The sequence below is a fragment of the Clavelina lepadiformis genome, chromosome 1, assembly GCF_947623445.1.
Source record: "Clavelina lepadiformis chromosome 1, kaClaLepa1.1, whole genome shotgun sequence".
Classification (NCBI taxonomy): Eukaryota; Metazoa; Chordata; class Ascidiacea; order Aplousobranchia; family Clavelinidae; genus Clavelina; species Clavelina lepadiformis.
The window spans coordinates 14581180-14652446 of NC_135240.1; the positions used below are offsets into that span (position 1 = coordinate 14581180).

At 35.2% G+C, this 71267-nt stretch overlaps 6 protein-coding genes across 12 annotated transcripts; 2 read left to right on the top strand and 4 right to left on the bottom strand.

Moving 5' to 3' along the window:
- Nucleotides 1-1777: 1777 nt before the first annotated feature.
- LOC143450388 (phosphatidate phosphatase LPIN1-like) lies at nt 1778-13435 on the top strand. Of its 4 annotated transcripts, none has more exons than XM_076950911.1 (21): nt 1778-2391; nt 2681-2787; nt 3579-3760; nt 6201-6443; nt 6952-7044; nt 8014-8079; nt 8212-8321; nt 8488-8569; nt 8721-8791; nt 8895-8986; nt 9246-9373; nt 9451-9524; nt 9676-9842; nt 9939-10032; nt 10519-10717; nt 10984-11116; nt 11196-11431; nt 11505-11657; nt 11736-11844; nt 11934-12037; nt 12147-13435. In XM_076950911.1, exons 1-21 carry the CDS (start codon nt 2319-2321, stop codon nt 12298-12300), a joined length of 2670 nt encoding a protein of 889 aa, XP_076807026.1. In that variant the 5' UTR covers nt 1778-2318; the 3' UTR covers nt 12301-13435. The 4 variants fall into 4 exon arrangements, with proteins under 4 accessions (XP_076807026.1, XP_076807035.1, XP_076807042.1 ...); XM_076950920.1 differs by having other exon boundaries at nt 8895-8980; XM_076950927.1 differs by having other exon boundaries at nt 1781-2391; nt 6213-6443.
- Nucleotides 13436-15536: 2101 nt separating this feature from the next.
- Nucleotides 15537-19899, bottom strand: LOC143460280 (uncharacterized). Its single transcript, XM_076957732.1, has 6 exons — nt 19604-19899; nt 19383-19461; nt 18857-19008; nt 18431-18506; nt 18107-18233; nt 15537-17015 (listed from the first exon to the last, which is right to left on the bottom strand). The coding sequence occupies exons 1-6, from the start codon at nt 19859-19861 to the stop codon at nt 16607-16609; spliced, it is 1101 nt and encodes a 366-aa protein (XP_076813847.1). The 5' UTR covers nt 19862-19899; the 3' UTR covers nt 15537-16606.
- A 2569-nt stretch (nt 19900-22468) lies between these two features.
- On the top strand, nt 22469-31973 carry LOC143451350 (uncharacterized). 2 transcript variants are annotated; one of them, XM_076951834.1, is made up of 12 exons: nt 22469-23000; nt 23370-23590; nt 25567-25630; nt 26403-26466; nt 26565-26698; nt 27946-28156; nt 28595-30202; nt 30341-30419; nt 30507-30555; nt 30870-30918; nt 31065-31128; nt 31231-31973. In XM_076951834.1, exons 1-12 carry the CDS (start codon nt 22545-22547, stop codon nt 31592-31594), a joined length of 3363 nt encoding a protein of 1120 aa, XP_076807949.1. In that variant the 5' UTR covers nt 22469-22544; the 3' UTR covers nt 31595-31973. The 2 variants fall into 2 exon arrangements, with proteins under 2 accessions (XP_076807949.1, XP_076807957.1); XM_076951842.1 differs by having other exon boundaries at nt 26589-26698.
- Nucleotides 31684-41885, bottom strand: LOC143451365 (uncharacterized). Its single transcript, XM_076951853.1, has 11 exons — nt 41751-41885; nt 40786-40842; nt 40394-40533; nt 40071-40224; nt 39650-39796; nt 39119-39262; nt 38933-39040; nt 38676-38785; nt 34083-34236; nt 33782-33888; nt 31684-31793 (listed from the first exon to the last, which is right to left on the bottom strand). The coding sequence occupies exons 1-11, from the start codon at nt 41812-41814 to the stop codon at nt 31692-31694; spliced, it is 1287 nt and encodes a 428-aa protein (XP_076807968.1). The 5' UTR covers nt 41815-41885; the 3' UTR covers nt 31684-31691.
- A 1027-nt stretch (nt 41886-42912) lies between these two features.
- Nucleotides 42913-48169, bottom strand: LOC143446245 (tryptophan 5-hydroxylase 1-like). The gene is made up of 12 exons (XM_076945803.1): nt 47888-48169; nt 46538-46624; nt 46143-46293; nt 45941-46047; nt 45752-45819; nt 45435-45485; nt 45068-45185; nt 44855-44985; nt 44551-44710; nt 44277-44372; nt 44000-44133; nt 42913-43553 (listed from the first exon to the last, which is right to left on the bottom strand). Exons 1-12 carry the CDS (start codon nt 47990-47992, stop codon nt 43343-43345), a joined length of 1419 nt encoding a protein of 472 aa, XP_076801918.1. The 5' UTR covers nt 47993-48169; the 3' UTR covers nt 42913-43342.
- A 131-nt stretch (nt 48170-48300) lies between these two features.
- Nucleotides 48301-60267, bottom strand: LOC143446228 (carnitine O-palmitoyltransferase 1, liver isoform-like). Of its 3 annotated transcripts, none has more exons than XM_076945774.1 (16): nt 60106-60267; nt 59161-59235; nt 58848-58987; nt 56810-56972; nt 54675-54925; nt 54353-54527; nt 54129-54213; nt 53105-53316; nt 52618-52787; nt 52255-52477; nt 51990-52154; nt 51686-51820; nt 51452-51604; nt 50798-50911; nt 49656-49748; nt 48301-49040 (listed from the first exon to the last, which is right to left on the bottom strand). In XM_076945774.1, the coding sequence occupies exons 1-16, from the start codon at nt 60169-60171 to the stop codon at nt 48951-48953; spliced, it is 2310 nt and encodes a 769-aa protein (XP_076801889.1). In that variant the 5' UTR covers nt 60172-60267; the 3' UTR covers nt 48301-48950. The 3 variants fall into 3 exon arrangements, with proteins under 3 accessions (XP_076801889.1, XP_076801897.1, XP_076801907.1); XM_076945782.1 differs by lacking the exon at nt 50798-50911 and adding an exon at nt 51065-51175; XM_076945792.1 differs by lacking the exon at nt 50798-50911.
- Between the last annotated feature and the right edge of the window lie 11000 nt (nt 60268-71267).

Here is a 71267-nt window from a genome sequence, read left to right on the forward strand (position 1 = left end):
GTCGGTAACGGTAACGGTACCGGTACTTGGCAAAAAATATACCGACGGTTCCGGTATTCGGTACTATTTTATAAAAGTAGTTCGGTACTTTATCGGTACAAAAACAAGTACTTGTACGCTACCGGTACCGGTACTTTTCCAATACAGAAACCGGGCTCTTGCCCGAGATGGGATTTCGTTTGCGGTGGATTTCTTTTCCCATCCACTAATGTATAACATTGAAACAATTTTCATTCATCAGTTGCTTGAACACACCACCTGCTCGTCTGCTTAATTTTCGATTTTTCTACTTTCATTTTATGGATTTAACTAATTATAGGTTTAGTGGCCGTGTTAGTAGTTACCAGTAAATATTAACGTTATTTCTCTTGAGCACGTTTTAAGCCTTTTCGGCTTACCTTATTTTCTTAAATAGAAACCGCGGCTACTATTTTTTTTTATTTTTGAACGTTTTGTGCCGCCTCAATTCGAGGGCGGCTTCTATTCGAAGGCGGCTTCTATTTTTATTACATGAAGTACCGGTAGTGTTGATTAGGTGACAATAAAATTTTTCGCTCTCTTTTGATAGAAAGGTGTTATTCTATTACTATCAGATCACTACTGTAATGTGACAACTGCTGTTTTTCGCATGTGCAAGCTTTCAATGACAGCCTTTATATTACACCGAAGCGATTTCAGCATTGTATTCTGCGGCTTCTATGTGAGGGCGGTTTCTAATCGAGGGCGGCTTCTATTCAAGGGCGGTTTCTATTCAAGAAAATACGGTAGTTATTTTTTTCCTGTTCATTGGCGTGTGTTAGTAACAACTGGTTTGATTTTTCTGTCCCCACGGCGCTTTTGACGAAAAATGAACTGATTGATTGATTGATTGATTGATTGATTGATTGATTGATTGATTGCGTAAAAAATGCTGCTGCAAATGCAATGTTTGCCGCAATTATGCCCCCAGTGAAGGTTACTCCAGGTCAAAACATATGTGACGTTAATCGCTTGCAATTTTACTTGGCATTTATAGATTATAAAAGATCAACAGATGCTAAATTAGTATTAAAGATGAATTAACATGCATTTTTGAAAACATACATGTCAAAATGTTAAAATTGTCATTTGGAAAGTACCGAGTACAGGGACCAAAAGAAATGTCTTGAAAAAAGTAATTCGGTACCGAGCTTTGGTACTTTTTTCTAAAAGTACCGGTATCGGTACTGAAACAATACCGCGGTGGAGTAATTCGGTACTACAGTACCGCAGTACTGCCCACCTATGACTATTTGGCACTACACCGTACCGAGCTCCAGCAAGCTACGGCTGGAATTAAACATTGAGGAAAGACCATCCTCGTTAGTTTGTGAGTGTATATAAACTGGTTTATTTATGTTTCTGTATAGTTTATGTGTATATACAGTCCTACATGGTACATGATAAACTAGTTTATTTATCTCTGGATAGACCAATCGTGCGTGGTCGTCAGCTAAGGCTCACGTGGTGTTGACCGGTGTTGATGTATAGTCATATGGAATAATTTTCTTGGTCCTTGGACTATCTTTTGGTCTTGCACACGTGAAGTACCTCACGCCTCAGACCATTGCGCCACAACCAGCTGATCGATTGCTGAGAGTTGTTTTGGGCGCACGTGACCAAGCTGTGGCTGCTATGGCACGAGCTCTTTGAAAGACGCCTGATCTGAAAACAGAAAAAAGCACTCATAGTTTGTTTTGCAGCCTTCTTATGACTTGCTAGTTGCTAGTCTGTATGCAAGTGGGTGTCAGCGTAATGCAGCGCAATGAGGGAATTAGAAAGTTTATTGTGTGTAGCGTGTCATCGGCTCTACAAACCAATTTATTGCTCTAGTTTTTGGTTGGTCGCCATTTATTTTGAATCTACTGCAGAAATGCACAAACGTCTGACCTCGTTAACATGGGTTTGCTGTGCATTTCCGTACTAAGCTAGGCCTATTTAGACTCGTTATTTTAGGATTAGTTTAGATTTCACTAATGTCAGTACGTGTTATTATGCAAGTTCAGGTTACGTTGCAGCATTTTTGGTCTTGGCATGTGTCAATTGGGGTCTAGTATACAAGTGCACAACAGCAGGATACCTTTGTATACTAGACCCCTTGTACTTACTTTATTTAGCAAGCCTATCACATAATAGCTAGTGCTGTGATGGTTGACAGTGAGTCAGTGACCTCAATATTTTTTATGCTGTAAGTTATCAATAGTTTGAAATAATTAAGCTTATTGTCTACCAGTCTATACACAGAAAATGTTTTTATAGCTTTACTTGCATTTAGAGACTAGCCTCCCTAACCTGCAATCATGAATATGGTTTACAAAGGATTTGGTTATTTGAGAAACATGTATAATCAAATAAATCCAGCAACTTTAACAGGTAAGTTTGTGTTTAGCACACATATCATTCATTCAAAATGTGACAGCTGCACACTCAAGGTTCATCAACGTGCACGCCAATTTATAATAAACAAACAACGAATTGCTGGTTGTTTAAATGTCAATTTATAATAAATAAACAAAGAAATAAAAGCTTTGGTGCAGAAATATCACGCCAAGATTTGCATCTTTACACGCATAGTTTCTTGCAGAAAACTGTTGTACTTTCCAGTCTGGTATATCATGCATGCTGTTTTGTGTACTACCAAAAAATGTATTATTTCATAAAGGTGCTATAGATATTTTGGTGGTTGAACAACCAGATGGAACTCTGTTAGCATCACCATTCCATGTTCGTTTCGGAAAACTTGGTGTATTAAGAGCAAAAGAAAAACTGGTTCGTGTGTTTTTTGAAGCTTGATTACTATACTTTATCAAATATGCTTGTTTGTGTATTATTTCCTGAAAATCGATTGTGCACATTTTGTTTTATGAGAAATTTGGGTTGGGGCTTAAGCATAGTCTTTTGTACAATTATAAAGGTAAAAGTTTCTAACAGATTTCTTAACTTATCTAGCCATGAACTTGTATTAAAACAAAGTTCACTGGAAACAGGCTAAACTGCATCAGTTTCAGTTGTTGATTGCAAAGTTTTGAACAAAATCCTGCAATTATATGAATGTCACGTCTAATGATTTCATAGCAGAATGTCCAGGGTGCATTCAATGTGAGTTATACCCAAGATCTCCGACATGACCTACAGTCAAGTGGTGTAAATTTGGTTTGATGTGTTTGGTGTCGCATGGTTAAAATCACGTCTTGACACTACTGTATTGAAACCATGGCAACTGCAAATTCACTTTCTCCTTCCATTTTCCTCTTTTTTTGGTGGAAAAGAGCACAGTGTCTTTCTATTTTTGAAAGATTGCAGTTGGCAACTGGTATAGCTTGTCTTTGGCATACTCTTAATGTACGCCAATCTGACCTTCGGTGTATGCATTACTTGAAATACACCCTGGAAAAATTTGAAAGTTACAAATGAGTGAAGTTTTTTTTTATTTGATGGATGTTAAAGCTTTTTAACTTTTCAAAGAAAAGAAGCATATCTCTAGCTTCTCATATGAAGTATTTTTCCAATGAAAAATAAGTGTATACTAATGGTAATTAATACATTTATGTGTTGTAAAGGTTAACATTACTGTGAATGATGAACGGATACGCGATCTTCACATGAAGCTTGGCGATCAAGGTGAGGCTTTCTTTCTTGAAGAAATTTTGGAAGAAGAAGATGAAGTTCCACCGCGGTTAGTAACATCTCCTCTTCCTTCGCGACCATCAACTCCTGTGGAAAATAATGATGATTCTGATGAGTAAGGCTAAGTTTATTTTGACCAATATTATTATTATCCAGTATTACTGTATATATCTATCGCAGGGAATAAACAACATGTAGACATATGCAACATGTAGAGTTGTAGACATATGCAGCAAGTAACAACACGTTGGAACCCTCAATTTGTGTTTTAGTTTAGTATAAATAAGATCATTTTTCACAGAGTAGGTTGTTGTTGTCGATTGTGCTGATGTTTTATAAATTTTTTCAAGAGATAAACTGGCAGATTGACATGTATATACCACAATCTTTGATGTTCGTAGTTTGTAACCTTCCACTTATAATTCTCAACTTTGCTTTATTAGCTGATGACTTTTATATGTTAGATATTACTTAGTGTGGAGTATAATTATAGGTTATATGCTTTATTTGAAAAAACTTGACATGCGCACTCATTTTTTTATAACACTGTAAACTGCCTTCTTGCAGCAAAGCTAAAAAACTCTACCATCGGTCCAAGTGAATATTGAAAAACAATTTAGTTTAATTGTCTATTTGACAATTTAGTTTAAATGTTTGCAGTTGGCTTATTTCTGACTGCTGACATTTTGTTAAATAGAAATACTTTTTCCTGTCCCAATTTATTGAGTCTTTGCTTTTAAATAAGCAATATCTTGACTTCATTAGCCAAGAAAAAACTTTGCAACACAGTTCGGTATAATCAAGGCCGTCCTTAAGCCAATGGGAGTGATGCAGCAGCATTGGGCCCTACGCTTTTGGGGACCTCATGCTGCTTAGCACTAAAACAGAAATAACAATATAGCTTTCATTTTACGCAAATTAAAATGTTATTTCACAATTTTTATACGAAAGAGCTTTGGTGGGAGCTGATTTACAAAGAGTTGATTAATTATTATTTGCTTTACGTTATTATTATTTTATATTATTACATTAAATTATTCTTATTTAAAATCGGCAATGGGCCTCACCATCATTTCTTACATTGCACTAGCTCATACAGCACTGTCTATAATAAATATTCCTAGTTATTCCTAGTTATACGATAGAAAAGACCAAATCACTAGCAGCTTGAACCCAATTTTTTTTATGAGCAAAATGAGTCTCTATCATGCCATTGTTTCAACAGCGATACCTGCTAAATCCAGAAATTAACATAAAGCTGTTCATGCACTTTTAATTGCGCAGAAGAATTTAACTAATTGCTTGTTGTATGTACTCATGTACTGTATACAACCGTGGTAACCGTTGATTGATGTGGTGCTTAAATGTAGCTGCAATACGATAGTTAGTCTTAATTATTTTGAACAGACATGAAAAATGGCGTAACGAAAATTGGTTAAGAAGTTTTTTAATTAAACTGCAGTACTAGTCAATCATTACGCCCACTCGCAACTTAACGTTTTACTTTATCTTTGTAGTTTAGGTAATTTAATGTTGATCCTTAAACAAGTGTTTACAACGTATACTGAATTGTTACTGGTACTGGCAATATAAAAGTATTTAACCAGGTTTTATTGGTTGCGAAAGCGTGTCTTTTGTTAGCCATTCCAGTGTGTATTTTTTGTAGGAGGTTGTCATGCGATTTTCACGCAACCACTGTCATATTACTCAACCTCCGAGGTTACTATAGGTCATTCCTTCTGATTGGTCAGTTAAAGGGCGTCTCAAACAAACGGATGCTACGTTACAAATTTACCTAAGAGTATTGCCATCAGGGCGATTGTCTTGATTGCTTACTTTTTTACAAGGTCTGCCAAGTTATGTCATCGCTATGCTCTTACATGACACCGATTAACTTCGATGATAGAATGGCAAGATCATCGTCCGTGAATCGCGTCATTTCCTTGTGTAACTGCAATTTCTATAAACGTATTTCTCTATTCGCTATCTTGACTGTTTCTTTGGGAATTCTGTTACATTAACTGAATACTGCATCATACAATGTCAATATTAAATTTTTGATTTGCGTAGTTTTTCTTTGTTAGCAATTCAAGTACGTCCGGCTTAAATGCCAAATAACGCATTGTGCATCTATTTTTAGTGTACCAATGCGTTTTGTCTTTGTAAGGTATTAAGCGGCTTTTGATATTTATGTTTACTGAATTTGCGTCAAATTGGTGATATTGTTAAAACAACCGTATTATAGCCTGCCGAATGGACGTTATTTGACACGCATCTGAAGGCATTTTGCTGTTGGGATTATTTGCAGTCACTGTTTTGCACATGCAATTTAGGACAAGTGCTCAGCGTTCTACCCGCCCTTGTAAAGCCACCGCTTTGGTTTACATTTTTACCAAATTATATATCTTGTCTGATTGAGGCAATTCTTTGTTTTTCTAGGTATTTGTATTTTGTTTTATCGTTTTGCACAACTGCAAACAAATAATTAAGTTTAATATCTATTTTCAAACTGCAACATATAAGAATTGTTTGTTTAGATTTGTGAAATGTAGAAGTTTTACATTCAGGAACTACAGTCCTGGAAATATACCAGAAGAGCATAACAAACGGAGGCGGAGAAAAAAGCGAAAAAGACGAAGCTACATTCAACAAAGTCCAACTGCAGTGTCAGATGAGTATCATGTTTCAAATGAAAGTAGAAAAACCTCTCTCGATGAAGATTTCTATAACAATGACAACGACTCTGATTGTTCTGAAAATGGAAGGTGCAAAAGCCAAAGTTCCATTGATCGCCAAAGGTATAATTACATGAAAAATTCTAAGGCAAATCCACCAGTAAACATAATTGACTACATGATTTTTTATAGTTGATTGTATAAATTTGGCAGTTCGTTATGCTAATCAGACGTGGTTAGCTCTGCTGTAGATTATAAACCATTTAAACTTTTTCAGAGTATTAATATATTCATACCAAAGCTATTCTTTTTTTATAAAGGTATTTAACAAACAGGTTTATTCCTCAGTAATTTATATATACAGTATACAAAAGCCCAGGTACAGTTTCAAATGTTGTAAACCTATGCATTTGAAGGGTAGATTGGATCGTTTCTACCTAACTATTTGGTACTGTAGTGCAGCTGGTCACTTTAGTTTTCTTAATGAATGAGAATGATTTTGGTTCCCAAAGATATTGGGAGTCAATGATCGTGGTTACTTCTTCCTGGTTACTATCTATATGTTGTTTTTAAATGAGAACACAAATGTGAATCAGTGTTGTCAATGAGTACATTACCCAAATTGTAATAGATGCACAAACTGTAGCATCCCTACCGTGTCTATTTCACATTGCAACAGTGACATCATCAAAACTGATACCACTATTTGTCAAGAATGGAACAGGTACATATCACAGAAATGCATTTAAGCATGTCTCGAACTACTTCTTGCAAACCTATCTGAAATACTGGACTTGAGGAATGTTGAACCATTTAAATCATGCATGGTATACTTACAGAAATGTTTCATGTTTCGGTTTTTATTCTTCTTGCTCAGTTTTTTTACCATGTGTAACCAGCAAAAAGTAACAATGTGGATTAATTAGTTATCATAATGTCTTTAAAAGGTTATAAGAGTGGTATGGTGGATGCCTGTTTTTTTAGAACTAGACAAAAGATGTGGAAAGTGATATCAACAGAAATTCTGAATGATTTCGCTGTTGGCTGTGTGTGTTGTTATTCTTGTTTTTTTTTTAATATAAAATATATCATAACTATGGTAATTTCTATGGTTGCTAAACTTACAGTCATTTGAAACGATTTGGGAAGAATTTGATGTCTTTTGCTGTTGAAAGATAGAAATTGTGGTTACTAACTATACCACATTAAGTTCTAGTTGTGTTGTTATATTTATTTAGTGCTTGGTTAGTATTTTAAGCTTGGTAATGAGTTTATTAGCAAAAATTGTCACATCTGGGGAAATCTATATTCTTGTTAACAGTTTGGCTTTATTTTTCTTGTTTGTTTTTTATGACAGTTAGCACAAAATGTTTTGTTGTAACTCACAAATGGACAAATAATTCACAAATTAATTCACAAATAGAATTTAGTTAAACCTGGGATATCTGGGGTAGGAATGTTTAGGTCATTTATTTGTACTATGTTGATATGTCATCTCCACAATATGCACAGTATATTCTCCATCTATCCTCTTTAGCCATTGATTCAAATTTTCCACTTGGTAAATACTTTTTGGAGAAGCATGCTTTTTATATATATGTTCATATTTTTGGCGTTTATTGGACAAACGAAATGATTTTAGGCTAATAAACAAAAACAATTTAATAACAAGTTGTATTATTCACTTTTTCAGTGGAAAAACCCAACAGTTGTCTATGCGCTGTGTTTTATCTGATAGTGAGCTGCCAAATCTTTCCATGTGAGTTTTAAGGAAATCGTGCGTTATTTTGTATTATAATGTCTTTAAATGCAAACAAATATGGTTATACCTTTATGCCTTTGGTGGATTAAGACCGAGTGATGTTTGTTATTGTTTCCACAAATGTGTTAGGATGGAAATGTTACCCATATCCCCATTCAGTGACTCTGAAGTGACAGAATCTTTATCTTCCCCAAAAATGATGTGGGGTTGGGGTCAGCTTCCTGAAGGCAATGAGACAGGTGGCTAGTGTCTTTGTACTTACGCATCTTTCGTTCAATTTAACGTTGTGCTTGACTGTAAATTTGAAGTGCTATGTCATTTGAAGTAATTTACTTGTGCTTACTGCTTATACCAATGTGCCCTGTGTATATTTCTTGAGAGTATATCTAAGTAAACACTTGACAGAGCAAGATTCATCATCAGATGATTCCACTCATATTTTTCCCAAAGATGAAGAAAGCCATGATGTTAATCTCACACAATATAGGTCAACATTGTTGTAATAATATTATCTGTTGCCAAAACATAGAAGTTATGTTAAATATGTCTCTGTATTAATGAATATGAATTCACTAGAAGATTATCTTAGTATTATTGGTATCTGTAAACACTTTGTCAAAGGTATTTTGCGTCAATAGGAGAAATTCGGCACCACAGCATGTTGTAGAAACCAGTGATAACACTGCTTCCAGGGACACAGACAACAGAGGTTTTTGTGTTTTCTTTTTAACATTTATTTGCAAACAATGATTTTTTCAGCATGGATATTTTATTTTGATCTTTAACATCCTACTTGGTATACCGGTATTCAGATTCTAAGACTCAAAAAAAATCTTCTGGCTTATACTTGGATGATGTACTGAACCTTGCGCCATCAGAAGCCGATCTGTATCTACATGTACAGGTAATAAACCTTATGATTGGTTGCTGTCAGATGCTACTTTTTTGCAACACAAAGAAAATCCATTTTTGCTTAGTTATAGTAATATGGGTGTTTTTATTATCTACATATAGCCAAGGATGGTTCTGCTGATCTATATTCACCAAGAAAATTCAACTAAGTTTGTGAACTATACAACAGCTTTCTGATTCACAAACTTGTTGAATTTTCTTTTTTTGCTTAACTGTATCCATTGAATTTTTTTAAGATAAGTTATTTATAGACCTATGCATCTTCAAAAACTGACAAGCAAGTTCAAAGCAACAGTGGAGTTGTGGAACGAGCTATTAGTCCACTAGGAAGTGATATTGACAGCGGGACAGATTGTTTAGCACATGAAGACCATAGCAGGTAACTTGATTGACAAATGTTGCTTATTTAGTTAAATATTTTACTTAGTTTATTAAGTCCTATTTGTTTTTGTTTAGTGACACAATCCGAGAAACTTCAGATATTACAATGTCACTATGTGGGTTTTCGTCTGGCTGCAACGTCAACCAAGGTACTCTTCTGTACTTATTAAGTATTGCAGATTCTTCTTTAATCTGACTGTAAATGAATGAATCATCATTATTTCTTAGCAAGCTTAATTTTTGTTTGAAATTTTCAAAAAATAATAAAACCCCTAAAACCAGTGCAATGATTTTGTGCAGATAAGTTCTCCGAGAAAATTGTAACGTTTGACAAGTTTGTTCAAAATCCAACATCAGTACTGACCGATCCCAATTTGGTGCTGAAAGTTGGTTGTCATTACTTTAACTGGCAAAATGCTGCCCCTATAATTCTCTCACTCACAATTTTTAAACAATCTTTGCCTCAGGTTAGTTTAATAAAACTACTTAATCTATTTGTCAAAGTTATATCAGACTTTGTAAACATTGACAAATATATGTTAACACTAACAAATCACTTGCAGGAGTATATTAGTCAGCTTGTTCAGTCTCAACAACCACAACAAGGAAGTCGTTTAATGGGATGGCTTTGGAGGCGTCCGGCTAAACAGGGTTCTGGTAAAAGTTCGAATCATATAATCTAGGCCTACGGTTATTTCATGTTTTGAGACACACGTATTGATTTCTTGGAAAGGTCTATTAAATATTTTAGCAGAAATCCCTATTGACTGCAACCAAAATACATAAGCATTTCAAAACGCATTTAGCTTTTCACATGAAAGTCATATGACATTCAGAAGGGTTTCATTTCAACAGCTACGAGCTGTGCACGACCCCTGTGCATGTCTAACCCTATTTAAGATTAAGTTGAATTGTCTGGTGCCTGATGTAGTCGTGTCGGTACGTGATATAAACGTTTGGTTTGTTATTTTTCCCCACTGTTAAATGATGAATACTTACTTATATTTAGACAAAATGTTGGATGTTGGTTGCAGATTTGTAGAAATTTCACTTTTTCATTTTCTCTATAAACAATATTGCTGTAACTAATGTAACTGGACATGCTTAGCCACGCCTATTGTTCATAAACTTTGTAATTTTCAGAAACTGTAGATTCCGCATCAGCTCCTTCTGCACCATTCAAACATGGTATTGAAGAAAAATCTGCCACCCTGGTGACCAAATCATATTCAGATGAACCACCACCCATGTCCAAGTTGAATATCTCACGTGATCGAAGACAAACGGAGAATGACCTAGTAGAAGATGAAGTAGCTCAAATTTTGCATCCAGAGTTAAAAAGGTTGGAAAATGATAAGTTCTGCCTTAAAAATTATTTCATTGCGAAACCAGGTAGAACTATTTCCACGTGCCTCATTGTCATTTAGTTTAGTGTCAGTCTAAAAATGTTTTGCAATAGTATATGAATTATTTAGTATTGTTGTCCATGTGTCCTAACAATGCTGAAGTGTGTGTACTGGTGCCACTCGTTTGCCAGCTTTCATGTTTGTTGTTTGCCTAAATGTCACTTTTAATCATATCACACTACTTTGTTCTCCACTATTTCAGATCTCATTCTGAAAATGAAATTTACGCAAATGGTTTGAATTCAAGCCGTCTTGTAACACCAGATGTGTCAAAGGCCAATTGTAGTATAGGGAAAACGATGAGAAAAACAACACGTCTTACCTCGGAACAATTGGTGAGCTGTTTTTTTTTTTGAGATACTGTTCGCTGAAGAGATTTTTGTAACACCATTAACTGCTGTGTTTTGTATACAGAGCTCGTTACACTTGAAACCCGGAGCAAATACAATCTTGTTTAGTGTCACCACTCAATACCAAGGGACAACTCGATGCCAAGCAACAATTTATCTCTGGAAGTGGTCAGACAAGATAGTTGTGTCTGACATTGACGGGACAATCACAAAGTCTGATTTATTTGGGCAAATCTTGCCTGCAATGGGAAAAGACTGGACTCAGGGCGGAGTTGCACAACTTTATCAAAACATAGCCAAGTGTGTTGTTAAATTGAGAATACTGTTATCTGTCAATGACATCTTCATTCACTTGTTGGATTTTTATTTGAAGCAATGGTTACAAGTTCATCTACCTTTCATCACGTGCTATTGGACAAGCATCCATGACAAAAGGATACCTCAATTGGATCAACCAACAGGGAGTTTCTCTTCCTCCTGGACCTCTTCTTTTATCCCCAACTTCTCTCATGATCGCATTTAGACGGTAATTGCTTGGAATGCAATACTGGTTCTATTGTTATGATGACTACTTTGCTTATCGTTGTGCAATCTCTTTTAATAGAGAAGTCATTGAAAAGAAGCCAGAAAAATTCAAGATTGAGTGCTTAAAAGACATTCAGTTCCTCTTTAACACAAATCCATTTGTTGGTGGATTTGGAAACAAATCAAATGTAATTAAAAGCTTTTTATTTGATACCATGGCATATATTACATAGGTTTTTATATAAATGAAGTAAATGTAACGTTTTTTAATTGGCAGGATGTTACCGCATATACAGCTGTTGGAATTCCGATTGATAGATTGTTTGTCATTAATCACAAAGGGGAGCTGAAGCATGAACAGTTGCAAACTTACACTAATTCGTAAGTATTCATAATTTTGTAACTAAGAACTTTGGTAAACAAGACACAAAATGACGATTTTTCATGTTTTAATGAATTCTTACAACAACAATAATTCCTGTAACAATAGGTATACCGGCCTTGGTGATATGGTGGATAATTTTTTTCCTCCACTCGATCGTCATGATGATTTCACTCATGCCCATTCCTACAGTGACTTTACTTACTGGAGACAGGATGTCATTGTTTTGTCTGATGAGCTGATAGACTTTAAGCTGTTTTAAGTTTGAAGAAGTTTTCGGAATGATGAAATCTCACCCAGCCACAATGCATTCGGTGTTCCATTGCATGCTGCTTTAGCTTACACTCTAACCGCTAAGTAGTGCAGTTATACTCACTGATAAGCCTTATTCTATGTTTTTCGGTTCATCTAATACTGTACATCGATTTTTATTTCACAAGAAAATTAAGCTAACAAATGACAATATAGTAACATTTACTCGACCCATAAGATGGCAAACCAAGGTGATAGCCTATAGCACTTTAAATCTCCACGTTGCTTTTCGTCCTTGCCGTGTGTAGTCGACTACTGCATAATTTTCTGTGCAAGTTATATCTCAATCCTAACTCCCAACATTTACATGTCGCTTTTGTTTGTATTTACTTAGTGACGCAGTTTTATGCAATATATAAGTTCCTTCGTTCGGGTGAAGACTAAGTCTCACTAATCCGGCGTATTCTAACTCACTTAATTTTCTTCAGGCTATGTTTCGGTTTGAGTGTATTAAAATCTGTTGTAATCATTTACACAGATAGGTATTAAATTAACACTGAAATAAACAACATTGGTATTTATCGCTGTATTTTTAATAATTTTTTGTTGAACTTTCCGAAAAGGAATACAAGTTACATTCATTAGTATACAAAAAGAATTTTGTTCACAGAGTGTAGATCTTGTTTCGTTGTTCTATTATAGTCCTGTTTTTACGTCAAGATCGCTTTCTGGAATGAATTTCTTTCGCTTCCTTTTCATTTTATTTCTTTGAAAACCTGCTTTCTCTCGTTTAGTTTAAAGCATCGTATTGATGCATATGCAGTGTTTAATGAGTTATTAATTTTTTTTATTCTTTGCAAATGCTGTTTTAGTAGCCTCAGATCATGATTTATTACTGTCTATATGTGAATTCCGTTTCTCGTCGATTGCTTGCTTCCATTTGGTTTTATTACGCCTTGCTTTAGGGACCCGTTTTTCCAGGGTTTGCCAACATTTCGTTCGTCAACGCGATTATTTTGTGTTTTGGGCTGTAAAGTAGATGAGCGAACAAACAATTTGCGTAATCCAATGTGCATGGTTTAATTTTATGCGAAATGTGCCATGTCGTATTTAAGCTGAAAAACGAAGTAAAATAGACAATGGAACAGTTGTGACTGTTGTCTCATACGAATCGTTGAGCTGAAAGATTATACGGTAGCCTACTTCCGAGGAGTTCTGAAAATGCTGAGTTTACGTTAATTTTCTGTCCTACTCCCATGCGAAAGCTTACTTGCAAGATTAAATAAAAACGGATTGGAAATACAGTAAACTAAGTTATGCACATTGTTTGGATTGTGAAATAAACTTTACTTCTAAACGTGGTCACTTCTTGATTGACGTCTTTGGATCCAACGCTTCAATCGCAACCTAATTTAGTTTATTGATATTCACGCGTTTGAAATGGTAGCCTAGTAGTTGTAGGCCGTAAGGTTATACCTTAACTTTTGGTGAAAAATGTGCTTATATATAACCTCTGTCAAACCTTTTTTAACGTACATGATGTCGTCAACAAAGTTGCAGCACATATACAGGCCATCACCATCCAGGTGATACAGTATCTGTCGACGTTTACTTACCTTACTCGAAAATGATGTAGTATTGTTATGGTTTGCAATATATTTTCCAAGGATACCTCGTTTACTCGTGCCGAGCTAATCTTTTTGCAAGTTCCAACCGACACAAACATTTTTTATTTCCTACTTTAATTTTTTTGTATTGCGTTGCGCAGATTCGGAATTGTTTGCCAGGGTCACTGAACAATAGCATGTGTCAAAACCTTGCCATAGGCCCATAGGGCATTACAACGGTGGCGTTGTAGGTATCGAAACCGAGCCACATTATTGCAAATATAACGCTTTAACCACTTTGCTTCCGAGTCACGACCTCAAAATTAGTGTGATTAGTTGAAATTGATCTAGTTCCGTCCGCATGATTTATGAAATGTTAGTAATCAGTATACAACAAATATAGTATCCACGCAACATTAATGCATGCGAAGGTTAAACATCGCTTCTCGTAGCACCGGTACATATAGATCTATATAATAAACGTAAGTGAGCTACTTGCATTGCAGACTATTAGCATGGACCGCCAAAAACAGAAGTTTAAAGTCATACCGACGAAGATCGTTTTAACGTAATTAAGCCAAGTTAGGTGTGGCGATGTGAAAAGGATGATTTTATCCGATTATGAAAATGTATAGTTTTCTATTTATAACCGCTGATGCAACATACCCGCCGTCAGCACTAATCCGTTGGTCCCTTGTCTATCACTTGTAATATTGTGATGGATATGGACATAACTGATCAAATGTGCGGTAAAGTGCAAGCAACGTGTGACGTAAACAAATACTATTTGAATATAACATTTGGTATGCCTGGAATGGTAGATATAATGGAAAACTAAAGTAAGAGGAATCTTTGCCATTAAGTCGACTTGCTTTACATTATTTCCAAAAGTAGTCATCCCGTGCACAGCTGCACACGCACTGTGCGTAATTCACTTGATTTCTTAATAACCAAGTGTTTTTTTTTCATTTTCGCAGTGACCGTAATTAAACGTCACCATTTAAAGCTTTTAAATTAAATTTAACAGTATTGCATAAAGCCAAGTTCTGTATGTCTAGATTCTTAATTCTAGAACTATTCGAACATGGTAATTACCAATAAGTTCCGTTTATACTTTTTCCACAGTCTATGTTATGTTTGCCAGGGTCAAGGTGTAAGCCATACCTTATTAATGAATGATTACTGTCTGTGCGTATAGCGACTGTACCATCAAACAAGAGTTCCTCGGCCAATACAGGAATTCATCAAAAATGGCAAGTTGCGTCATCGACTAATTAATTCGCCAATCCTGAAAACAAAGCGTTGTAATTACAGGTTGCAATAAGCTCAAAATATTTTGTTCATTTGAGGAACTTTGTAATGACGCCATCTCCTAATTTCAACACATTATTTAAGTTTTACCCAAATTATAATTTCTTTGTAATACCTGTGGGAAGATTTTAATTCAAATATTAATCACTTTCATTCTGCTCACAAATTACCTTCAATCACTAAATTGTCATGTTCACTAGACTACTAAGACATCAATTATGCTATTACATTGTTCGACCGGTTGCGACTAACATTTTGATATTGTGCTGTGTAATTTGCGCAATTGTAGCAGGATGACATAAAATATTAAATAAATTTATTCATGGGTCAAGGTAAAACAAACAAATCAAATAACACAATGATAACAATGTAAAAGAAGATCAAGAGAAGCACATTCCGACAAAAAATAAATAAATAAACTTTGCAAACGAAGCAATGCATGCGGTAATTTAATAAATAGCATCAGCACCATGTAGCGATAATCTTGCCAAAGGCGTGTCAAATATTAACATTAGGCGATTTTTAGCCACGTATTTACATTTTTCACAACACGCAAATCTTGCCAACAGCAGCGAACGTGTGCCAGCGCATGTGTAACGTGCCAATGCCAATAGTGTCGTTAGTTTTGTTTATTTTCGGCCCGGAACAAACGCCTTCCACACCTTTACGTTGAACCGGGAAAAGGAGTGTCTTGGCACAACAATGACGCTAAAACAATTGTCATCTTCCTTTGGAGCAATTCGCTCAGCCGTCAAAGTCAAATAAGCAGGATATAAACAATTTAAGTCATCTCATGCAGACATAGATTTCGAAATTTGCGTATAAAACTTTATTAGATTTCCTTTTTTCTATAAAAAAAACTTTATGTTTCGAAAAATTTGAAATTATTTGACAAAAATCTCACGAAAACAAATAAAATGAGATGAATAGAATTGCTTTCTTAAAAACTTGCTTTGTTATAAGTATACATATACAGCTTGCAGCTTTACAAGCAAAATAATTATTTCAAATATATAGTTACGATTGTCATCGCAGCATAATTGTGTGTTAATAGAGTTTAATATTACTTAAAAAGCAAGTGAAAAGATGATGAGCAGTGAGCACAGTAAGTTGATCGAATACCAAACAACAAAAACCATTTCAGTTTCTGTTTGGCACGTACGGCAAGAAATACAGGCAAAAGTGAAGTCAAAAAAGAGACTATTGTTTCTCCTTTCGCACAATGGGGGTGCAAACAAAGAAAAAAGTAATAAAGTAAAAAATAAGAATTTTTGCTGAAGAAATGATACTTTTTTATATTGAGCTGGCCGTATGCCGCTGGTTAGAACGCATCACACTAAATTACGAAAACTAAACGTACGAAGCGTTTTGTAATGACTCGATAATGTCAATGGGATCTCAAGACCGCGCGGTTGTATACAATTTACAATGAGAAGGAAGGTACACCCAATCCCTGCAAACTGACAGAGTTTCATTTACTTGTTGGCATTTGCTGACAAGTGACCCGTCAGCTTGGGCAGTTTCCAAGTAGAAATTAGCGAGATGTTTAGCCATCGATCGCCGACAGCTTGCTTGGTATGCTTCGCTTATATTGAAGTCAAATAATGGACGATTTTCACGACAATTTCCGACTTCAAATTCTTGAGTATACAACTCATTTCCTCGGGAGCCGTTTGGTCCAATATAAAAATACAAGCTGACTAATTGTCCTGATCGTACGTGGACTGCTTCTTGAGGTTTGACCAATTCGAACTTTGTCGGACACACTTCCCGTTCGAATAAAGGAGTTCCACGTTTTTCACGATGCCTAAAATATTAAACAAAAACTTCTTAATTGAACATCCTATACTTACGTTTGGTTAAAGCTAGTTTAACCATAACAAGATGCCTACGCACAAAAGAAAGTTTCCAGATCAAAGTAATGTAGAATGTATACTGTACAATGGTGATCATGAAAACGATAATGAATAATAACCGATTTTATTGAACACCGTATGTAGTATGAAAAAATAACAATCAATTATATTAACGGCCACAGTACATACTATACAGTTTAGTCGCCTAGAACAAACTTTACTTCGGTTTTTAAAACAATGTTTGCCAGAATTTAACAGCGAAACTGGTCTCAGCAATTTTCTTATCGCTCAATTATGACGTAATTTGCCACAATACCGAATAAAGTACATCTTCCTACGTCGTTATACAAATATAAAGGTCTTTGTCACGATTGGATTTGTCTATTATTTTTACCCTTAACCACTCCACACTCTTGCCGCGCCTTTCGAGCGATTACCTCATCCGATTTCCGAGTATTTGTACAAAACGAGTAAAACGTGATAGAAGCCGCTCACTTTAAATTTCTCTAAGTTGAGAAGCTGCTGTTTAGATTGCCACACCTTAAGAAGTTGACTTGTTGCAAAAATATTTTATCGACGGTAAATGATCCAAATATAACGCATTACAAATTCATTACTATTTGTGGATATAGTAGGATTTAGTTGTCGACAGTTTAAAGTTTTTAAACTACAAGAATTTTGAACTTATTTTCTATTAAGAAATATTGATCTAAAGCACTGCTGTCCGCAATCAATTAAAGGTACTCTATCTGTAAAAAGCTATGTCTCGTCTGTGAATATAAACCATTGCAAAATTGAAAATCGCAAATTAATCTACTAACTTACAATAATTGCAACTGGATAAAATACTGAACCTGGTGGCTTCATAAAAATATGTAAATTAGAATTATGCTTGAATTTTACTTTGGCCTTTACATTTAAATTCAAAGAAATGAGTGCGTTTTCATACTTTTATGAGAAATAAATCGCTGATTTATAAACTCATTTTCCAACAAATTTACAACAATAAATTATAAAAAATAAGGTCTTGAACTGTACTTACAAAACAGGTTGTTGTCTTATCGTAGTTTCTTCCAATATTTCACTGCTGGTAGAAGTAAGAGTGGATGGAAAGTTTTCTTGATGCTTGCTGTTTTCATACGTTATTATTGATCGAAGTTCGTTAATGCCTGCGTTAAAAATAAAAAATACTTAGCACCTGAACATTGGATTTTTAGTCTTATGTTTTGCCAGGACAATATGAGTATAATATTTCTAGAATACGTTTTGGAAAAACTGTTAGTTTTTCTTGGTCAATGATCTTGGTCAATGCTTTATGAAAAGTTCTACAAGCTGTTGCTAAACAAATTAGTTAAAGGCTACTTACGATCACTTAAAGATGTTGTAGGCGGTTTCGGAACATTTAAATTTAGCAGTAAACGTTCCCGCACAATATCGAAGATCTATGGAAAAAATTATTTAATATACAGAAATTCAATTTTAACACCTACGAGCAAAACCTTTCTGACGCCGTAAAATGTACAGAAAAAAAGTTTCATGTGGGATCGTCACGTTAATTAATGGTTTTTGTGTCAGACGACGTAAATTGCGTCAGCCAACAAGATTACTGAGCCTAAGCCTTCTCATTATTGGATACTGAGGTGTAATTAAACTTGTTCAATCAGTCAAGTTTCAACAAAAGATCTTCGGTCAACTAGAGGGCACCATGTATTTTTCACGTCACATAACATGTACACTTATCAGCCAAGTTTCTATCGCCTATGTAATTATTAATCCAATGAAAAGCAATTACCTGTTGTGCTTTTTGAGGAGCTTGAAATTCAAATTTACAAACAGCAGAATTTACATAACCGATTTTCCTGCATTTTTGCGCTGGACTCATTTCCGAATTGTCATCTTGAAAGCTTTCCTCCGAGTGGGAAACCTTATGTACGAGGTTGACAGCTAAAAACAAAATTAAGTGCTTAACTCAGTTGACAACGCAGTTGAATGAGGTTCTCTCGTAATCACATTTATGATTCTACAATCTACATGAAACAAGCTTAAATCCGCTTGTGACAATCAATTCAGAACGGTGACAAGGTCAAGGTAATTAAATTCCACTGCGAGTGTGGCAAAGATCAGTCTTGATGCGGTTAATAAAAAATTGTCGCAGTCATATTCAACCAACCTTAATGCGATTTAACATGAATCAGGTTTTTACTACTAGTCTGTTGTGATTTAAGTTTGCTTCAAAAACAACATACAAACTACCGCTAAAATGAGTTTGTTAAAGCCAGGTTCAGAACCGGCTTACCTAACACAAAAGTTGTACTTACCATTTCTGGATAGAATATTTTTCAACAGAGAATTCTGAAACTGGTTTTCCCGAGGCATTCCCAAATCTCCTCTTGCAACCTGCACCATAAATAACTGTGAAATGTGTAAGCTACTGGTTTATAGGCCTGTTTAGGCTTAAAACTGGGTCATTTTGGATATCAGAAATGTATGTTTTACAAACTTCCACAGAAAGCATTGACATTAAACTTACACTACCTACATTTGCGGCTTCTCTTATAAGTCGATGAAGTGGTTGATCGGTTGAGCTAACATAAGTTGGGTTCGCTGGAGGGATAAATATCAAAACGGCGCAAAGTATTCTTGAAAGGTTTTGCTTGCAGTTTGTTTTGCAAAAATAAACTTTTAATTTGCTAAGTCTGTTTCTTCGCAGCTTTACTTGTCTTGCAGAGGTCGAAGTCTTTGATTTAGAGGAATTATTTTCATTTATGGAATTGCAGACGCAGTAATTTAGGTCCATGTTAGCTTTTTCAATATTTTAATAGAAATACCCTAATGAACCTGCTGGTAATAAGTGCTAAAACGTTTACCAAATATAAACTATACAATCTTTTTGCCAATTAAACTCAGCTATATCTACAGAACCGAAATGTAGGAAATAGAATTAAACGATCACTTTCTTTGACTACACAGCCAAGGTGACATTTGCGCACTGGCGTCCTACCGTTGCTCTCCAGCCTTTATATACTGTGCGTTGCTCACTGATAGCGTTTATCTTTTGCACGACCTGATGAAAGTTAAAACAAACAGAGCGCCACGTGCGATCTCGCGTAACATTAGTGCGCACGCACTGCAGCCGAAGCAGTTTTTAAAAGAAGAACACTGGAAACGACACACACGAAACCAACATTTCGAAAACCAATTTACGTTTTTACAATGTGGATGTCGAAGGATCCAAAACCTATAATGGATTTCAGGGATGGACTTTACCGCTATGTCTATTACGTAATTTTTATCATATTTTACGTCTGTTAATATTGCGGATGTCTTGTGTATGCCTTATAAAGACAGCAACGGGTTTCTCATAACTACTGTAATTTCAACTTTGAGAGTTAAGAGAATTGTGATTTTATTCGTAAAACATTTATTTCTGTTATCAGATGTCAGCGACTCAAATCGAAAATCTTCTTCATACAAACGCAGGACAAGTTTAAATTCTAAAGAGTTTTCAAACTTTTTTTGTCAGGACCAATGTATAACGTCGATATAGAATTTCCTTAATTTTGCAGACTATTTTTAACTGTACAAAAGGATTGTTTATTTTGGTATTGTCAACATCGTGTTTGATAAGAAAACCGTGTACGATTATAAAACCAACCCAAAACTGGATAAATATTGCTTTTTCTGTGTTTGTTTGCTTAAAAAAGTGTATTTTCACAAGAAAGTGCTTCTTAATTATAAGTGTCTAAAATTTGTAGAAAAAGCCTTTTTAAAGAGAAGTTACTAAAACATTATTTAAAATTTCTTTTCGGGTTAACGCAGTAAGCTACAAGATTTGTATATGCTTGTGTAATAAACGCGACGAGACTTCACAAAAATTGTGCATGATTCAGCACTTCTGATTTGTTACAGTTTAGTTTATTGTTTTGTGTGTTTCGTTTGTGTATCATAAGTGTGATTTGTTTGCACGTTTCGTGATTTATATTTTTTGCTGTACTGTATACCCTTCTTTGTATGGTTTGTTGCGTTTCTTATATATAGCATTGTATTGTTTTTGTTTTGGTCGCATTTAGTTCCTCTCGCCTCCCAATTATGCTGCCAGCTTCTTTAATCCTTGCTGATTGCAATGAATACTTGTCGTTTTCCTGATCTGGACATTTAGTTATCTCAAGTGAGTTTGGTTAAGAGTGTTGGTAAAAAACAGCTTTTATTGGAACTGCTATTTTTCTTCTGCTAGATTAGCATTAAGTATGAGATGTTGCAGAGATTAGATAGTTTTGCATTTAGTTTTTCTTAACTAAGGATTTGCGTTTTTATTTAATCAAGCATCGTGCCTTATTCAGGTATATACCAGTGCCTTTTCAATATACCAGTATACGCATACGTATACGCAGTATACTTTGGTGTGACGGTTGGCCGCAAGCGAAGGGATCTACGTTTGCGTTTTACGCAACACTTGTAACTTTTTGCGTGCTATTCAAACTACAATTACCTCTACCAAGGTTTAACACTTTGATCACCTTCAGCAACTATCCTATCTTGATTATAAAAATCTTAACTTTTACTTTGCATGCACTCGTACAATTCATAATGGAAGAAACTATTTTAGTCTGACTTATCTTACGCAGATAACACCGAGCCTGCCGTTTGAGAATCACATAGGCGTGTTCGTGTTATATAGTATGACGGCATATTCGGAAGCGCACTCCTTTTAAAACAACCTGAATTAAAGAGAAGAATTTTCCCATGACTTGCACGTTGGTATAGAATATAGCTTTCTTGATCAGATGAAATTTGTCCAGTGAACACCTTATTAACATCACCAAGACTCGGTATAATCTGTAATTATCTCAACCAACAATAAGTTTATTCATTTTAATTTAGTGTTGCTGATGACAACCTACACAATTTTTAGCCGAGAAGCATTATAAAACATTTAGTATAAAATAAAACATACATTATTTGATTTGAAAAATAGGGCCTAACAGGTTTTTGCTACGTGTTTTACAAACTTTATTTATATATACAATTTGTTTTTTATAGATGGGGTAAGCATTGTTTTCAAAAGCGATTTTATCGTTGTCGTTGTAGGCTATAATTTGAAAGTAAATTGGGGAAATGGCTTATGAGAAACTCGCTTGTTAATTTTAAAATCTCAAGGTTTTGGAGTCAGGTAAAAGTAAAAAAATGTATTGAATCATTTTTGTCATCCAGTCATCCCGCATTTATTTATGGATGAGACGTCACATTCTGAATTTATGAGTATAAGTCTACATTCCACGCAATGCATACTTACTATCGCTACATAAAACACAATAGCTAGCTGCACATGACGTAAAGAATTTCCAAACCAGGCTTCTTTAATACTTGCTGATTCAGTAGGAGTTTCCTGTCAACCACCAGCATGATTATTGTCTTTGTGACGCGCATCGCGTGAGCAACGTGTTAAAACTATACGTCTCTAATGATAAACAAGTCTAGCGATGGATGTTTCTGAGTTTTCCGTAAAAAAGCAGACAAGAATGCTACAACAAGCTAAGGTTAATTTGCAGGCAAGTGCAGATAATGTTTATATGATGCCATCGTCACGGCCAGCAAAACCACAGGATTCAGTTTTTAGTAAGAACGAGAACAACACCCAAGCACCAGATGACAGCATTTATATGGTGCCCAACAACCAAACATCATTTGAAATGCTTGATATGTCGGAACTCCGTATATCTTCAGCTGATCACAAAATTGTTACCAGAGAGGTTGTAACGCCCGACAGAGACAGCAAAACAAAGGAAGAAAGAAACGACAAAAGCCCACACTCACCAAATATAGAAAAAAATAAAAACTTGGCCTCCTCTTATAAAACCGGAGTACAACTTGAAAGTGCACAACCGTCTAAATTTCTATTTACAAACTGTGACGCAAACGAACAGCTTTATGTTGAGGTGAGAAGATTTTGCAATATATTTCGTTCTTCAGCTCTAACATTTAATTAAGAGATGTATGCTTCCTTTCAAAATACAGGCCTTCGGGCGGGCATGTAAATCGTAATTTATCTGAAAACTTACTCATGCATATTGGTATGCAAATAGGTTGAAGAAGGAAGTTTGAAATATTAAGATCCAAATAAATGAATAAATAAGTATTAAGCTGTACTTATTAAATAGTATTCAATACAAAAATACACAAACATGTATAGGTTAAATATTTATGAAGTGTTTTAATTTTACAGTATCTTTTCTAATATTTGTGGATGGCCAACTTCTGACGCTGACCTGCATAACTTATGAAGTTAAAACCTTTTACATTTATAGGCTGAAAATGCAACGACATCACCTACATTTCGTAAAAGGTTAATTCCGTCATCACCTTCAAAGAACAGTCTGCAATTGCTTCAGCCATTGCCAGAAGAACAAGATTACATTGATTTTACTCTTACCGTTTCCACTGAGAGCCCATCACGTGGCCATGAAGCAATTCGAAAAAAAAGCATCATTGTCCTTCGAGGAGAAACAGAATACAATAGCTTCGTAAGGTAAAATAAAAATAATCTCCAATATGTTGCCAATCGAAATGCGAAAAGCAGTTCTGTATGATAACCATACGCTCTTTATTAAAGAAGAAGCATTCAATAATACGTCATGCCCAGAAAGAGCGATTCGTGTATTAAAGTCATATTATGTGAAAATTGTTCTGTTTCACTGTTACGCGACAAGAAACTTGGGTAAAAGCAAGTCTTTTTTTGAATGAAAGCAAGCTCGGTGTTTAGCTTCGGTGTCGTTGAAGTATTAACTTCAAAAGAAATGTATGATCTTTTGTTCACTTTTCTCGTTGGAATACAACTTGCTTGCGTGATGATGATGACGTATATGTGATCTGCTACAGCAGCTACATACAATGCTTGACCTTTTCGGTTTAAAGTTGTAGCCGCCGAATAGATGGCAGCAAAAATACGTGGTTTATCTCATAATTTTTTGCTTACTATACTTGGAAACGTATTTTTCACCAAAACAGACTACCAATAGTCTACACCTTTGACTGTTTGAAAGACGTCATTACGGTTATATGGGTATGATGGGACGTCATTACGGTTATATATCATACAAGCTAAAGGCTTAAAACTTTAAATTTGCTTAAACAAAAATGACTATCCTTTTGCACAGCAAGCATTCAAATCTCATTTTCTGGTTATTCATACACTTGTATAGGGTTATAGAGTTTAAAGTCAAGCAGGTAGCCAAAAACAATAAAATTTTGAGCAAAGTTTTACAATAACCTATGAAATTGTCTACAAGTTGTGTATGGCCAAGTAACCTATTCCATTTTGATAAATGTTAACAAACTCACATTTAATTACCAATTCGTACATTCCTCAAACAAACACAACTTTATCCCTGCAGCAGTATATCGAAAGAAATAGGATTTCGAATTTATTGGTGACATTTTTTCCATGTAGATTCTACCTTGCCGAAACACACCAATGCAACAACTGTATTGCTTTTGTTCGGTAAATCCATCACGACGGTGAGAAACAAAAACCATTTGTTGATAACATCTGTGAAAGATATTTCTTTAGGGTGGATTGTTGCATTGCGTAGGATGATGTTATTAGTATAAACGTATATGTTGTACTTAAACAATTTTTTTATATACATGTTTATACATGAGATTTCATCGACATGTTTTAATTGTATTTTTGGGACTGTCTTACCTGTCTCGGCATTTATAGAGCGTCTGCTCGTAAAGAACACGCCCCGAAACAAGGCAAGTTCAAAAAACGTATGGCTTATAGTAATAATAACACGGTAATTCACGCAACGCAAAGCTGGTTAGATCCGCCGAAATGTCAATTAAATTTAGCGCTTGACAGGTTTGTGGGAGTGCTGCCGTTACTGTCTTGTAAGTCTTTTCGTTTTCCTTGACGATCGTTACATACATCAAGCACATTTTCATCATTCATTGCCACACGAGTAGTATAATACGTAATCTTTTTCCTGGTTTCTTTCGATGAATTAATCCTATTTGGTTAAAGTGATTTTTACAAGCGGTAAGTTTTGTAAAAACAAAATACAGTACTTAAAAGGCTTGTCTGGTCATGGTCGACAAACTTGTTTCCTTGTTTCGGCAGTTATCATGTCCGATTTTTGAAATCAGTGCTGACTGCTCAAAAAAACAGGAAAGGGTAATGACGGATTATTATTTTAGAAAAAATATCATGTAACATTACATACCTCTTATTTTTCGTTGCTTTCTCAAAGTATTTTCCAGAATTTTTGGTTTGTCTCAGTTGTCCAATTGCTTTGAAACCTATAACATATCAAGGATACTCAAAATCGGTTTTTCTTATGTTTTAAATTATGTTAACCAAATCAAAATAAAAAAAAATCGCTTCATATTAGGCTCATGTGTACACATGGGCGTGTGCAGTATGTGTGGGAACGATCATAACAATGTTAACTGTGCAGTCTTATTATTCTTATTGTTTCCCTTTTTATGAACGCGGTTGAACAGTTCATATTCAGGCAAAAGTGATGAATCACGGGCAAACAATTCAAGTGACATGCACGATCATAAGGTAAGCTTCACTAAGGACTAATTTGATTTATTGCACCAGATGTTAGGCTGTGTACAACATCGATTTGTTCTTGCGTCACATGAACGAATTAAATGCCAGACAAAAGCAGTGAGTTTTTTGCGTTGTACTCATATGGTATCCTGAACGGTTTTCGACAATGTTTGTGTATACGGTAAAGTTTCATTTGCTCAAATCCAACAATTTGCAAACTCATTGCGATAAGATAAATACGTAACATCACGTAGCCGCTTTGATCACTATCTTGAATTATTTTTGAAAAAAGTTTTCTCGAAAACGCAAGATGTTCGGCATTGGTAGAAGTGAAGGCCATGAATTGTGATTGTTTGTGGGTTTCGGCAGACATGCACGCAGGCGATCTTAATGTGAATTTTGTGCTATGTATAGCTTGAAATAATGCGTTCGTTTTTAAAAAACGCGACGGCATTTTAGCTGTTAGCATTTTAAAAATAATTACCCTTACTAAATTACCCAAAATAGAACAAAATATTTAAAATGAGTAAAATCCGTGTCATGTATTTTTGCACCAACTTCTATCGTTTCGCGCAAGGTCTGATCATAAGTGATACCAAGGCAGGTAATTGCAGTAAACTGGCCACAATATGATACCTACATATAGGGCGCTACAATGTTATTTGATTTATTAAGCTCAAAAGCGATAGTAAACTGTGTCTTTATTTATATAAGACCTCCACTTCAGTTGGTCAACAACTGCAATGAGTCACAAGTTGATTTATTTGATATTTTCATGCAGACATCAGCCAAATTTCCTCTGCAGTCCGACCCTTGTGACCACTATTTGGAATCCAGCAGCAATGGTAAGTGGAAAACTTCCGGTATTTGATGACGGCAATTCTCATTGCCATCCTTGTGCGAAGCAAAGCTTGACTTTATTCATCCTGTGCTTGTTTTTGAGAAACACGGCAAGTAAATTTGATAGAAAATTGGAAGAGTTTAGAAAACTTGAATGACCCAAGTTCTTCGTCGATGGGCGGAAAAGTTTCTCGTATCAAAGCAGTTGCAATAAAGAAGAAAGAAGAAGAAAAACAAGTAAAGTACAATCCCGAACTTGTAACTATACTTTATTTATGACACATACTTTATACTCGTAAACTGCTTAAGCAAGAGAAGGTATAGGTGTATTGTTTGGCAGTAGTATGTTATTTTATGAAATGAAAACTTGTTAAAATGCATTACTTTGAATTGAACCAGTAGAAAAAATCTAAATATTGAAAAAAGTAATTACTTGATTTTTTCGGCGTAGTATTTGCTTATTCTAAAAATATGCTTTGCAAATGATTAGTTTTAAAGCAAAAGCAAAAACACAAAGACCAACGGAATTTAGAAATAACAACTTCATCGTGTAAGCTAGGCCGAAACTTACATAAAATCTAAACTCTGGGAATGGCTGGGATATTACTGTAGCTATATTAACAGCGTTCTCAAGCTATAGGTTGCCACACAAACGAATGCCAGTAAGAAAGACTGTACCGATGAGTGGTGAATCGTGACACGGTTGATAGTTTACGAGCAGACACAAAAGCATTTCGTATCGTTCTAAAGTCTAAACAGTAAATCGCTACCATACAGTATTTTGATCGTATAGTTATTGGGTCGCACCATTTTCAAAGCGAGGTGGATTACATAAATATTGGTTGAGAAACACTGAACTATACCATGATCCGGTATATGCTTTGGTATCATAATTTTTATTCTTGGACTGAAGAAATTCTTATCGCTCGAGCCCCGGTCACCCAGCTTTATTCTTTTTAAAAATTCCAATAGACAGTCATACATTTCTTAGTTGTTTTTTGAATTTGCATGTATTTCCCGAATTTAAAACTGTTCACCAGGACCCCTGAACAGGAGCAAGCGTCATTAATGCCTTGTCCAATGCAAGGTTAGCGCCACCGGGCATCGAACAAGAGCTGTATTATCGTGAGCCCCAGCGCTCTAACCAATCCCCGCTATACCATACTGCATATGAGCAGTATAACTGCAACGAGGCTTCTTAACTATACATAATCTTATGTAACGTTTACAGGTTTTGTCCACATGCAGTTTACAAACATGTTTACAAATAAATCTCAAATGAACTTTTTTGTTTTACCTCCTTCATAGTGTTATATGGGCTTTTAATAATTGTTATAAGTGTTAAATCAATTAACTTAGGATTAGAACCTTTCCTGGTTGAATGTATCACACTTTAATGTACATGTTTCATGTTATTACTTGCCGGCGTCATGCTGATGTAGCCTACTACTTGAGAGTAATAAACTAGAGATTTTCTATTTTAGAAGGATGATCCATCGTCTAAAAATCCCAATTCTTTGACTGCAACAGACAGAGGGGTTCATTCGGTGACGTTGAGAAAAGATCACCTCAAATGCGATAAGCAACAACGTAAGCAAACGACGAGGCCAATTTCTATGCCTTTTGATTCACCACCGGAACCACCGGTACAGCCGGATAACAACCCTCCACTCTCAGCAACCAATACTAATCCGTGTAAGAATATGCTGATTTTACTTAGATATCAGTTTATACTTATGATTTATTTAACCTGTCTTTCCAAGCAAACAAATCGCATAAACTGCTTATATACTGCTGTTTTATACGAATAACATTTTAATTTTTGATGTTGACGATTGCTGATTTTTTAATTTAGTGTGTCAAACATGACCTTTAATTTAAATCAAAACAAGTCAAACAATTTTTCTTTTGCCTTTATATCCTTGACAGTAGGATCATTCTATAGAAAAACTATTCTTTATTGCTGCTGTGTTTTGTTTCTTCCTACTGCATCTGCTGTGTTTTTATTATCTATGTGTTCATAGTTTCTTCTACAATGAATGTCTTAAAATCTGTATCTTTATTGCCTTTGTGAATTTAAATGAGTTACTGGAAAAGATTAGAATATCTTAAATACAATGTCATTCATTGCAGCACAACGACCCCTACCGCCTACACCCTTACATATTGCCGTGTCAAAGGAAATAGACAAAATGTCAGAAATTTCCCACCAACATACCGTTTTAGGGAGAAATTCATCAATACCTCAGGAACCACCCCCGCTTCCGCCGATAAGTGATCAACTTCCTGCTCTTCCTCCTAGAAGTGCAACATCATTTGCTCCGAAATTACCGTACCGTCCAGTAATGAAACATATGCTTTCTGATGAATCAGCAATGAATTGCCCCCCGGAGTCGCCTTCGAAAACGCAAGAATTTTTAATTTCACAAGAAAGAACAGCTTCTGCCGAAAACAAGTTGGAAACGTTGGAGCAAGATGCAGAAAATGTCAAGTCTTTAAAAAATGAGGGAAGTTGTAATACATCAACGCCAACCAAAAAGTTACATCCAATAGAAGAAATGATAAAAATAAAGCAACAAATCAAAGTTTTGGGACGTTTAAATAGAGATAAAAACCTTGACTGCACCACCCAGACTATAACCGACACATTTCGACAAAGCAATGACAAGCTCACAGCAAGCAAACTTGGTTCAAAACCTTCGGATTCTCAAATAGTCCTTGATCCCAAGGTATCCGATTCGTCCTTCGTTAAACCTTCTTCCAGCTCATCTTGCCCGGGTAAGCCAGCTCCAAAGATTCCCCCCACTTTGCCTAAACCACTTACAAAACGGCCTTCAAGTTCATTGAACTCGCCGAACACCCCTACAAAACTCGCAATTTGTGCAAGTAAACGCTTCGATGATGCTGCAAACGCCATGAATCAAAGCAAAGCTGTTTCAAAAGCACCGCCAATTCCAAGCAAACCAGTCGGATTCTCACCAAATCGCAAACCTGTGGGCAAGAGTCACTCATTTCAACCACCTTCAATACTTAAGAACCATGATTCTTTTGTAGTAGAATTATCAGCAGGTATCCGGAAGAACAATCTTGCTGGAGAAACGAGACCTAATTTATTGCCACCTGATCCTGTAAGTGGCCCTTTCCCTACCGCCAACAAACTTCGGTCAACAACCGGAAGCGATAATTCTCTCGAAAGCGGTTTTGGTAAGAGTCATGAGTTTACAACACCAAAAAAGCCACGCCACTTAAGAAGTGGGTACACTTTGCACAAACTTCAAGCTGAAAGACTTGCGAGTTTAGAAAATGATGGACCATTATGTTATTTGAGTAAACGGGAGCCGGGAGATGGTAACGACAGCCCCAATAACACTCCAAAGACAGACATCGAAACGTCATCTGATTTATACACCTCAATTGAAGAGTTTCCACCTACCTGTGATTTTAAAAGTGTCTCGCCTTCGCTTTCTGACAAAATATCTGCCTTTAATGAGAGCTCTGTCCCCCAAAAACTTACCACGAGAAACAAAATGACAAGGTCTGCCACTTTTGATGGCGACCTTATTTTAGGCATAAACGAGCAACCTGATAACATAAGCCGTAAAATGTCCTTATCAAACATTCGAGAAGGCTTACCTCTTATATCACCAAAGACCAGGGTGAAACCCAGGCCAAACGTACCTCCCCCACCTCGGCCTAATCCCTCAATACCAACGACAAAACGAACAGCAGAAGACTCAAAAAGTAATGGTTGTCATATAAAAATTTAGTATATCAGTACTTCAACGTTACTAAACTATTTTTGGTAATGAAAGATGCTTGAATGTTTAATTTTCATACTCCTTTTTCATTATAACTTTTAAATGAGATTTGTAATTACAGCTAAAATGCCACCATCTCGACCCCCACCCCCTTCAGAGAATAACATTAGAGCAGCCAAATTACGCAAAGAAACATCGAGGTGAGGAGGTTGAAGACTATTTCTAAACGTTTCTTTCAATAGTATTAATATCTAATATTATAGAATGTATGTATGTATGTGTTGCAGAATAGATAATGGAAAGAACCAAATGCCACAGTCATCACCAAAGCTTCCGGTACGATACATATTAAATAATTTCCGTGAAAACTGATAAAAAGACAATGTAAACACACACATGTTATATATACAGGAAATTATCTAAATATATACTGTTAAAAATATTAGTAAATTTTACAGTTTTCATCTTGGTATATTTTTAATGTGTAGAACGTAAATCTATAATTGTAGTCGTAAATTTATAATTGATTTCACTATAAATCTGATACGTTTAAAAACGAAGGACGTAAATAAATTGTGCAGTAATATATCAAATTAGCTCTTTTAAACTGAGAAAAAATAATAAGTTAATCCAGAAAATCTTTCGTACAGGAAATATTGCGTTTGCAGAGCCTAGACACGCCGACGACTGCTTTCGAAGGTATGATTGATGTAGCCTTATAATCTACATACAGTACGTTAAGCACTGTCAAGAAATTTTGTACGACATAAGTAAAACCTATAGCGCCCAACATTGCAAATTGCCATTAACAAGCAAATTCATGTAGTTATATACTATTTTTTTAGAAGCCATGTACAGTGCTATAGACGATGCCAGAAGCGACACAGCAAGCACCGGAAGTGAAGAAAAGTATAGAAATTTAAATACAAAATTGTATATCATCATCATAAATATATATTTCATTTTAATATTCTTGAGCGTTCGTTAATTTGAACCTTAACTTCCTAACAGACTAAACGCTTCATCGTTTGGTGTTGGAGCAAGAAAAAAGAAAATGAGTTTTGGAAATTTTGCAAATTCAGTTTCAGCTTTGAAAAATAAACTCGCACGAAATAAAGTCGATCAAACCAATGCACCAGGAAATACTGCTCATAACATGACAAATGACATTAAGATACAACCCCAGCTGGAAGTAACAAGTCAGGAAAACAATTATTCCGAAGAAGGCATCTATGTTGGTATTGATGAAGACTACCTCGTTGGTACTGGTACCAACAACAGTAATAACAGCAATATATATTTAACTTCAATACCAACATCTTCAGAAACGCAAACGTTTGGTTACGCTGAACTTGAACATGGCAATTTTTCTTGAAATTTTGCAGTATTAAATCACAGATTATTAGAATTTAAATTTTAACTTTACTGGTAATTCCATTGATCGTTTTCTTATTAAGCAATGTCAAGCAATGTCAAGCATCGTCAACGAGTGTTATGTGAAGAAAATCCTTTCTTGCGTGATACCGATTGACTTTGATTGCATTTGGATCTTCATCGTCATCAAACTCGAGAGCCTGAATATCAAGTTAAACGATTTAAAAAAATGCTTAGGCGTAAAGTGCATGTTTACCAAAAACTCTCGATTTGCATGTGGGATTTTTCCTGTTTTATGTCTAAAATATTGTGCTTTGTACTAAACATTTATACAGTGAATAGTGCAGCGTATTTTCAAATACAGCAGCCAGTATAACAAACGTGCTTTTGCAACGCTTTTGGTAATATTTTTTTAAAAATTAGTTGTCACTATACTCGAAGCAAGATTGTATAACATCTGCATATGCATAGCATAGTAGGCATATCAGACAGTGTTGAAATCAAAGGACCTCCTATGCTATGGGGCGCCGCTTGTAAAAAAAATAATTTTTTCGCCAGAGCACGCTTTTCTAAGCCAATAGTTGACAAATCAGGATGATTTACATTAAATGCCGGGATCATTTCTTTCCGATTTAAATAAATCGTCTTGATTTTAAATAAATCCTTCCGACATAATTAAATCGACCTGAAATAATTTAAATCGTCCTAATTTATTTAAATCAGACAAAAAAATGTCGATTTAGCATTCAAGCGAGACCATTTTCCGATTTCTCAAGCGTGCAATGTCGCAAGATTGGATAAATCCACTGCAGGAATAGGTAGCCTATATAGGTTTAAGAACTTGTAAAAATTTCTTTTGTCAGAGTAATGTGTACTACCTGTACTCAAGTGATTGGAATATGACGACGTTTTTCGGTTCTTTCCAAAGCATTAGTACATTGGTAAACGTAAGACTTCTAGGCGTGCCATTACTCCACTTTATCAAGCTTTCTACGCATCCTTTGCAGACAATACGAGGAGCTCATGACTTATTTTGGCCACAAAGCTTCACTCTAAAATATGCAAAATATACCTTCACAAAATCAGTGATGGTTTTTCTCTGTTCTTTGACGGTATATTGTCAGCGGATGTAACAAAACTTATCAAGATCATAGCGACAGCTTCTTCGTGCTAAACTCATACTGTATCTCTCAAATTCAAACTTTAGTTACGTGAGTACGAGCTCAAACAAAAGTGATGGTACTCCTTTCTCTAGCTATAACGCTATTAGACCTTAACTGCAACATTTATCTGGTATCTCAAAATATATACAAAATGAAATATTGGCTTGATCTACCTTGATATACGATAGCTAAAGGGAGTTTAGTACATATACGATTACCATCACAAAGAATCCGTAACTTTCAGAATGATAAACCCGCTGCTGCATTCCTATTACATGCTTGGTAACTGCCTGATGGTGTATACTGTATACTTTAGCCTACAGTTTGCCGAAAGCTGAGTAAATCACTGTTAAACTAACGATCTACCATACACCAACATACATACAACTAAATAGAATAGCTTGTGACATGAAAAATGGAGTCTAAAAATTTAAATCTCAGAAGTGTTTTCAGTATTGTACTACTGAAGAAATGAGGTGCTTCATCGAAACTTCAACATATTACAGTGGTAGCTGGTGGAGATATAAGGAATGAGTACTACCTAAGAGACATTTACAATAAACCTGGTAATGATACTTGTATTCAAATTTGGCATATACGTTACAAAAGGTAACGATTTTTCTCTTTTCCGAAAATGAAAAAAAATCGATATCTGAAAAACTAGAGCTAGTTCAAAAAAACGAATATCATTTTCGGAACTCGGCGGCCCAAAGTTATTCTAGAACCTTTGAAATACCTTCGGCACTTAAAAATTTTTTTGTTGGCCGGTGGTTAGAATAAATCTATTATCACATCTATTAGATCGAACGTTTTTCCCATTCAAGGGAAAACTGCTGTACTTTTTTATGAAAACTATAAAGCGACTATGGTCACCGGCAGGTTGAGTTGTTAGAAAAACACAGTTGGTTATAATATATTATTAACACGCACTTCGAAATATGGAATTCCCGTGGTCCCAATTCTCTTTAGCTGCCAGTTTGCAGCAAAAATGCATGCTCTTTTCCTGAAAAAAAAAACAAACATACCACGTTTGCGTCTACTTCAAGTTCCTTGTGCAGATCATCAGTTTTGTGAGATTCTGGCGCTTTTCCAAATGTGTATTTCGTGCTATGTGAGTCATTTTCCGGGTGAACTAAGATGATAAATTTAAATTTATCGGAAGGTCAGACAATACACTACAACAAAGATGCTTATTATAAGTGTGCAATTTGTTATAACTTTTAATGGTATAGCATTAGAATTGTGCCTTTGAAACTGTTGACTGATTGACAAAAATTAAATTGTTGTTTGTGCGGTAGAAGTAAACTGTTATAAAAAGCGTCTTACTAGACTGTTGGTCAATATCTTCAGCATTTAGGAGCATTGGAGCTTTTATGCTTTGAACACTTGAAGACGTTCGACGTGCAGCAGGCATATGAACACGGATTTTTCTCACAGACTTTTCGTTTTCTGTTTTTGTTTGAATCAACGGCAGATAAACCTAAGGACAGGAGAAAACAAGTAACTTTATAGTTTATTTGTTTATCTTATACTTGGTTGGAAATAAATAGATTATGTTGGCTTTAAGTTATGGAAAGTTCAAGGTTTAGCAAAGAGCAAACAAGAATGTCAGTCAGCAATCGTTGTACAGACCTATACGTAGGACCCTTTTCAACTACTGCTTATTTGTTTTGTAAAAAAACCTAACGTTACCAATAAGCCCATATGGTAGAATGTGAGTGCAACTTAAAATTTTGTAAAAAATGTAAAAATAAATGAAGATAAATATAGAAATAAGAAATATGAAAAAAAACTAACGTAAATAAATTTAATTTAAACTAAAATATTTTAAAATGAAAATAGTATACAACGAACTTTAAAAAACCAAACAGAAAACTAAACAAAATCAAAATTAAAACAAAAATAAAGTGAAAAGTAACGTTAAAATGTAATAAAAATTAAACTAAAAAATGAAATAAAATCACAACGGAATTTTAAAACAAAATGGAAATTAAATTCAATATGAAAGTAAAATGAAAAGCAAAACGCAGTTTGCACTGTGGCCAATGGGGGCTAGAGAGCAAAATGTTTTCAGCACTAAAAGTTAACATTTAGGCAAAACTGTAAGGCCTATAAGCAGGGTTGCCATCAGTCTCAACTCAAAAATAAGGACGACTAGAAAATGAACGAGGAATACCACCTTAAACAGTGTACAACAAGAGAAAGCAACCAATGTTCCTAAAAAAAAAAAAAAAAAAACAAGACACTATCTGCATGTTCATAATTTTGGTATCTCTTTGGTACAAAATGGTATCCGTAAAGGTGACAAAATGCCCAAAATAAGGACAAAAGTGCCCACCTTCGCCCTAAAAATAAGGACGAGAGTGAAAATAAGGACATTTCTTAGAAAAAAGGACAAACATATTTTCTAAGACACGGACCTTTAAAATAAGGACAAATCTTAGAAATAAGGACGGTATGGCAACCCTGCCTATAAGGTTTATATTGTGTTAAAAATATTTACGTTTGTACGTAAACTCTTCCAAGGTTATTGGTAAAAGTCTGAAATTTTTAAACTCTTGTATATAAGCATACATTTTTGTAAAAAATCGAGAAATGTGTCTCTTACTTTTGTTTCTTTTTAGCTTAGTCTAGCAAAAGGCTCAGTCTCTAGCTTTACGGCTACAAAGGGTGTTGATATAGTATATATGGGATATAGTTAAACTATAGGCTAGCTGGAAAGCGTAAACGATTATGATGTTAAATGACATTTATTAATATGTACATTGTACTATGCACATGTCTTAAACCATTTTATTTTTGAATTGGCTGAATATAATAGCAATGAGCAAAATAAAGTTAGTTTATAAGCTGCCTATAAAAGAAAGAAATTTTCTTAGAAATTGCGTTAAAAATAACTACTGACAACACTTTCTTAGCTAGAGTTTGCATCCGAATGTTAATCAGTCTCTTCTCATCATCATCTATCCCATAATCTTCTCAGCCTATTCCTCTCGATTCTTTGCTTTCTTTAGACTGGAGCCTCGGCCAGTCTCAATCCTCTCCACCCAGAGATGTTATCTTCCCATTGTATTCATTTTCTGCTTCTCCTTCTCCCTCCTTTAACCGTGCCTTACAGGACTGTCTTTGAGAGTCCAGTTGATCTTGTTACATGACGATACCAATGCAGTTTCCTTCTTTTCATATTGGCCAGAATGTCTTCATAAGAACCTGTTCTGTGGATGAATTGTCTTTTAACTTCTGATTTCGTAATGTGGTCTTTGTACGGGATGCCCAACAATATGCGAAATCGTCTCATTTCCATTGCCTGTATTTTTCTTTCAATGTCGGCAGTCAGTATCCAGGTTCACATCCATACAAAAGTATAGAAATGAAAAGGGAGCACACTAGTCTGATTTTCAATCTGATTGAAATGTTTGAGTCCTTGCAGAGGTTTCTCAATGTACCAAGCGCTTCTGTGATCTGGGCGATCCTAAAAGACCTTTATCTTTGGATCTGTTTTCTTTGACAACTGCACCCAGATATTTGAAACTTTTGACCGTTACCAGTTTCTATTTCTCTACCTCAGTGTTATTGTTTGTCGTCATCTTCGTCTGATCGGCATTTATTAGCACGCCGTATCGGCATTTATTTACCGCAGCTTTATGGTTCCCCATAAAGCTGCGTGCCAGACTGTATCGAAAGCTTTCTTGAAGTCCACAAACACATGATACCAGTCTTATTGGTGTTGAAGGTATCTCTTTCAAATGAATTTGAAATTGCAAATTTGCTCCGTTGTACTTCTTCTTGGGCGAAACACGCTTGTTCTTCCGCAATGATCTTTTCAGTTTGTTGTTTCAGCCTATTGTGCAGAAGTTTCAGCATTTATTTGCTGGTATAGCTAATTAATCTGATGGTACAACAAATTCTGGAATTGTTGTAGATTGTCTTTCTTTGGTAAGGCAATGACAAGCGACTGCATGTGTCCATGGTGTGAGCCAAACACTCTACTTCCAGATCTTGTTGCAGATAGCAAGTAAAGACCTGATTATTGTTACTTCTCCAAATTTAACCAATTCTGCGGGAATGTTGTCCACTGTTGGTGACCTCCCTTGTTTCAGTACTCTTACTACCTCTTCAACTTCTCCTTGAAGGATGGAGTCAGCGTTGTTGTTGATTACATGGGGGACATCTAAAATGCTCGTATGTCCTGTGACGTTGTGGTTATACAAATCTGAGCAATACTCCGCCCATTTTGTTAGGAAGTCTTTTTTTCTGACAAACAATTTCCTGCATTATCTTGTATGATGGTACGGCGTTTTTTGAGTAAGTAAACTCTTTCACGAGTTAGCGAGCGACTTTACTATTATTCCTGGTCAGGTTATGGCCAATGTTCTTTTGCTCTTCTTACTGCCCTCCTGGTTTCATTGTTAACTTTTCTGTACTTCTTTGTCCCTTCCACGTTGTCCTTCTTTTTTGCAGGTCTCTCCGTTTATCCCAGAGGTCCAGGATATTGTCTGCGATCTAAGGTTTTTTAAAAGGTCTTTGTTTTCGAATAATGTTATGTTCTGTCTCAGCTCTTGCTATGTTAAAATTTTCAGTCAACGTATTTACACCTATGTTCTCTGCATCCAGGAGGAGCGGAGAAAATTTTCCTCCGATCTTAGCTTGAAATACTTCTGTGATGTTAGGATCCTCTAGCTTCTTAAATTCGAATTTGACTCTGGTGCAGTTTTTCGTTTTTCGTTTTCTTTAACTGAAATCTGAATGTCATCGTCACAAGTTTATAATCGCTTCCAATGTCAGCACCTGGGCAACTCCTTGTTTTGGCAATGTTGACATTGGATAGGAAGCGTTTCTTAATCATGACATAGAGTGTATCTGGGGGTGGTGTTCACCGTTTATGAAATGCCATGTCCATATTCTAGTTGAATTGTGTTGGCTGAGGTGTTTGTCGGCAGCAAATTATTGTGGCTGGCGAAATATAGGAGTCGTAACCCTCTTTTGTTTGTTTCGGCGTTACCGTAATGTTTATACGTTCCCCTCGAATATTTGCAAGCATCATCTGCTCTTATTTTAGCATAGAAATTCCCTTGTACAACGATGATGTCCTGTAGTTGTGTTTGATCAAGGACTTCATGTAGATGATTGTAGAGGGATTCTTCGTCGTTATCATAATTAGAGGTTGGTGCATAAACTTGTGTGATGGAGATTTTAAATGGTGTTATCCTGAGACAAATTCAAATAAAGCGGTTCTAGGTTGGTTGGCAATCCATTACAGTTCTCACGGTTTCTTTATGTACAAGAAAACCAACACCATGTACACGTCTGTTCTCACTTCCACTGAATTATAATTTGTGGTCTTCCAACGTGGTTGTTTCTCCTGTGTATTCCAACGTACTTCACAAAATACTCTACTATACTATGCTAAACAAATTTTACTGAAAGTCGGGAGACTAGGCATCTGGGCCCTCGCCGTTTATTGTTGGGTTGTAGACTAACACCAAACCATGAGGCACCAGGCACACCATAGTTTTTTGTAATTTCAGTTCTTAGTTTATTTTTATTTTTGATTTGTCTTAAAGCAATTTTGATTTTCTTTTGTTTCAAGGTTCTTTTTGCTTTCAATCGTTATTTAAAATGCTTCTTTGCAAGATTTGGATTCGAACCCATATAGTCCAAAGGTATTCAAAGTTTCAAATTCATATTTTGTTTTCATCAGGTTCAATTTACTTCCAACCCCTTTTTTGATACAGGTTTTTACAAGATTCGAAGTCGAACTCATATAGTCCATCATATATACATTCGTGTTTGAATTTATACAACTTACGCTTCATACTAAATTTTTAAAAAAAGTGTTTTATTTTACGATTCTACAATAATTTTTTTCTTTTATGAACTTCCCAGCAAGTAACTATAACATGATCATTTATTGCTTACTTGCGGGATATGTCCTACAAGGTCGGCGAAGGAGTTTAGTTCTCTTTGGATGCTTATGTCGCTCGCAACAAATATTATTGGAACATGAAGGTCGAGTAATTTTCGCAAACCTGTACACAAACACCTTCAGCACCATATTGTATTTTAATGTATATGGTTTCATTTGGAAGCAGCTTTCAGGCAAGCAATGAAAAAATAATTAACGTATTCAACAGGATAATTTTGCTAACTTGTAATAGGCCTACAACATAACTTACCTTCTGAAAAACAGTACATGCACCACTCATTGGTCATATAGGCTGCAGTAAAAACTATTAGTAGTCGAGAGCACTTCTGCATTTTTTCTTTAACTTTTCCAGAATATTCTAAATTGATCAAACAAAAACGTTAGCACAAGTGTAAAGGATACAATTATAGGCGAACAAGGTTGCTTTATGATTTACCCAAACGAGGAAGTAAGTTTTCGTTGTCAACATAGAAATTGTAATTGTGTCTTTTCCGGAGTATATCGATGATATTTCTCTGGACAAACTTCTGATCACTTTCACTTTTACCCATAGATATATATGCATCGAATTCTTTTTCATCTGTTAACGAAACGTTTCTTTTACGAGGAGCAGGCATAGCAATCGAACACTTCCTATTAGCAGCTACATCTCCGATAAAAATTTATTTTGAAAGTGAATGTCTGTGTTTTCAAGACAATTACGCTCAACCTCAAAGATGGAATAAAGCAAATTAACAAGATAAGGCTTAATGCTAGTTTTCTACTAACATGATTTTAAAACTAATTCAAGCTAGCCTGTAATCATTCCATATATAGTATTTAGTTATCGCTAACTATACCGGTATGCTCATTAGTTGTAAATTGAATTTTACTTCTTTAAATTCGTGTCATGAACTCATTGATTAGAGCTAGACGGTCTAGAAAAAACTAGTATAAAATGTACAAAAACCTAAATCAAAAAGGTTACCATTTCCTCTGGAACCGGAACATGAATCGCGGATGCTCAAATAAATATGTGATTTATACCGCTTTGCAACAAAAACAATAATCAGAATCAGCAGAGAAACGAAGAGAAATATTATGAATATCTGAAGTCCAGGAGACATCCTCGTGACTGAAAAAGTATTGTAAGTAAATTGTTAATTGGAGCTTAACTGAACTTCTCATATCACGTTGCACACATATAGTACTTAACTTGTTCTGGTGATTCGAATAATATACTGTATATAATTTGTGCTAAATCCAAACTATATATACTACAGTTTATGCACAACACTTACACGCATCACTATAATAGCGACATATTATAAACAACACTGTAAAACAGGGATCATATCTTTGCCATAATCACATCTTGCCTTATGCTAACTATACCTATATTATACCACCTATTATCTTAATGGTTATTTTTTTCGTGCAGTTGTTTTCCTGGCAGAAAATAACCACTTTATTTGCAGCAGCTGGTTTTACAATGACAAGTTTGGAATCAACGACTTGAAAGATATTGTTTTCAAAATCATCACAATGTTCGTTTTTCCAAACCTAAATTTTAACAGACCTTTGGACAACTTTTTATGTTAGCAGTGAGAACGGCTTTAACTGTATTTATTACTTATATTCTTATTTTCATATAGTATCACTGTACTTTTAAATCTTTGTTTTGAAAAATACATAAATTTTCCGGCTTTTATTTGTGTATTATGAAATATACCACTTGGTCTGAAGCTTTTGACAAACATTCACACGATATGTTGGCATTAGAATGGTTCTCATTTATTTGCACTTCTGAAGTAGTGTTAGGCTTGAATGCACAAAATGATGAAGCATCCTTTTCACTACGTGTGGTCCTCACTTTAAAGACAATAATTCAAACGCATTAGAAATACAGTTTATCCTTCTTACTTATTCCAACCTGACAAATAAATAGATTTCAAGCAGCTCCTATTGGTAGTAGTTGGAGAGTTAGGCTTCTTGTTACTTACCAGTAGCGTACATGAACCCATACTTATCAGTACATAAATAGGTAGCCAACTATAGGGAAAAACAAGTTGCAAGTTATGATGTCTAGCCTCTATCTACATTAGCATTCAATACAAACTTTACCTGCGACATCGTTTTTAGCAAAGTATTGCGGTAAGTCATTGTTAAGAACAGCATTTCCTGTAAATTAGACATATATGTTGTAGTTAAGCTATGTGATTGAATGCTTGTGTCCTGTTGGTTAGCTATAGCCTACACTTACACAAACTTAAATGGAGTGGAAGCTGAGAACTGCCGCGTAATGATGTTAGCATGTATTTAGCTATCAAGTTCACTCGTGTGAAACTACAGTATCTTCTTATCTTAAACTTCTTCTACAATAATTTAGAAATACCTGTACTGTAGGCTATCATACACAAGATACTATTTCAACGTAAGTAGGTCACGCAGCCTGTTGTTAAAAATAGGCGATTAGGTTAAGAGGGACTGTAATGCAAAAAGTTAATTTTAGCTACTTAAGGATTTTATTGCAGTTAGATTTAGATTTGAAGGTAGATTTAGGTTAAGTTTAGGTTACTACAGGTATTTTGTAACATTTAAGTTAGGTTAACAAGAAGCTGTGAAAAATACCGATACCAAGATCTTAAAATCTTAAACGCAAGAAAGTTTTCCGGTGAAATGGTAACAGCCTATATATAAACGTTGAAATTCTGAACATTGAAAAAAGGTAATTTTATTGCACTTAAACAATAGCCTACCGTATTACACGGCAAGAAGAGTAATAGTTTCGAAAGGCTAATTTCAAAGAAGTTTTGTCGATGAATTCGCACAACGTTTAAGGTCACCACGTGGTTTAATTCAAAACACAAAGTGGTTAATGCTTTGCATTCTAATGCTAAACTGAAAGTTTGCGCACAAAAGATTAAAACCTTGGCGAAGGAGCTGTTATATTAGGTGAAAGTATACGTTCAACCTCTGTGCTGTGAAATTATTTTTCTAACAATCTTTCTGTTTTGTTTCTTTTTTGTTTTTTTTTCGACAATAAAGCATACAGCTACGTTAAATCCATTATATGCAATAATCCTTACCTCTTATAGCCTGAGCTAATACGAAGACTTGAGTTATTACCAGCACCCTAATATAGGTATCCATGTTCGCTTAGACATTCTAGGTTTGACACAAACGTTAAAGGTTGGTTCTGACTCGTGCTAAGCGTACAATCTGTTAATATGTAACAGAATAGGCCACATGTAAACATTGTAACAGTACTACAGTCTTACAAAGAAATACAAAAAACGTATTGTGCCTAGATATTGATAAATTATGGAGACAGCAAAAAGTTGATAAAGCAAATCTCATATATTTTATGAGAAGTCATTTCGATTGCATTTATAGTCCTCTACTGTATGCTGGGTTTATTTTATCATTATTAACAAAGACATATCTCGTAAAGAGCAAATATTACCTAGACAATACACCAGTTTGAGTTCCTAAAGAATAGTTTGATTTCTATTGACTACATTAAAGCGCGGATCTTTTTTGCTGACATTACAGTGCATCGTCATTATTATGTACATTCGTATTCGATTAGTATAAGCCATTTTGCTGTAGGAAAGAACCATCTTACTTTTAAATATATATTTCTTTGCGTAATTTTTATACACACGTTTTCTTATCTATTTTCGTTTGCTTAACATGGTAATTTCATCACTCGCTATATTTTCCAACATATATGATGCAGATTGGAGTGCGAATATAGGCTATACCAAATGTAAAGAATAAAAACTAAAAATAAAATAAAACATTCTGGCCTTCCGAAATATATGGTGAAGCATACCAATGAAATTAAATGGATAGTTTTTACTGGTTCAAAAACCATAAAATCACCCTAAAATTGCGACTTTCAAGAATAAGACTATGTGCCCATATAAAATTTGTAAAGTCACAATCAGCAGGGTTAGTATGATATCGAGGAAACAAAATTATTTCTTTTCCCCTAAAGAAAATTTTTATTTGTTGGCCTATATGTATTTTTTGTTACAATTGCACTTGGTTGTGATAGTATTGGTGGGCTATCCATAAATGTTATTAAGCACATCGCAAAATTGAAATTCCTTTTCAGAAAAATAGCGCAAATTAGGGAATTAAGCCTTGAGATTGATTTGGTTACATCTTTAGGTTAAGCTAAACAAGAAGACATTTAAGATTTAACCATGCTTTTGACCACTTCTTCGACAAGACAAATTCTCCGAAAATTTGATTCTGTTGTAATCCAGTATCGTAAGACAGCAAGGCGTCACAAATAAACACAAAAACATTAAAGCTTCAACAAACGATTTTCTAACTTCTAACCAAAGAAAAGCAGTACAGAACACAAGGCACTTGTTAGGAAATCAAACACAAAATAGCAATCTAAAAACGAACACTAACTTTACGACACACAGAGCAATACGAAAAACTCTATAAAAAAGTTTTGTATAGTACGTGTAATGCAAATTTTAGTTATTAACAGTTACAATTTATTTAACAACAGTATGGTAGTAGTATAATAGTATTATAATGTTAATAGTTATTATTAACAGCAATTTTAGTACGGTAATTTCAGACTGATACGAAGTCAAATAAAAAGCAATACAAAACCTTTTACCGATTAATTACTAATATATAATGCAAAAATTTTTCAGTATTTGATATTGCGCAAATTCTCAAACTGTGACAATGCATTGCTTGTATGTTGCATTTCCTGCAAAATGTCCATTATAAAAACGACATCTCGTGACAACTGCTGGACAGCTGACTGCACCGAAGAAAGGTTATCCACTACACGCACAGAGCTGGTGACTGGGTCATATTGCACAAAGAATGGGCGTTTTATATTCTTTACAAAATCTCTGTTGAAAATATGCAGTATACCAAGTATCAATTTCTGCACATTTTGAAAAAGACTGGAATTAGTAGTACAGTATATGATATGGTATCACCAGTATCTTCGGACTTAAGAAAGTCTGCACGACTAAAACTCAGCAACGATTCCTAACCGCTTAAACCCCTTTTAGTGCAAGTTTCGATTGTCAGACACATTTTTTACTTGCTCTTTTGATTTAATATAACGTATTACTCAAATTTGGAACTGCTTACTAGATCCACTGAACAGGAGCAAATATCGTTCATGTCTTGCGCAATGACATTACAACGATAACGCTGCAGGGTATTGCAAACACACTGGCCAGGTGCTCCAACCGCCCCACCATCGAGCCAACTCACACAAATAGACGCAAGCAAGTTGATATCAATTAACGTGAGAAACGTTAAGTGCAATAATGAAAAAGAAAGGTACCTCATCTTTTGCTTTGCCTCTTCAAAACTTTCTGATACGAAATAAACAGGCTGATAAGTTGTGACATAGAATTCTTGAACGCTGGCTTTATATGGATCAAACTTGACAACCTTTTCAGGAGTAGTCAAGGCATGCTAATAAAATACAGGCATTAGAATCCTGACACTAATTTATTGTTTGAAAGAAGATCAACAACTTTCTTGACATTTTCTACTTTATGAACATTTTTTTTATCTAGAATAGCTTATTATAGGTCTATATAGATACAAATTAATACCTTTAATTCGCTAATTGACGAAAGCAACCCCGCTCCATAAGCCTTCAAATCACCGTTTTCCTTGCAAAGTCCGAATTCCACAGTATAAAGATAACACTAAAAATAAAAAACACTGCTACAAAACAAACTGCTTTTCCACCTTATAAAAATAGGGTAGTACCTTAATGTTTTCTTATAATACGTAAGACAAATTTCATATTAAAGTATTAGAGATTACAGAAAAGATGCGCCACATGCAGCAATAATGAGAAGTAAAGTAATAAAGTCGACCTACAGCCGCTAATTTGGATATGTCCTCGTCTGACGCACCAAGTGAAGCAAGACCGATTTCTTGGCTAAACTGAGCAAACTCAGCATCCGCAAGAAGCGGTACGTGTCCTAATAGTTCGTGACAGACGTCAGGCTCAGGCGTATAAAATGGATCACTGCTGTGGCTATATAGCATCGTGTGAAATCAAAATTACTTTCTAATAACTATAAAGTAAAAGCTTTGGTGAAAAATAAATATGGGTAAAATTTGTAGCAGAATGAAGGACTTTATACATTACATAAGGTTTAAAAAGCATCTCATTTCTTACCGCATATATTGCGTACAATTGAAAACACGAAATGCAAGTCCAGCAAGAAAATCTCGTGGGCTTAGAAATCCCGCTACAGGTCTCATTCGGAATCCAGTCTTTTCACACAGAAACTTTGATACATCTTCAAGCTGGAAAGCCAAGTGATAATGCGTATGTAATACACCTATTCTTAAGCCATTTCGTTCGGTTAAGTTCAAAAATCTACTTTACCTGCGGAACGTTATTTTCGGAGTATCCACAATACAGAGAGAGCAAAGGTAAGTTCTGCAAGTATTGCTTACATGCATATGTCGGGTACATTTCTGATAGTTTCTTGTACACTTTACCCCTGCACATGCAAACTTCTGCTGTCAATATCGTTAGCCCAATCATTCTGTTGCTTACGTCACGCAAATGTCATACTTTTTGGCTAGAGGTAGTATTACCGCTAAAGGGTAAAATCATTCTAGTTCTAGTCATCTTGCAATAAAACTTATCAACTGAAGTGTGTTGTTATCATTCACAGTAAACCACAATTATTGGAAAATAGATTTGATTTTGTATAGTTTATAAAACGTCCTGTTCGTTCTGTACTTACCACGTCTCAGTTTCCTCTGGTGTGTAATCCACTCTTGGTATGGGGTAGCCACTGAAAATTAAAAGGCAGTAAATTTGCTGGCTATGTTAAATTTTTAAATAACAGACATCCTGCAGATAGCTGAAACGTAGTGCTTTAGCTACAGTCACTAGCTAGACGAGTATTGAGGAACCAACTATTAAAATGCTTTCTTTGAACATTTTTAAGAACAAAGCAAAAAGACTCCATACAGTTATTTTTGACAATTTTAATTGTTTCAAACTCTAACCATAATACATGATGTGGCTTAGTAGTGTGAAAATTACATAGCAACTTACTGTTTGTAATTTAAAGCAATTTCTGTGAAAAAGTTTCGTCTTTCTCGATAGACTCCATCTTTAAATCCCTGCAATCAAAACCACCAATTAATTATTTATTATTTGTAGTTATTTAGCAAATCAATACTTTTAGTTAAAATTAAAAAACATATATGAAACGTTATGTTCGAAAACAAACAGAAAACGCACGGGGTGATCAGCATCAAGTTCTGTTCCATACATCAAAACATTTCTTCCACATTTGTCCAAGTCGGAATGCGTTTGAGGAAACCATATACGACTTTCGTCAAAAGGTTCTAAGATATGAATACAGGTTTGTTTTTAAATGAACAGTTGAGATCACATATTTTTAAATATAGAAGACTACTTCCATTTTCTTTGGTAAACTAACCATATGATGCGCACACATTAGCAACACCAGCATGTTGTCTCAATTCGTCAACGACTTCTTTCGTTGCATTTTCATAGCAGCTATTAAATTGGATACAGAATTTTCCACTTTGATCTTTTTTATATATGTCCAAGACTTTAATATTTTCTTTCTGAAAGGAAAAGTAATAGCAATAAACTCATGTTGCAGTGTCAAGACCGTGGTGCATATTATAGACATGGAGAGATTGTGCAGAAATAAATTTATAAAAGTGATTCTTATACTTCTCAAGCTACTATTGTGCAGACCAATATATATATGTCGAGTTGTTCCATTATAACCGACAGTTTAACACTACCTGTAGATTACATATAAATATTCACCCCACAAGACATACATTTGACAAAACAAGATACCTTGAGCATTGGTAGTAGCGCAGAAATGGATTTTTGTTTATTCTGAAACGAAAATTGTACCAAGGCAGTCGATGGAAAATACATTTTCTAGAAAAACAGAAATCGATTTTGAAAGAATTTCGCACCTACAGTTATACCTTCCCCACCTTCAGTGGTCATCGGAACCAACCCTCGAAATTTTGAAATGTAAACCAGAACATTTTGGAGTTTAATCCAACAAACATTGAAACTCAATCCCCGAACTTTCGGAACCCAATCTATGAGACACAAAAACAAACTCCGTACCCATTCCGAAACCAGTACATTCCTGTTTGAATATGTCAGTCCTATACCCATAGAATGGGAACGGACACCTGCTTGACATTAATTGCGATAACTGCATGGGCGGATGCGGGTAAACTTTTATAGCTATAATCAATACAATACAAAGAGCCAATATAGGGCTGAAAGGTGCACATGTCTAGTTATCTTAAACATCAGTTGTAGTTTCACAGAGCAATAGATTTATCAAATGATAAGGTTAAGCTAGCGGGCTACTACATGTCCAAGGTTGTAGGATGTTATAAAATTAAAATGCGATTGTCTCGATCGACTGGAGAAATTTATTACAAATTTATGCATATATTCCATATAGTTTTCATAAAACATTGGCTACACCCAAGTACTTGACGTTAAAACGTTACGTAGACGTACTTGATACTGGCGGCCAGGTACCCGTTTTGTAGTTGAATACTTTAATAAAGCAAGTACTTGTACTGAAAATGCAAAATTAGTACTTGCACAAGTTTTGTAGAGATTTTTTAAATTCCAATAAACCATAAGTTTTATGAAAATGTGTTGTCATGATAAAAACTGGTTCTTGAGAAGGAAATGGTTCTACTTTTTTCTTATTATAAAACCATCAAAAAGTCGACTAACGTATCAGTACTAGTTTAGTTCACGGAAATACAAAAAGTATAACTTCCAACTCCAGTCCCTCATACGGAGCGGATGACGGGAAGGCAATTTTGCTTTTTCTCAATGACCAGACCAGAAAAAATTAGGTCAGAGTAAAACGTCATCACACTCATTTTTAAACTTTGTTGATTTGGACTCGAGCACATACAATACACAGGTTAGAACACCGAATCAGATTTTAAGCTTTGTCATTCAGCATTATCTCCCTTTGTCACAAATCGTGCCATTATTTACCTACTGACATTTTATCTTGCTGCAGCAATTCAAAATCCTAGTTTGACTTCAAGCAATTAGGTTATAACGTATTTTGTAGGCTATCCAGCTTGAGTAACAATATCATCGCAGCATCCACTAGCAGTAATTACGATGCATTAGGCAAACTGTCGATCTCACCTCGTCAGTTTTAATGCGATTATCCGAGAACACATCATCCAACGAAGTTACGTGACTAATTCTTCGTTTATTCTGCTCAGTTGCAGGCTTTAGATCGGAATCCATGATTAGAAGTATAAGCTACAGTTAGCACGTTGACAAACCGTCTTCAGAGGAATCTATATGCGTGTCAGAAATATTCGTCTATTGGTTTCATGACCCCAGAGACAGAGGCATTTATCGTTTCAGAAAATATGTTAAACAAACGCTGGCATCTGGCTCCCGTCAAATCGATTAAATTTTAATTCGAAAACTTACAAAAAAATCACTACGATTTTATCGATCGGAAATCCGTTTGACATTACGTCGGCAAAGTGAAGTCGAACAGCAACGCAAAACTACGTCAGGGATGACGTAAGAACCACAGTACCGGGTACACTCATTTTTTTATTCAGACAAGAATATCTTCACACAAAAGAGCTATATTAGTGTTTGCGCAAACATACATCCCATTTGGTAGTGGAGAAAGCTACATTTCCGTACAATTAATTCGTCATAAATGTTTTAAATAGTTCAAAATAAACGTAGGACTTAACCTTCGTGTAAAGAACTGAATAGATGGTACTACACAATATACAGCAAAAACAACGATTTTTGTGGTTTATCGCAATATCAATGAAAACATGTGGTATTTTTGTGGACTTTGCATGCTGATAAATGAAAAATCTTAAGCAAAATTGAGGTCGAATTGTTCCTTTAAAACACTAAATGGGAGGCGACATGATTACTTGTAAAACTTTACTATGAGCACACACACAAGCATATTTACAAGCAAATTATAATAATAATCATCACACCAATAATTTCAGACACAAATAAATAGAGAAAACGTATTTGTCTAGACGTGGTGAGAAAACAGTGGTATAAATATAAAAACAAACTCAGTCAAATATTTTCTGAAAATATCTAGAATAAAATAGCAATACCTATTACTTGCCAGGATTTACAAACCAACAAATTTACGTTAACACACCACACATTGACTATACGGTAAACATGACCCATTAATTATTGATACTTTGTTTTAGCGTTTAGCTTTTCCTTTCATCTTCTCACATAAGTCTTTCATATCCAACATTGCTCTTTCAATGTTGTCTCCAAATCGATCAGAATTCTGCAAAAAAATGGAAGTTTGTTTACCAGGTCTTCAATAATAAGATTGATTGAGAAGAGTATTATAACTTATATCTGTGCCAGGGCCGAAATGACATGTCAAATGAGTGATTTTCACTGCGAAGCAACCGTTTTTTTCATGGACAATCTAGGCCTACATTAAAAGTGTGTTTTCGCGTTAAACATAATGCAGCTTGTCAAACTAAATAAACATTGCATCTAATTATAAATTGGTCACATATTTCTACACTTCCGGCACAGGCAATTATATTTATGACGTTGCAGAGACTCGGTCATAAGCGGGTATAGTACGGTATATACCAGTGAAAACACCACTTTGATCAGGGTTGCGTAAGAAGTGAAATACAATATGCTCTAGTCCGAACAGATGAAAATATTCAGTAAATTAACACAGACTTACACAGTTTTTCAGTACTTGATAATCACGAAGATCTGGGAAACGCATGCGACAAAAATCGCAGATTAAATCAAATATTTACGATATAGCTTTCATAAAAGCGTGGTTGTTTAGTCTAATCGTTTTTAACGGGCACGGACACAACGATCCGTGATAAAAAAAAAACGTTCGATCAATGAAGATTGTTGTCTTACTTACCGTTTCCGAAGAGGAAGATTTACTAGAAATATGGAACATGATGAGGTTTTCATGGCAGATGATGTAGGAAACACCATAACCGTCATCAGCCACCTATGTTCAATATTTACGCAAGATTATTTAATAATTAACATATTTAATGTAATAAATGCTGTAGTTAATCGTTTCTGATTACAATGTCTGATACGCATACACAGGTAGTAATTAAGAAGAAACACAGAAGTCGTTAATCAAAAAAAACATTAATCGCAACATCACATAATTACGTACATCACACACAAGCGAACATGCAGATTTTCAGGCAGTAAAGTTTTACAACAAGCCTTTTTATTCAATACAAACACACCTATAAATTATCCATTTGTGATTATTGTTAAAATTATAATTAGGCGAATTGACTTAGACATTCCGAACATCGGTCGCCAGATGCAACACATACAGAAATTGTTACCAGCAACAAATTAGTACATGCACAGCGGATAGAATCAGCATGCATAGCAACCAAATAACCTTGACAGATTATTAAGTTGAAATGGTTAGAAAAAGACTCTCCGACCTGCTGTCAGTGTGTAACCTGTCGTGCTTAATTGGCCAAACTATGAATAACGTCAAGCAAAATTAGACTTTGTTAAAACGACCTATGGGAGTGTTGTTAGTTTAATTGAAGTCACATTCCTATCAGCATCCGCGATAAAATGTTGAAAGTTTAACCATAAGTTACTTTCATAGGTTTTCTCGGGAAAACAAGAAATAAACTCATGCGGGAATTAAGCTGAGGTAGTTAAGTTTGGGATAATACGGCCTGGTAGTAGTCGATGTCATGCCATGGAGGGCAAACAGATCAAGCAAATTAGAGTTTCAATTTCAGCAAGTCTATGAAGCTAACATACTATGGTTAAAATATCAATTTAATTGCAATATAGACTTACTGAGCGCGTAACCGTAACATTAACCAAGTTTAGTAGCTCCTCACAAACCTAGTCGGTTCTCATGCGATGAATATGAGTTTGCAGACAATCTTATTTAATGGATTAGCCGGCATACAAAGTGTCGCAGCACACAGGCAATCAGACATGTTACCAAGACATATTTATGAAGTTTTACATCATGCAATTTGTTTCATAGCACTTGCGAAAACGTACCGGGCCGAAGCCTCCACCGCCCGACAAAAAGCGAGGAAACTTCTTCAAGTCGATAGCCATTTCCTGCTGATGTGGAGTTTGTGACGTAGAAAGACGCCAAGGCTCGGTTAAAACCTGATCAGCGAAGACGGAAAGAGCAACGGAAAAGATAAAAGAGTAGATTAGTGCCAAATTAAAACTGGATTAGCAATTTAGCATGCAGTCTTGATTAGTTGGATTGCGGCACGTCCACGATGTTTCAAGACCCGGCAGTAGTGCTACACTCACCGGACCAAAACCGCCCCCGGCAGAGAAAAAATCATTTTGTATTACTTTAAGGTAATTCGACTGATCTGTGGGAGTTTGGGAGGTAGATAACTCCCATACTTCACTTAAAACCTGTCTCAAATATAAGAGTGACTACTTTTAAGGGCTTGGCAAAATTAAGGCGCAAAAACGGCAGTAATGATATTCGACAATACAAAACTTGAGCAAACATTTTATCATTTGCATGAAAATGCAAATCTTCTAACTGCTAAATGTATTTCGTATTGACGGTTTTTTGTATTATTTTAAAAAGTAAGAAGTTCCCATCTAAAACTTATCTCAAATAAATTTGGCCACGAAAGACACCATAAACAAGAGGACATTTGTAAATAGTCACAACAACTTTACCTTTTGCAGGAAAGGTGACTCAAGTTTAAGGTACTTAGAGACAACATACAAGCAAAACAAGTGCCGGTCAACACCCTTCCCTATCATCGCCTCCTTGTACTGGCTCACGTGAAAGTCGGCTGCTTTTCTGAGCAATGTGTGACGTTCTTCGTCCTGCAATAACGCAAAGAAGGCAACACAATTCATGTAATTAAAATCTTAGTATAGGATTCATGAAAAGATAGCAAACGTTACCGTGGAATTGGGATCCTCCATTGACCTCGCAAAAGCAACCATTTCGCTGGTGCATGATCGTACAGTTTCAGTGCGTCCTTCTCGGAATAGTCTGGTCATCGATGCTTCGTACGTCAGAGCGAAATGCCCTTTGTCCTAATATCAATTCATAATAGTAGGACCTATAATTAACACTATTGCGTGCACTTAAGTGAATCATATCATAACGAAACGCAAAGGTTTACTGTACGTGATACACTATTTCGATATAAATAAGGAACAAAATTGCGGATCTATGTATTGCACGACCCCGTAAAATTATTACCCTGAGATGTGCAAGTTGTAGCGCTGCCTGTATGAAAGCATCCGGGGACATTTTGAATGTTTTAACCAGTCCTTTACCGAAGTGTTTAAAGGCTCTAACGTTGAGGTGCACATCGTCAGCAAGGTTGCGAGCCAAAGCCAAACTCGTGTTGATCACCTCTTGACACTAAAAGAATTGAAACATGAGATCTATTTTGTAGTAGATTTGCAGATGCTTACTGAAAAAAATATTTTTGAATATAAAAAATTTTATGTTGCAGTCAAACCTCATCAGAAATTGACCATGCCAGCCGCTGAGGTGGAACAGGGCGGACAGTTGCAACACCGCTAACTTTTCCATCACTGTCGTAAGAGAGGTGCATATATTCAAACCCGAGTGCCTGTTCTACCACATGGCTCATGATAGGCGCATCAGCCCACGAATGTTCAGCGTTAAGACCCAAACGGCCGTTTGCAAAGAAGACTATGTTGAAAGATTTGTCAAACCATCTGAAAATAAAACAATGTTCAAACACGACCGACATTACTCGGTACCGCTCACACAACCATAGTCACAGGATAAGGTACAGCAAATGGCAATACAATGTCACTGGGAGTCGTGCAAATATTTTCCAACGGTCGTTCCGAACCTGTTGTTGCAGTTTCCATGTAACAATGAACGTCCGTAGTTTGACAAACCAGTGCAGTCCTCTTCACTTAGGTTATGCTCTTCGTCATCCAAAACAACAACAAAAGCCGACTTTTCAATGGCATGGAGCGACTTTTTGTTCACACCGTTTGAAAAATGTTGGTTGCGGGCCTAGGAAAATAGTTGAAATCAAAACCTAGAAAATATATCAAATTAAAACATGCTGACAAGATACGTGTATGACAAACATGAGTTCTGAACCTGAATTTTACTGTTAGAGGGCAGACAATTTTATGCTTGTTGCAATTAAAACCAAAACGTTTCTACGGTGGAAAGGTTCATATATTTCAGTTCGCCTTATGATAAAATTGCTTAAGTTATCGAATAGAATTTTCTACAGGTTCATATAAAACGAATTTCATGAAAATGGGTGTGCAAGATTACAGTATATTTAATCGTTCCATATACAACGTTGAAGGACATGTTACCTGAGCCCATGGGATCCTATCTCCGGCTGTCAAAGCCGCGAGATTTTCCTCACCGGGCGAAGGCGCAGATTTGTTGTTGAGAATGGTTTCAAAAACTTCTTCGAGTTCTTTCGGGCCAAGCAGTTGTCCATTCTTGTAACACATCACTTTAAACCAGCGACCTTGGTGCAGCACTGCGATGTGACGAGCATCCATCCAATGATGAAGTGTGTCTACAAAGTAATTAGTAAACAACAAAATTGTTTAATAGTAGGAAAACTTTGATGATACCATCATACCGAAATGGGATGTTGCTTTTTTACTCGTATTATATTTAATAATGTGGTATACTGTACTGAAAATTATGTTGATTTATGACAACAAATAACGCCATATTTTACAAGCGAAGATGAAACGGACAGATAGAAAACGTCCACAACCGCAGTGAAAAAACTGAATTAAACGGTGACGTATCCTACGCGAAAGCTAGGTCGTGTAAGATGCAAGGATTCAAGAACGCCGAAGCTATGTCAATATAAGTCTTGATATTTAATAGTAAACATAGTCGCGGCTGTACACGACTTCCTCTTGTTCAAATAAAGCAAGCAATTGTGATCACAGACAAACATGGTTCCAACATATCTCGATTAGTTGCGTGATGGACTTTGTACATAACCGAGTAAATCATGAGGAAAACACGATGACCTCATGGCGATAGTGCCATTAATAGCATGCTCGCTTATTGGTGATCGCTGTAATGATAAAAGTGGGTGTGAATATAGGTCATAGGAAATGAGGTGCCACCGCATCACTGCTATTTAATACATGTACAGTTCGTTATGTACTGACGTGCATCGACACAATTATTAACATTTAATAAACATAGCCTCTTTCTTTTTCTTAGCGGATTAATTTCAAATATCCAAAGATTCCGCAAAAGTAAAAAAACAAAGGTATATTCACGTATTATCCAACAGCTAATTTACAATGCAGTACACACTGTATACATAATCACATATACACTACACAGTGCTTTACATTATACCATTGTCAACGCCAGGCAATCGACAAGTGTTGAAAATCCGCTCATACTGAGCGCTGCATAGTGGTACCACGCCGTTGACCTTTATCTAAAGTAATATTATAATGTTAAGATAACGAAAATAACCAATAAAGTGTGCGCTTTACTTTGAATAGTTTCATCATAGGCACTTGTTTAATGTTTATCAATGAAAATGGCAGATTGGTAACATAGAGTAAACTGGTTACCGGCTTGATGTTTTCCTTATCCAACGTGCTTCTAAAAGCAAAAAGTGCGTGGACAAAGCTCGCAGCACGAGAAGTTTGTTTCGACGTAGGCTGGTGGTAAAGCAGGTCCATGCCATAATAGTTGGAGTTAACCATTATGGGCCCACGTCCAGCTAAATAAACGTATTGCTCCCACCTAATAAATGTTATTTAATCACGTCCATAGCTGTTTATGAAATACCATTATAACCTAGGTAATGATCGTATCGTTGAAAGCTAATCTATTATTTCCCTTTAAATTATAATGGTGTACATACAACTCCATTATATAAGTGTAACCCACCAATCTGACACGTAGTTTGTGGCCCACCAGGACTTTAAAACAAGATATCGTTGAAGACGAGAAGCCATTGTTACCGAAAATTCATCTGAGAGCTTGACCATTTGATCATAATCAGCGTCACACAGAAGAGGTCGTACACTTCGAAGATATCTGTTTATGGTATCTTTTATGGCAGGTACTGGCAGGCGAGGCAAAGAGGCTTGGTAACTGTACAATTGAGGGTTTGATCCTCCCAGAATTTTTGTGCAAACCTGAATAACAAAATACCTAAAATGACTTTCGAAAATAGCTTTTAATCTCTCTGTTTGGTATCAACAAGTTTTACTTTGATGGGGTTATCTTTACTAGAATAAGATTTTTTAAATCAGTTCATGTAATAATGTATATAGAAATAAACTAGTACGTAAAAGTGATATAAGTATATTGAAATTAAACATAACATGTTGACTACAGTCATAGCCAGTCTTTTGAGGTGTTTTTGGGAATTAACTTAAATTCCTCTACCGGTCTCTTAAAATTTCTCCTTCTGCAACAGCATTCTCAGCGGAAAATTAGCAGTCAGTCTTTAAAAGTAGCGGTCTCTTAAAATTTCTTTCATTGTTGCCAAACTTAAACCTGTTCAAGTGGGTCTTTCTAAACCAGGACTTCTTAAACCAGACATTTAACCAATTTAATCAAAATATGTGTAATCAAGTATAGTAACTACTGTTTGCAGTAAATAATATAACACTTGTTTATAGTCTGAAAGTGACTATACCCACAGTTATAAATGTGTATGCTTCATCTGGCTTACTTGTCGCTATAGTACTTAGTTGCATTACTTTCGAAAAACTTAAAAAAAATTCAAGCTCAACCATACTCTAAATTCACAAAGTTATGAGTTAAGCTTTTTGGCAGTGTTATTTCGATGAGTTCCCACCTCATATCCCATTATGCAGAGGAAGTTTGGTAAATTAATCAGACCTGATTAACTTACAGGTTCCGGCAAAATGCAAAATACATATAGTCACACCTAGTTTGTACCAACCTAAAAAACCGAAATCCGTGTAGGAATGGAACGAATTTGTTCCCATGTATTTTACCCCGCTAATCTAGATAAAGAATGCTACATATTCATAGGGAAATTTTTATATTTGTCACACATTAATGTCTTTTTAGGGGGCATTAATTGACCAATATTTTAACTTATTTTACCTAACATATTCAGTTTGGACGCAATTTGATCTTCAATACAGTTATTTTTATATGTATTAACTATTAATCCAGTAAAACTCGAAAGGGATACTATCCTAAGTTATCCAGATATTTTGCTAAACCTATATTTTAGATACAGTGTGGTCTGCATTAATGAGGTCTGACTTTACCAATATCAATTACAAACTTTAGACAAAAAGAAAAGTAATGAGTGGCTAAATGCATTCATCTTTTACTTAACCCTATCTAGACTATGTGTGGTTGACCCTGCACACATTCCAAGCAAAACGTGGCATACAGTTGCACTGTTTGCTGTAGAAGCTTGAAACTTGGTGACTTTTCCTAAAAAAGGTTCAGTTATCTTTCCATGTTTGTTTTATAAAGCTTGTTTTGTAATTTTCGAAATATTGTCATATTTTTATAATTTTGCTCTCTCTCTCTGTATTGAAGCATATCGTTTTCGTTTACTCATTTACGCACAACTAACTCCACTAACTGTTCTCTTTGCGCACTGTGGCGTAATAAGAAAAACTTATAGAAATGTATGCTTTAGAAATACTTAAATTACACTAAATGCACTTTCTTTAGTTTTACAATTATGATGTATACAGGAAGCCAGGTGTTTTTGCTACTAACCTGTAAAAATCCAATCAATTTACGACATATATTTTTCGAGTGATTAACGATTGAAAATTTGTGTGCAGTGTCAGCCACACACAGTTAAAATAGTAATGTCGCACACCCGGTTAAGATAGGGTTAATGAGGTTTCACTATGACTATATTTTACCACAGAGAGTCAGAGACCATGGGCAATGACATCTTGCTCTAACAGACATAATTCCAAAGTTTAAATACAGTCAGCGTTTGTATGCCCATTTAAATTGAAATTCTCTACTCTCATGCAATACATTCCAAAGCAAATTTGTGTCAAGATACTTACTGCCCATAATTTCGTTGACATAGATATTTTTCCATGAGGTTCAAACATAAATCCATGGTAGGAAAGAAGTAGCTTAAGTAGGTAACGTATGAGCAAGACTCCAGCAAGCCATATAAGCGTGCAAGTAATTGTATACGAACACATCCAGGTTAAAAATGATTGTCTGCAAAAGAATAACATATTAATAAATGTCTGTATGATTTTCAAGCACTGATTCCAAAAATGCTATCAGTTTTTTTCTATCATCGATCGTTTTCAAGATACAATGATTCCGGTTTTTTGTAATTTTCCATTAACTGTAGGTTTTTTATGCGGTTATGATCTGTGTCTGTCAGCATTATGATGTTGTAAATCGGCGTCCTATTTACTTGAGGAAGTGAATGGGAGTGGGAGTGTGAAATGCAGACGAATGTGCTTTTATTTCTTATCTCAATTTTCGTTTTATCTCAGCCTGTTAAATTCAGTATAGTCTCATTAGAAAGTCGTGTTTAGTGTTTACAGAGAGAAGTATGCCATTTTGTAGAGTTAAGTCTTGTGTAAATCTTAGATTCAGTTTATCTTTTAAATAGTAGAAATCAAAATGTCTAGTAGACAGTGCAAAAATTTAAGTAAGAGTACTGCCTACAGGAATAGGTCTACTTTGACGTTTTTGAAGACCTTTGCTATTGCAAAGATGTGGAAGGCCTGTTTGGTGCTGTTGGAATAGATCATGATCCTACTCAGTGGCGGCTTTTCATTGACAGTTCTATCAAAAGTCTTAGTTACTTGAGTTACTTGTTACTGTGTTACTTCACAATGGTAACATATACCCATCAATTCCACTTGCTTATTCCTTACAGATGAAAGAAGACTATGAAAACGTCAAGCAACTGCTCATTAAAATCAGTTACACTCAGTTTAAGTGATATGTTTGTGGTAACTTTAAAATGTTGGGAATTTTGCTTGGTCTGCAGGGTGGTTACACGAAATACTCTTGCTTTTTGTGCTTGTGGAATAGTAGAGCTGACGGTGAGCATTATGCGAAAATTCATTGGCCGGCACGGGAAAAACTAACCCCAGGAATGTACAACGTTATTAGGGAACCTCTTGTAAGCCAGGAAATAGTTTTACTGCTTCCACTTCATATCAAATTAGGTCTGGTAAAACAGTTTGTCAAAGCTTTGGATTTTCAAGGACAAGTTTTTCAAGAAATCCGTTCAATAGTTCCCAGGCTATCACTTGCCAAAATAAAAGGAGGAATATTTGTTGGTCCCCAGATAAACACAATGTTAAAGTGTAAAAGCTTGGAAGAAAAAATGAATGAAACAGAAAAAGAAGCGTGGCAAGCATTTCGAGGTGTGGTTGATGGATTTTTGGGAAATAAAAGGGACAGAAATTACAAAGAGTTGGTGGAGAAACTTATCAAAAGTTACCAAAACATGGGTTGTCGCATGTCTGTCAAACTTCATTTTTTATGTTCGCATCTGGATTTTTTTCAAGAAAATCTAGGTGACTTCAGTGAGGAGCATGGTGAGAGATTTCATCAGGATATTGAGCCAATGGAAAAACGATATAAAGGCCGCTGCGATAGTGCAATGATGGGAAACTACATTTGGTCTTTAGTAAGGCAAGACAGGAAGGAGTGGTCATAAAAGAAAAGCTCGCTCAAAAGTACATTTTTGAACGACTGTTACTGTTTGACAAAACTATGTTACATTTATCTTCAAGCCTTCCTTATTAACGTTTTTAAACTGGTTTTTGCGTTTAATAAACCAAACGGAACCCTGATGTGGAGTTAAAATCTACTGCAATCTGAGTAGAACACAATTTGCTATACTTACAGCTATATCAAAGTTTGAATATCTCAAAAAGTAACGATGGTACGAAAAAACTAACTCAGCACCCAAAAATGCATAAAGGGGCATTACAAAAAGTAGCCAAACAAAAATTGTGTTACGTAGTGTAATAAATACCACTACCATATGTACCAAAACCAAACAGTGTCAACAAGCCAAGTTAACAAACAGGTTTAATAATAAAATTAAAGAAATTCACTTACGATGTAAAAAATGCATCGTGAATTTTTGCATTAAAGCCACATGTCACATCATAACCAAGAAGGGCACCACTTAATAAAATTAAAGTTAGAAGACCAAGGCTCCAAAATTTTGCTGGAAAAACACCACTTGCGAAACGATTCTGAAAACAATGGTGACTTTATTTTGGTGAACAACCACACTACGACTTTCCATCATAATTATTCATACATTAAGAATAGTAATAACAGCAAAATAAAAAGTTATTGTTGATATTCGATGGAGCGAAAGCTTGTAGAATCTTTGTCACAAGTAACAGGATTTTTGTAAACATACCAAAAATCTAACAAAGCGTTTTCTCCAGGAACGAATACCTGATAAATAGACACCTTTCAGAGCATCATGGGAGATCTATGATACAAAAAGTAGGAAATTTTATGAGATTAAGATATATTTTGCATAAAATATATAAGCAGTATTAGAAGTGGCCAATTATTAAAACCAAAATAAACATTTGGGAAAAACAATATTTAAATGATAATGTCAACAATTATCGAGCTTTAATTGTCAATTAACTATTGCATCCCTAAAACAATAAACATTAACATATCACTTAAATTTAAACAAAAAGTACTACGGCTATGAAAATGTAGAACACAACAACATAGGTAAAACTACCAGCGGCAAAGCAACTTTTTGCCAAAATAATCCAATAAAATAACCCCTATACATAAGAAATGGTAGCAAGCAAATTAAATAAAAAATCAGGGAGAACTTTTAGAGTATGGGTTAGTTTAGAACTTAGTAATAAATATATAAAATTCAAAAACAGTGCTTCCTTGATTATTATCCGTATCTCATTTAACCGGCATTCGATTATCTGGTCGTCTGTTAAAGCGGCTCCATCACGTAATAAAACAAAAAAGAAACAAACTGTGAATCCTCCTACAGCTATGTAGTGGTACAGTGTGTCTGATAGAGCCTATTCTGATTACTGAACTTGCAGTTCATTGTTAAACACTAAATTTTAAACTGTAACTAAAAATTTTGAGATGGATTCATGTTCGAAAGGCATGGTGTAATGCAAAACAATTTTTTTTATATCTAAATATAACAATTCAATTATCTGTTTTTTGCTTATCCACTCAAATTTATGAAAACATTATCCCAAGAAGACCAGATAATTGAGAAAGCACTGCAATTGCAACAATCGTGTAGGTAGTAGCCTATGTAATCATTATCCTTCACATGTATAACATATCATATTTTACTTTTACATACATGAACGTTTAATCCTTCTTGTGTAACAGAAAATGAAAATGCAACAGCAGCATGAGCTTCTGCCATGTTTAACTTTTGCAACTAATTTTTTATTTAATCTTGCTAATTTTCTTCCTAATATTTTACCTACAAAAGCAAAAATTTTCCTATAAGAAACAAATTGCTGTGGAAAATGTTTTAAACTTATTGTTTTCTCAAAATTAACTAATGGAAAATAACTTTTATATATCTGCAAAATTCGCAAATATTATTGTCATTATTAACATTAATTTAGTAAAGAAACACATCTACATCCTACTTAGTTAAGTAAAGGTGCTTTAAAATATATCAAGAAAGACACACTAAACAACTGGCATAATTATGATAAGCAAAGGGTCTATAGTTTCATTGTAATATTCGTACAACATATTGTTAACTTTGATAATTCGCTAACTAAAATTTTTCGACAAAACAAAGTGGCCTGGATTAATGGGGTCTGGCATATAACTAAGTGACTATTTCATTGACGTCCGTTTACTGAAGTTGCTGAATTACAATACGGTGACCAGCAGATCTTCGCTGGTTGGTTTATGACTCTCGTTTTGGATGGGAAGAAGAAAGCAGTGCGATGGCGTAGGTCTCATATTCGAATCTGGTTAATATTTGACATATTTTTTCGTCTAAATTTATTTTTCATGTAGTTTAGTCAAGAGAGTGAGAGTTCGGATCGAAAGGGATTAGTTTTAAATTAATTTAGACTTTGGAAAAAATTCGATTTTAAGTTGAAAAATACTTTATTTACTTAATTTGTTTTATTCATTTATTTTACTCCATTTACTTCAATTCGCAGCTTAACATAGTAATTTAATCACGAGAACTGTTTGGGCCAGAGAGAATTAGCTTTAAGTTAATTTACACTTTGGAAAAATTAGTACCTTGTTTTAAGTTGAAAATTAGCATACATTTCAATTCACAGACTACTGTAATTGCTGTTTACCGTATTTGTATTTTCCTACTTTGGCAAACAGCAGCCGGTAAAATAAGTGTACTTCACCGGCCGCTGTTTATCAAAGTAAGAAAATACCAATTGCATAACTGGCTAGCTGTTTACTGAAGTAGCTTTTTTCAATTTTCGTAACCGGCAGGTGGTGAAATATTTGCGGCCTATCTATTATCTAGACTCAACAACATTTCTGTAAGTCTCAATCGCCCAACACAATTTTTTTTCTTAGGCCTATCATTGAAAGGTAGTTATGCAGTGCTTAGGTTAGAGCAGTAGCGAATGATATGCTTCTGATATCATTTAAGTATGTTAATGCAAGTAATTACGTATAATTACATATATTATATCTATTTGTGCTGCTCCATCAGCAAATAATACTTATGCTTTGAAAACAATTTTGCACTTCTTGTGAAACTTTCAACCTTCATTTAAAATGTAGCCTATAACTATGGGGATCAGGAAAGTTCTTTATATAAGTTTGAAAGCTTTACTGGTAATAAATATCATAATCGATAAATTTACACTTATGAATGTATGGCAGTATGGATACTGGGTGCACTGAATGTTTATCTTTTTCTAACTAGTGTTTCTATATTCCTTGTTGACCATTATAAAACTTAATTATAAAAAATAATGTAATATACAAGTTTATGAATCTAAATGTAGGCTAGTTAATTAAACCTATAATGACCCAAAATCCCATGTATGATATATTATAAATAAGTTTGTATGTATAGATATATATATATATATACAGTATATATATATGTATAACTACTATATATATATGTATATATATATATATATATATATATATATATATATATATATAGTAGTTTATTTTTACTAATTTCAAGTTACTAAATATACTTTTTTACATAAAAGCCTATGCATTCTGATCCTTTGGCCTACAATTTTTGGCAGAAGAGATATGTTAACTAGCCTATACAGCCCTATCGCTTTCCCACTTAAGATAAAATAGCCACTTCAATTCTTAAACTGCTTTTGGTATACAACTACTTTTGCAGCAGCATGTACACAGATAATGTAGCTGTCAGTAATGAATAATCGCGCATATTCAGTGGCTTAACAGTTAATAATCCTTTCCCTGAGCAAACCGTCCTTCTAACAACAAAACAAGGACATTCAGTCTTGAACAAACTTCCCATCCCAACAAATTTACAATACATGTCGACCATAGCACAGGGATAAAAATTATTAATCGCTCTAAGCTATGTCCGGTTTCTGTCAGTTCACAGCAGTTTCCCAATTGTTGGCATTTTTCTGCGACTGATTTAAAATAGTAATATGTAAAGGATATTACCAGACCTAATTAAGCTAGTTTAATGTTTTGCATAGCTTATTTACAATATGATCGTGACAGCTATCTTCGTAATAAATGTAGGTCTACAGTTAAATGCATGGGTAAAGAAATCATTACGCCTTTGCTTACTGATTAAAAACAAATTCTTATTCATCTCCAACAAACGCTTATCACTAATTACCGAAAACTTCAATCATTAATGCTCCATAAAACAGTACAGCAAAACCACCGCCAATAATTCCGAAATTCTGTAAGATATTTTCCCACTGCGACTTCCTTAGTAAACAAGCTACGCTTTCTTACACTACTTTCGAACCCTACGGTAATAGTACACACGTCTCGCGCACGTCTCTCGGCACACACGTCTCGCGGGTTCAAAGTCCACTTGGCAAACAATTCGCATATCACATTGCTAGGACTTTGGAAAGTTATTTTTTCAATGTTGTTACATGTCTACCGTTGACCAGTGCTCCGCAACGTTTTTTCACTCATGGCACACTTAATAAAAATTTTAAAATTGGGCAGCACACCTCAACCAAAAATGTAACTAAATATATAGAAACACTTTATGATTTAATGAGATAGGCCTAATTGTGCTTTCCTTAATTAGCACAATCGCTGTACGTTTGACTCAGTAGTTGAAAGAGCAACTCAAGTTCTGCGTCATCTTCCTTCAAATAAGTTCGTTTATCTAATATAGCAGTGACTGATGTTCTGATCCCATTTTTTCACAAAGCAATGAAAAGATTCGCGAAATTAAGGCTCTAATTGCTTTAACAGTCTACATGCAATCAGTAATTTTTATAGTTGGATTTTGTCGTTTTATCCATGCAGTAAAACCTTTATCTTCGCCCACCATTGCTGAAGCGCCATCCATGCAAACGATAATGCAGTTACTCCATTGGATATCATGTGTTGAAAATAAATTTGTTTCAAAAATTTCCTGGCCAGTAGTTCGCTTTGGGAGTTCTTTGCAAAACAAATACTCTTCTTTGTAGAATCGCTATTGATGAAACGTACCACACTAAACAGCTGCGCTTTTTTGTTAATGCCTGTTGTTTCATCAATTTGAAAAGAAGATTTCCCAGATGTTTTAAGTTTTTCAATTAAAGCTTCTATAGTATGCAGAGGTGACCAGTCGGTACTTTGAAAGTAGGCTACCGTCGGTAACGGTACTATTTTAAAAAAGTTGTTCGGTACTTTGTCAGTACTCGGTACCGGTACTTTGTCAGTACCAGGACCGAATTCGGTACTTTTTTCAATAGTACCGACGGTACCGGTACTGAAAAAGTACCGTGGTACAGTAATTCGGTACTACAGTACCACGATACTGCCCACCTATGATAGTATGTTACTGGACATCTCGTCAATTTGTCTTTTAATAGTATCGGCAGACAATGGCAGTTAGCTGATCTTCCTTTGGTCCAAACTCCAAGCATCAATCGAACAATTTCTAGGCATGTGTTTCGCCAAACGTATGCGTTTTTTCTGTGGTGCTATCAATTTTGCGACGAGATAACTACCTTCTTATGCTTTTTCTAAGACTGTGAAAGACGATTTCATAAAGTGCTTTTGCTTCTTATTTTGACTTAAAAGTCGTTGAAAGAATTCTTTTTGCTTTGTTGGCATGTTTTGTTTTTAAGCGGCGAATAAGTTTACTAGGGACCATTGCTTCATTCCAATCATCAATCATTTTATTTTTCGTCAATAACGTGGTGAGGAGGAAAAATCAAGCCAGTTGTTACTAACATGCGCCAATGAACAGGAAAAAGTGACAAAGCCGAAAAGACTTAAAACGCGCTCAAGATAAATAACGTTAATATTTGCTGGTAACAACTAGCACGGCCACTAAACCTATAATAACTAGTTATATCCATAAAACATAAGTTGAAAAAGCGAAATAAAGCAGACGAGCAGGTGGTGTGTTCAAGCCACTGATGAATGAAACTTGTTTCAATGCTGTACATCAGTGAATGGGAAAAGAAACCCACCGTAAAAGAAACCCCATCCCGGGCTTTCTCGGGGCCATAGCACTAAGGAAGGGGGTTGTTGATTAGCCCGAGTTTGTACAGCAAGAATGCACACCAATGATAATAATTCTTTGGATGATGTGATGACAATACTGCTCATTGCAAGATGGAAACTTCTCTGGTACATCGACAATGACGTACGGCAAGTTATTTGTAAGTTGCTCTCCGCAAACTATACAAAGTGGGTTTAGAGCTTCTTTATTACAACACCAAACAAATTCATAACAAATATAATCTTCATTGTAGGCTATTGCCGGTAAACAAGTTTCTGTTTTTTACAACGCCACTTGTGCTCGGTTCGTTTTGTGATTGTATTGTTCTCTTCAAAAACTCATCCATTGTACGAACTTTTTTTCTAATTACAATTAAACTAGGTTTAAAATAATCGCTTGTTCGCTTCCAGTTTACTGAAATGAAAATTTCGCACACAAAAACGAAGTAAAAACAAACAAATACTAACAGTCTACAATCTATATTGATCATGGACTGCTGACCTGCAACGTCCTGATTACAACTAAAAAAGCATTGGTCTTTGCTTTCGCAAACACACTAGGCCAACAATTTTCCTTTATGACGTTAGAAAACGATACTAATGCACAATGGAAAGTCTGGAATTTGAATTTGCGAATTGTTTTGCTGTTGACCTGTTATAACATTCAAACTTGCAAAGAGAAAGTTTTTGTCTGCTAAAAGTACAATAGTTTGTTCAGTATATGGTTGCGGCACACCCAGCAGTGTCTCACGGCACACCGGTTGTGCCGTAGACTGCCACATATCACCAAACAGTCAAATACCAAAGTATGTGGGGTATCATTGTATCGTATGGTTTGTTTTTCGTGATTGTCAGTGGGGAAATGAAAAATAAAAAGTTAACCATTATAACGTAGAAAAATCACAAATCAGCTGGTAGACAATGACGGGGAAAAGCAGCAAAGCCCTAGGGCTTAAAACGTGCTAATAATGGTGTTAATAAATGATAAAGACGATCATTGGTTAGCACGGCCACTAAACCCAACATGCATTGCAAACAACAACAAAAAAAACAAAAAAATATGTCCTACAGTTAAATAAAACACTGATGCAGATTGGTAATTAAAAGCTGATAGTAGAAATATGGTTGAGTAACACGGTAACAACAACAAACGATAAGTTGATTAAGATTAGTACAGATGGATTGTGAAAAGAATCCCCATACCAAGGATCGGAATCCCTTCCGTAACCAGGGCCCTCTGACTCTGGTGCACTAAACTTATAGAATTACATATTTCAGAAAAAAATATTGAAAACTGACACTACTCAGATGTCAAAAACAAGAAATTGAAGCGAAATGTTACACTAACATTAGAACTAATAAAAACACACACATATTTGAGTAATTGGAAATACATGCCCTGGAGAAAATCAGTTTTAAAATCAAAATGAAAATGGAGCTAAAATGATGAAACCAGACCAGATCAGTAATCTATGAATGGCTTTCTTGAGATTCCTAGCAGACTTTGATTGATTGGATTTTCTCATCGTCATTGGTGTGGATGACACCCTGATAACCATGGAATAAGAAAAACTGGGAAGGAAATGAAGTCTAAGTAAAATGAAACACTCCTAGACATCATTAAATAACAAAAATTAAAGCAACGTTAAAAAACGATGTTACATCGGATCATCTGCAAATCGAGACCTATAAACTTAGTGTGGTCCTGAGAATGTTTTATTGAGTCAGGAAATGAATTTCAGGAATTGAATTTGAATTCAGGAATGAATCAGGAAAGGAAATTTTTCAAGAATTTTTGGGTTGTATTATTTCTTCAAAAAGGCAGAGAGACATTATTTTTACCTGCTGTACCTATAGAATGGCAATGAGACTTAATGTTCCCAGAATATTACTAGAATTACTAGAATTTGTGGTAAGAGCTTTTTTAAATGTTTATGTGTGATTGTGTAGGTTTCTAGTAAAAATCGTTGATTTGATAACAATATGAAAGGATTGCGGGAAGATTTCAAGCTTTTTTTCATAATATTATTCATAAATTTGTTGCATAGTCTCTGAATTCCATTCATTTCATTCTTAAGTAGGGGAAGTACCTTATTAGTTTTGAAAACTTCAACAAATTTACCGGATGATATAGAGTAGACAGATCAAACGGATGAGCTAACATAATAAGAACATTATCAGGGGTTCCTTTCAGCAGCTTCGAAGGAATCTCAACCATTCCTAAACAGGTTTTAGGTCTGATTTTCATATTATTTTTTTTATTTCCAACCGGCGTGTTGGATTCATATAAATAGATTGTTTTGAGGGGCTAGACCGCTAGAAGGTTAGACACTTTTAAAAGTGTTATTGGGTGAGAGAATCTTTTTTACCACTTTATCTGCAATTCAGAAAAAGCAGTTATTGAAATGATTGGCTATGAGCAAATTGTGTGAAACAAAGTTACCGTTAATTAAAATTTGTGACTGTTTTTTAGTGCTGTAGTGTGTTGTCTACCAAGAAGTTGACTAATTATCTTCCAAATCTCTTTGATATTGAATCTATTCTTAGCTAATAAATTTTTATAATAATTCTGTTTGACTTGTTTTAACATTGTGTTATGTTTGTTTCTTAATCTTTCATAGGTTTGTTCATTTTTAATGGTTGGTTTTCTAATGAATTTTTCGTAAGAAAGTTCTTTAAGTCTTTTAGATTCATGCAAAGAGCTAGTATACCATGTTTTGCCTTTTTTGTTGTTAGATCTCAGTAAAGGAAAACTATTTTAGTTAGAGACTTTTTGTAGAGACTAACTAAGACTTTTTGATAAATATTTAAAAAAAAGTTCATAAGCTTTGTCAACAGCAGTTTCGTGTAGTATTTTGTCTATTTTAATAATGGATGAGCTTGTTGTTGAAGCTAACAATATTTTGTTGATTAAGTTCCTTTATGGTTGTTCTGGTTTGAAGAAGTTATCAATAGAAAAATAGGCTTTGGATGACAGGTAAGTGGTAAGATATGCTGTCCACACGCATACCACTTTTGATTTTTAAATCGTACGAATTAACCTATATGTGAGCTAAAAGTGTTGTAGATGAACCGGTGACTGATAAGTATTGTTTGGGAAATTGAATCCGCCATCTACCTTGGATAATTGGAGCGTTTTTATGTTTGCGTATTGATTTATCCCGACTGCGTATCTAACTACTTTTTCGTTTATTTCCTTTATTTTTACGTTTGGTCCGGGTCGGTTTGCGCCGAGTAGTTGCTAATAGGGAGCAGTTTTACTTTTATTAATATCTCTTTGGCGTCAAAAGTGGCGTACGTTTCATCTATTTCTTTTATTTTTTATTTAACTTTTCTGCAAATTTCCTGCCAAAATTGATTCAAATAGATTTTGCCGATTTGTACCCAGAGTAGGTTGAAGTTTGTTTGATACCATTTTAAATCGGGTAGCAGAATACTTGGGCAATCGTTGTCTGTTTTTAATCTCTGAAAACGAGACTCTTAAAACAATTAAAAGATTGCGAATTCTGTCTAGAAATGTCCTATACTTCAGTTGAATAGATTATTATATAATATTAAATACTGAAAGTCTGATTAATTTCACTTTTAATGCTCTTCATTATTACTTCGGACAAACACGAAAAATTACAGCAATATTATTGTTCATAGAAAAAGGATTTTAAGAACCCAATTAATTAATTACCATAAAAGTGCATCTGTCTACATTACAAGATAATTTGGAGATTGTTCTCAGAGCTGTTACGATCTAACTCTTTTTTATTCATTCTGAAATTATAGCATGCAACGGTACTTTGAAGAAGAAAATTAAAGAAAAGAATTCCAACTTGAGGCGCAATGTGCTTATCAAAACAGGAAATGTTTTGGACTTGAAGATTTACAGGTGTTACTAGGTGTTAATTTTAACAAGAGAATATTTCATAAAAGAGACAAGCGTCAATCAATAATGGCTCTTTTTAGAATTACAATGTGATTATTTCGGTGTCTATAGTGAAGATAAACATGTTTACCAATTAAGTTGTCAATCGCATAGGGGTTGTTTCGGATTCGGGAAGTTCATAAGGCAATCTAGATAACATGTTTACAAAATACGATGAAAACTATGAGGTTATCTTTGTGCAATGATTTCAAAAATGCAAGGTGGATAACATGTTTACGGAAGAAGTTGTCAATTAACTATTCTTTTATTGGTTAACAATGATGTCGTGACCTGAGAATAAACTAAAGGCAAACATGACGTTATGCAATAATAGCGCGTTAATAGCATATACATAATTATAACATCACAACTTGGAAGACAGTAGAAATTGTGTTTTCCAGATTTTTGATTGAGAATAACCACGCCCAGCAATAATGAAGACTATCGGGTCATGTTAAATTTCGCTAATGATAGTGAAAATTCCGTGCCAGCTTGAGAAGTAAAGTGATTTCTTCCCAATTGAGTTCTGTGCAGCCCCGACAAATGCAATTTAACAAAATAAAGCAAAAAAAATTTGAAAGTCTACGTTCAAAAAGAGTGTGCTAACCTATATATATTTGATTATATAAGCAATGTTAAATAGGTTAAAGAAATAATAAAACAGCTAACGATTGTAGATGTTAGTGATATTTTAAAGCAAATTTATGATGATTTTTTAGCCTATCTTTTTTATTGGTTCAGCCAAACATTCCAAAATTTAACGCCGAAAAATTTCATTATCTGCTACGTAGTGCTTTGGCTGCAGTATAGTAAAAACAGTTTACTTCTGCTTCTTGCGCCAATTGAGTACATGTATTTGTTAATTTCAAAGAGGTTGTCAAATACAGATGGAAAGTTTTTATTGATATATCTGTGCATAAACATGTTGGTTTCCAAAGATAACAAGTCATTTATTGACTAACTATTAATAACTGTGTCTGAGTGTTTGATATTAGAAGATAAACGCAATATCATTCTACTAAACTTATCACATACAGTGGGACCTCGTTAATCCGGACCCCGAACAACCGGAATCCTCGTTATCCGACACAAAACTGCCGGGAACGGATTTCTTCCTATGCATTTTACCCCTTTAATCCGGAAACCCCGCTGTCCGACTCCGACACAAAAGTTTTGGAACAAATGTGCTAAATCAATAGCAATAAAATTCGATAAACCGGATTATTAACAGTTAAGCGAAAATGATTCACGATTGTCCTAATATACTATGTACACTGGGTAGTTAGTTGACGAAACAATAGCCGATTACCTACGCATAATAACGTTGCGGTCTTTATTGATTCAAAAGTACAGTACTGTACAGCATTGCGCTTTGTAAAAAAATTTAGCCGCACATCTTTTTAGTCATAGCATACTATGAAATACTGTAGAGTATTTTAGAAACGAAAAATTAAATTGTTCATCAACCGTAACAAAGAACTCTTCCGCGGTCGCAAAAAAATACGTACATTACATCGGTTGAGTGCGGCAATCTATTGAAGACATACTACTGCAACTCAATCGTGCTATCAGCTTTTGATGTCGCATTGCGCAAAGATTGGAAACAGGTCAAAGAAAGTGCAAGACTGCTGGTCCCGCCGGAATGCTTCGCCATGCAAGAGCGGTTGTCAAACCGATTTGCGGCCGAATGTTCGTCACTTGGAGAGCATTCGTCTTTAATACGGTGGTTCTGGGGTTCGACACTGGGTCGAATCATACAAAAAATATAATTTTATTTTAGTTGCTGTCCAGCCAGAAAGTCTGTACTTAGAATTGGAGTAAGGTGCATACTGCGTTTTGTACACGGTGCTGCATTTGCAAGATTGATTGATTTTTTACTTTCCGATAATCCGGAAACCCCGCTAAACCGACATTTTTTGACGAAACGAAGTGGTCCGGATTAACGAGGTCCCACTGTACTTCTTGCATAGGTTTTGACAAGGTATTTGGTCTATTATACCAAACAGAAATGCAGTAAAAAACTATGATACAAAATATGTAAGTCACCTTGATTTAACTTAGACAGCATTTGATTACTTTTCGGAGCTCTTTGACTTGTTAAACCAAGAAAATCTGGTCCATGCCTTTGATTATTATTAAATTTAAGTGTTGATCCAGTTTTCTTTTGAAAAGTATTTTTAATATTTTCTTTCTGAATCCGATAAATTTACACTCGTTTTGATGGTGTACCGACACTTAATCACGCGACACTTAATCACTCGACACTTAATCACCGACACATAATCACGAGGACACTTAATCACGCGACACATAATCACTAGGACATTTAATCACGCGATTTGGATACTTAATCACGCGACATTTAATCACGCGACACATAATCACTTGGATGCGACAGCACTTGGACAGCGCCTTTGTGTATAGCAGGGGTCGGCAACCTTTTGCTAGTCACAGGCCAAATGTCGAGTGTACAACTCTTTGGCGGGCCGGAACTTTCATTAATACTATAATTCACACTCACTTCAGTATATTACGCTACATTGCTGCAATCTCAATCATACCAATCACAAAAAGAGCAAAATATATGTATTCACACTTGAATAAGGTCCATTTGAAATTTTTCGGGAATGGTATTGGCGTCCACATCAAAAGGAGTACTGAATAGCCTGAATTTATTTTGTAGAGAACGAATGTCGGAAAAGCGTGAGGAAAATTCAGTAATTTAAGCTCGTGTGCATCTCTCTGTGGGGATGGCGATGTGGATTGCTTTTAAGGTTGGCCTAAAGCCAAAGGCTATTAGTCTTTCTTTTAGAACTCCCCGACAATTGTCTTTGACTCCGTTTCGCCGGCTTTCTCTATAATGTTTCTTTAAATCAACACCAGCTTCATAAAGTCTAATTTTTATATTGTCCGAAATA

Bases quoted from the DNA above. Each gene is read 5' to 3' on its own strand.
- LOC143450388 (XM_076950911.1), top strand. From the start codon at position 2,319: ATGAATATGGTTTACAAAGGATTTGGTTATTTGAGAAACATGTATAAT. The intron at 7,045-8,013 runs GTACATATCACA...TCACTTTTTCAG, and splicing joins ATTTGTCAAGAATGGAACAG to TGGAAAAACCCAACAGTTGT. The intron at 8,322-8,487 runs GTGGCTAGTGTC...AACACTTGACAG, and splicing joins TCCTGAAGGCAATGAGACAG to AGCAAGATTCATCATCAGAT.
- LOC143460280 (XM_076957732.1), bottom strand. From the start codon at position 19,861: ATGGACCTAAATTACTGCGTCTGCAATTCCATAAATGAAAATAATTCC. The intron at 19,009-19,382 runs GTAAGTACAACT...TTTTGTTTTTAG, and splicing joins AAATATTCTATCCAGAAATG to CTGTCAACCTCGTACATAAG. The intron at 17,016-18,106 runs GTAAGTACAGTT...TTAATATTTTAG, and splicing joins ATAAGACAACAACCTGTTTT to GCATCGTGAAAAACGTGGAA.
- LOC143451350 (XM_076951834.1), top strand. From the start codon at position 22,545: ATGGATGTTTCTGAGTTTTCCGTAAAAAAGCAGACAAGAATGCTACAA. The intron at 23,591-25,566 runs GTAAAATAAAAA...GCGGTTGAACAG, and splicing joins GAATACAATAGCTTCGTAAG to TTCATATTCAGGCAAAAGTG. The intron at 30,556-30,869 runs GTACGATACATA...TCTTTCGTACAG, and splicing joins AGTCATCACCAAAGCTTCCG to GAAATATTGCGTTTGCAGAG.
- LOC143451365 (XM_076951853.1), bottom strand. From the start codon at position 41,814: ATGGATACCTATATTAGGGTGCTGGTAATAACTCAAGTCTTCGTATTA. The intron at 40,843-41,750 runs GTAAGGATTATT...TCTAATTTACAG, and splicing joins ATTAGCTCAGGCTATAAGAG to GAAATGCTGTTCTTAACAAT. The intron at 39,041-39,118 runs GTAAATCATAAA...TGATCAATTTAG, and splicing joins AAACTTACTTCCTCGTTTGG to AATATTCTGGAAAAGTTAAA.
- LOC143446245 (XM_076945803.1), bottom strand. From the start codon at position 47,992: ATGGATTCCGATCTAAAGCCTGCAACTGAGCAGAATAAACGAAGAATT. The intron at 46,625-47,887 runs GTGAGATCGACA...CTGTTTTTCTAG, and splicing joins ATCGCATTAAAACTGACGAG to AAAATGTATTTTCCATCGAC. The intron at 43,554-43,999 runs GTACCTTTCTTT...TATTTTCAACAG, and splicing joins GAGGCAAAGCAAAAGATGAG to AGATTTTGTAAAGAATATAA.
- LOC143446228 (XM_076945774.1), bottom strand. From the start codon at position 60,171: ATGGCAGAAGCTCATGCTGCTGTTGCATTTTCATTTTCTGTTACACAA. The intron at 56,973-58,847 runs GTAAGTGAATTT...ATTCTTTTGCAG, and splicing joins CACGATGCATTTTTTACATC to ACAATCATTTTTAACCTGGA. The intron at 52,155-52,254 runs GTTTGACTGCAA...CAATTCTTTTAG, and splicing joins CATGGTCAATTTCTGATGAG to TGTCAAGAGGTGATCAACAC.